We start from the raw sequence: 72089 nt of genomic DNA, 5'->3' as shown, positions 1-72089 counted from the left end.
CCCCGGATATGAAGTCTATCACTGGTCCGGATTCGGCCGTTTTAACTGGCTTGGCCTCTATCCATTTGGTGAATTTGTCCACCATGACCAATAGGTATTTTTGCTTGTGGGTTCCCCCTTTAAGAGGTCCAACCATGTCAAGCCCCCAGACCGCAAACGGCCAGGTGATGGGTATAGTTTTGAGGGCGGTGGGTGGCATGTGGCTCTGATTAGCAAAGAGCTGACAACCGACGCATCGTTGGACTAAGTCCTGAGCATCTGCCCGGGCCGTCGGCCAATAAAATCCTATACGGAAGGCCTTGCCTACAAGGGCCCGGGCTGCAGGGTGGTGTCCACCTAGTCCGGCGTGAATTTCAGCCAGGAGATTTCGCCCTTCCTCTTTGAAGATGCACCTTTGAAGGACTCCGATTGTGCTTTTCTTATAAAGTTCTCCCTCATGGACCTTGTAGGCTTTAGATCGCCGAACTATGCAGCGGGCCTCATTTTGGTCTTCGGGAAGTTCCTGCCTAATTAAGTAGGCTAGGAATGGTTCCATCCACGGGGCAATGACTGCCATTATTTCATGGGCTGAATGTGTTATTTCATTGGCTGTGCCACGGGTTGTGTCAGAATGTTCGGTGTTGGGCGGTGCGGTTGGTTTCGGATTGTTGTTTCCGGACTCCTCTTCCCATACTACGGATGGCTTAAAGAGCCGCTCCAGGAAGATGTTTGGAGGGACGGCGTCGCGCTTTGCGCCGATGCGTGCCAACACGTCGGCCGCCTGGTTATTATCCTGGGCTACATGGTGGAATTCGAGTCCTTCGAACCGAGCTGACATTTTTAAGACGGCATTACGGTAGGCTGCCATTTTTGGATCTTTGGCATCAAAGTCTCCATTTACTTGTGATATAGCGAGGTTTGAGTCCCCGCGCACTTCTAGGCGTTGAATACCCATGGAGATTGCCATCCGGAGGCCATGTAGAAGGGCCTCGTATTCGGCTGCATTGTTGGAGTCCGTGTACATTATCTGAAGTACATATTGGACTGTGTCTCCAGTTGGGGACGTCAATACGACGCCAGCCCCCAAGCCGGCCAACATTTTAGAGCCGTCGAAATGCATGATCCAATTGGAGTATGCGTCGTACTCTTTAGGGAGTTCGGCTTCGGTCCATTCGGCGACGAAGTCAGCCAAAACTTGCGACTTTATAGCTCGCCGTGGTTTGTAGGTTATGTCGAATGGTAAGAGCTCAATGGCCCATTTTGTAATCCTGCCCATCGCGTCGCAGTTGTTTATGATGTCGTTGAGGGGTACTTCGGAGGCCATTGTTATCGAACACTCTTGGAAGTAGTGTCGCAGCTTCCGGGATGCCATGAACACCGCGTATGCTATCTTTTGATAATGCGGGTACCGGGACTTGCATGGAGTTAAGACAGTGGATACGTAGTACACTGGCTTTTGAAGAGGGAATTTATGCCCTTCTGTTTCTCGTTCGACGACGAGCACTGCGCTTACAACTTGATGTGTTGCCGCGATATATAACAACATTGGTTCGCCCAAATTGGGCGCGGCCAGGACCGGATTTGTTGCCAATATGGCTTTTATTTCTTCGAGTCCAGCCGTGGCAGCATCCGTCCATTTAAAGTGTTCGGTGCGCCTGAGGAGGCGATATAGGGGCAATGCCTTTTCTCCCAAACGGGAGATGAAGCGGCTTAGAGCCGCCACACATCCAGTCAATTTTTGTATTTGTTTGAGGTTTTTTGGAATATCCAGCTGTGACAGAGCTCGGATCTTGGCTGGGTTTGCTTCAATTCCTCTAATGGATACAATGAAGCCCAGGAGCTTTCCGGCTGGTACGCCGAAAACACATTTTTCCGGGTTCAGCTTAATGTCATATGCTCGGAGGTTGTCGAATGTGAGCCTCAAGTCGTCTACTAGAGTTTCGGCGTGTTTGGTCCTGACGACCACGTCGTCTACGTATGCCTCCACTGTTTTGCCGATCTGGGTAGCCAGACATGTCTGAATCATGCGCTGATATGTTGCGCCGGCGTTTTTGAGTCCGAAGGGCATTGTGTTGAAGCAGAATGGCCCGTATGGAGTAATGAATGCCGTTGCGGCTTGGTCTGCCTCCGCCATGTTGATTTGATGGTAGCCGGAGTATGCGTCGAGGAAGCACAATGAATCGTGTCATGTGGTAGCATCGATGATTTGATCGATGCGGGGAAGGGGGAAAGGATCCTTTGGACAGGCCTTGTTAAGGTCTTCAAAATCGACACACAGGCGCCAGGATTTGTCCTTTTTGGTACCATAACCAGGTTCGCTAGCCAGTCCGGATGTTTGATGTCTCTGATGAATCCGGCTTCCAATAGTTTGGCTAGCTCCTCTCCCATTGCCTGTCTTTTGGGTTCGGAAAATCACCGAAGAGCCTGTTTGACTGGCTTGAATCCTTTTAGGATGTTTAGGCTGTGTTCTGCCAATCTGCGTGGGATTCCTAGCATATCTGAAGGGTGCCAGGCAAAGATGTCCCAATTCTCCCGAAGGAATTCTCGTAGTGCGGCGTCTACATCAGGTTTTAACTGTGCCCCAATGGAGGCCGTCTTTGTGGGGTCCGTTGGATGGACCTGGAATTTGACTATTTCGTCCGCTGGTTTAAAAGAGGTGGACTTGGATCTCTTATCGAGTATCACATCGTCCCTGTTCACCATAGAGCGTAGCGCAGTGAGCTCCTCTGCCGCTAGGGCTTCGGATAGTGCCTCTAAGGCTAGTGCAGCTGTCTTGTTTTCGGTGCGGAGTGCTATGTCCGTATCACTGGCAAGAGTGATGGTTCCATTGGGCCCGGGCATTTTAAGCTTCATGTACCCGTAATGAGGTATGGCTTGAAAAATTGTGAATGCCTCTCGCTCTAATAAAGCGTGATATCCGCTGCTGAACGGGGCCACTTGGAACGTGACCTCCTCGGACCTGTAATTGTCCTGCGAGCCGAACACCACATCAAGTGTGATTTTTCCTGTGCAGCGTGCTTCCCGGCTAGGGATTATTCCTCTAAAGGTTGTGCTGCTTCGCTCAATGCGGCTCCAGTCTATTTCCATTTTTCGAAGGGTTTCCTCGTAGATGAGGTTTAATCCGCTGCCGCCATCCATGAGTACCTTGGTAAGACGAAAGCCGTCCACTATTGGACTAAGGACCAATGCGGCTGGTGCTCGGGCTGTTCGGAATTTAGGTTCGTCGCTGGCGTTGAAGGTGATAGCCGTGTCGCTCCATGGATTTGTTGTTGCTACTTGGTAGACTTCGGCGAGGCTGCGGATTGTTCATTTCCGCATATTATTTGATGCGAAGGTCTCGAAGACTGTTAGTACTGTACTGGTACTGTTGGGGTGGTTCTCCGGTGCTAGAAGCTCTTCGCCACTTTTGGCCACCTGCCGCAGTATCCAACATGCTCGAAGGCTATGTGTTGGAGTGGCGCCCTCTGTACTATGAATTTTACAGGGACCGCTGAGCCATCCCTCCAGTACGGTTCCGTGCCCTTTATGGGGTTTTTGCTTTTTGGTTTTTGTCCCGGGTGCCTGAGCATGATGCACCCTTTTGTTTCGGACTAAGGTTGTGTTCGGAGCCGGATTGTCCCAAAACTTAGTTTCGGTTTTCCGAACACTCTCCATCGCACAGTACTTTCTTACTATGGACGCCAGGTCGACGAAGCGTGTAATTTCGCGACGACTTACGGCGTTCAAGATTCCCTTGTCCATGCAATTGTTGCAGAAAATTGAAATTGCGTTTTCCTCACGGCAGTCCTTTATCCTGTCCATAACCAGGAGGAATCTGGCCCAGTAATGATGTACTGTTTCAGCGGGCTCTTGCCGGATGTGAGATAGATCGCATATGTTTGGGTGGGTAGGTGGAGTTGAGTATGGAACCCTGCCCAACTTGAGGCTCAAGGACCGAAAAGTTTCCGAAATTGGAAGTTTGGATTGCTGGATGTCGTCCAACGAATCTGGTCCGCCGCCTGACTTTAGGTTCAGTGCTTGGTTGACGTCCGTCTCTCCGCGGGAATCCAGCATGAAGGGATCCGGAATCCGGACATAACTGGTCTTTAGCATAGAAGAAGGGTCGCCGCGTTGTTCCTCCACCACAACAACGTGGTGGGTAGCCTGGAGAGAGTTGATCTCTCTCAGATCGGTTTTAAGCCCAATCTGATTGTAGTCTGTAGCGACTCCTAGGGCGGCGAAGCGATCCAAGAGCTCGTTTACAGAAGAGAGCTCCATTGGATCTAGCTGCTCGGTGAATTCCGAGTTGACATGAAGGTCGCTTTTGATGACCCGAGAGGTCATCATCAGAGCGGCGGCCGAACAGGTGGCCATAAGAAAACCACCTAGCCGGATAGTTTGGTCAGCGGTCAAAGCTCCTTTGGCAATGGTACCGTCTTTAAAGACGGGAAGAGGCATCCTTCCTAATCGTGACGGCACAGAGGAACTCTCAATGAAAGCACCAATGTCGGTGTCAAAACCGGCGGATCTCAGGTAGGGGGTCCCGAACTGTGCGTCTAGGCGGATGGTAACAGAAGACAAGGGACATGATGTTTTTACCCAAGTTTGGGCCCTCTTGATGGAGGTAAAACCCTACTCCTTCTTGATTGATATTGATGATATGGGTAGTACAAGAGTTGATCTACCACGAGATCAAGGAGGCTAAACCCTAGAAGCTAGCCTATGGTATGATTGTTGTTGTGATTGTTGTCCTACGGACTAAAAACCCTCCGGTTTATATAGACACCGGAGAGGGCTAGGGTTACACAGAGTCGGTTACAATGGTAGGAGATCTACATATCCGTATTGCCAAGCTTGCCTTCCACGCCAAGGAAAGTCCCATCCGGACACAGGACGAAGTCTTCAATCTTGTATCTTCATAGTCTTGGAGTCCGGCCGATGATGATAGTTCGGCTATGCGGACACCCCCTAGTCCAGGACTCCCTCACCATGCACTTCTCCCGTTGCAAGAACTACCAATCTAGTTGGCCAAACCAAACGGATAATTCGAAGATACTTGCAAAGATAACTCAATCATACATAAAAGAATTCAGAGAAGAATCAAATATTTTCCATAGATAATACTGGATCATAAACCCACAATTCATCGGTCTCAACAAACACACCGCAAAAAGAAGATTACATCAAATAGATCTCCACAAGAGAGGGGGAGAACATTGTATTGAGATCCAAAAAGAGAGAAGAAGCCATCTAGCTACTAACTATGGACCCGAAGGTCTGAAGTAAACTACTCACACTTCATCGGAGGGGCTATGGTGATGATGTAGAAGCCCTCCATGGTGGATGCCCCCTCCGGCGGAGCTCTGGAACATGCCCCCAGATGGGATCTCATGGATACAGAAGGTTGCGGCGGTGGAATTAGGTTTTTGGCTCCTGTTCTGATCATACGGGGATACGTAGGTATATATAGGAGGAAGGAGTACGTCGGTGGAGCTCCGAGGGGCCCATGAGGCAGGGGGCGCGCCCAGGGGGGAGGGCGCACCCTCCACCCTCGTGACCGCCTCATGGCTTTCTTGACGGAGGGTCCAAGTCTCCTGGATCTTATCTGATGAGTAAATCACGTTCCCGAAGGTTTCATTCCGTTTGGACTCCGTTTGATATTCTGTTTCTTCAAAATACTGAAAAAGGCAAAAACAGCAATTCTGGGTTGGGCCTCCGGTTAATAGGTTAGTCCCAAAAATAATATAAAAGTGGAAAATAAAGCCCATTATAGTCCAAAACAGTAGATAAAGTAGCATGGAGCAATCAAAAATTATAGATACGTTGGAGACGTATCACACCTGTAGGTCATTGTCGCTCGAGAGCCTTCATGGCGGATCTCCACCGCCAGATGGCTCCACGCCACCGGATCTGGTGAGATCCGACAGGCTGGCACGGAGCGCCGCCAACCTTGTCGTCGTCCTGTCATGGTGGCAGCATCCATAACCACTGCGTCATGCATCTATGCTCGCCCTTCTCAGCCCTGTCAGGGACTGTCTCTAGCCTTCCAAGGGAAAAAGGTTAGGGTTGCGACGCATCAAGTTTCTGTAACAAGGTCGACGAATCCGGCGAGATCCGCCATGCCGGCGTGGAGCACCATCGACCTCACTGCTGTCCTAGCACCACAAGCAGTAGCAGCGGCTGAGGGAGTCCTGGATTAGGGGGTCCTCGGACAGCCGGACTATATGCGAATGTCGGACTGTTGGACTATTAAGATACAAGATAGAAGACTTTGTCCCGTGTCCGTATGGGACTCTCCTTTGCGTGGGAGGCAAGCTTGGCAGTTAGGATATTAAGATTCCTTACTCCGTAACCGACCCTGTGTAACCCTAGCCCCCTCCGGTGTCTATATAAACAGGAGGGTTTAGTCCGTAGGACAAGGACAATCATAACCATAGGCTAGCTTCTAGGGTTTAGCCTCTACGATCTCGTGGTAGATCAACTCTTGTAATACTCATATCATCAAGATCAATCAAGCAAGAAGTAGGGTATTACCTCCATCGAGAGGGCCTAAACCTGGGTAAATATTGTGTCCCCCGCCTCCTGTTACCATTAGCCTTAGACGCACAGTTCGGGACCCCCTACCCGAGATCCGCCGGTTTTGACACCGACATTGGTGCTTTCATTGAGAGTTCCACTGTGTCGTCGCCATAAGGCTTGATAGCTTCTTCAATCATCAACAGCGCCGTCCAGGGTGGAATTTTTCTCCCCGGACAGATCTTCATGTTCGGCGGCTTCACACTGCGGGCCAATTCGCTTGGCCATCTGGAGCAGATCGATAGCTACGCCCCTAGCCATCAGGTAAGGTTTGGAAGCTTGAACTATACCGCCGACATCCGCGGAGACTTGATCTTCGACGGATTCGAGCCCATGACAGCCGCACACCGCCGCCATGATGAACATGACCTAAATCTGTCATCAGACTGTGCGCAGGAGATCGTGCCTTAACCGCACTGGCCCTAGATCTAGAGCAGAGTACGCCATCCGAGAGCGGGAGGCTCAACCTCGCCACGGAAGTTGCGGACTCAGCGGCGTTAGAGCCGAACACAGACCTGACCTCCAATGAAGCCTGTGTCATCGGAACCTCAGACTCGTCTCCGGCTACAGACTCCGAATCGCGTGAATCCGCACCCATCAAATCTGACTGGGCGCCGATCTTAGAGTTCAGCTCCGCGGACATCTTCCAACACTCACCCTTAGGCGACGTGTTAAACTCATTAAAGTCTCTCTCTTTGTCAGGAGATTCCTGGCCGAACTATGTCCGGCTTTAGTGGGATGCAGACGACGACGAACTTCGTTGCCCACACACCACCCACTTGATAGCCACTGTTGATGATTTGACCGACATGCTCGACTTCGACTCCGAAGACATCAACGGTATGGACGACGATGCCAGAGAAGAACAGGAACCACTGCCCAAAGGGCGCTGGACAGCCACGTCCTCATACGATATATACATGGTGGATACACCCAAAGAAGACAATGGCGATGACATACAAGATGCAGTTGACGATAAACTTCCTGAGAAGTAGTCTAAGCGCCAACATCAACGGCGCTGCTCTAAATCACGCCATGGTAAAAATAGCGATACCGACACAAGAGAGAATATCACTTCGGACGATGCCGAAAACAACGAAGACCCCGTGAGGGAGTCCTGGATTAGGGGGTGTCCGGACAGCCGGACTATCATCGTCCGCCGAACTCCAAGACTACGAAGATACAAGATTGAAGACTCCGTCCCGTGTCCGGATGGGACTTTCCTTGGCGTGGAAGGCAAGCTTGGCAATACGGATATGTAGATCTCCTACCATTGTAATCAACTCTGTGTAACCCTAGCCTCCTCCGGTGTCTATATAAACCGGAGGGCTTTAGTCTGTAGGACAACATACATTACAACAATCATACCATAGGCTAGCTTTAGGGTTTAGCCTCCTTGATCTCGTGGTAGATCCACTCTTGTACTACCCATATCATCAATATTAATCAAGCAGGACGTAGGGTTTTACCTCCATCGAGAGGGCCCAAACCTGGGTAAAACATCGTGTCCCTCGTCTCCTGTTACCATCCACCTAGACGCACAGTTCGGGACCCCCTACCCGAGATCCGCCAGTTTTGACACCGACATTGGTGATTTCATTGAGAGTTCCTCTGTGTCGTCACCGATAGGCTCGATGGCATCTTCAACCAACAACGCTGTCCAGGGTGAGACTTTTCTCCCCGGACAGATCTTCGTATTCGGCGGCTTCGCACTGCGGGCTAATTCGCTTGGCCATCTGGAGCAGATCGAAAGCTACGCCCCTGGCCGTTAGGTCAGATTCGGAAGTCTAAACTTCACGGCCGACGTCCGCGGAGACTTGATCTTCGACGGACTCGAGCCACAGCCTAGCGCGCCGCACTGTCACGAAGGGCATGATCTAGCTCTGCCGCCGAACAGTGCCTTGGTGGCCGCACACGAATCCGCTTCGGCCTTTAGTCCGGAGCCGATCGCCCAGATCGAGGATCGGTGGATGGACACCACCTCGGGGGCTTCAACTTCCACGGCGATGGAGCCGAACGCTAATCTTGTCCCTCGCGAAACTTGTGATTCCGAGGTGCCGGAATCCTTGCCGGACTCCGAACCTCCCACGCCCCTACCAATCAATTTGGATTGGGCGCCGGTTATGGAATTCACCGCCGCGGACATCTTCCAACACTCGCCCTTTGGCGACATCCTAAATTCGCTAAAGCATCTCTCGTTATCGGGAGAGTCCTGGCCGGACTATGGCCAGGATGGTTGGGATACGAACGACAAAGAAATTCAGAGCCCACCCACCACCCACTTTGTAGCCACTGTCGACGATCTAACCGACATGCTAGACTACGACTCCGATGACATCGACGCTATGGACGACGATGCCGGAGACGAATAGGAACCAGCGCCCACGGGGCACTGGAAGACCACCTCGTCATGCGACATATACATGGTGGACACCCCAAAAGATGGGGACGGCGAAGAAGCAGCGGAGGCAGATTCTTTAACGAAGCAGCCCAAACGCCGGCGTCAGCGGCACCGCTCTAAATCCCGCCACAGCAAGAATGGAGATTCCAGCACAGGAGATAATAATACCCCAGAGAGTGCCGAAGACACTCCCCTCCAGCAAGACTCAGCGCAGGAGGATGCAGAAGCAAGCCCTCATGAGAGGGCGGTAGACGAAGAGGTTGAGGATTATAACTATATGCCTCCCTCCGAAGACAAAGCAAGCCTCAACGATGACGAATTCGTCGTACCCGAGGATCCCGTCGAACAAGAGCGTTTCAAGCGCAGGCCTATTGCCACAGCAAACAGCCTAAAGAAAAAGCAGCAGCAGCTTCAAGCTGATCAGGACCTGCTGGCCGATTGATGGACCGAGGTCCTCGCGGCCGAAGAGTATAAACTCGAACGCCCCTCCAAAAGCTACCCAAGACGCAAGCTGCTCCCCCGATTAGAGGAGGAAGCATACATACCTCCATCACCAGCGCACGATACGGCTGACCGACCACCCCGTGGTCGTGACAGAGAGGCATCTAGGCCCCCAGCCAAGACCGTACCCCGGCATCGCTCCAAAAGTACGAAGCCAAGAGGGAACGCGCCGGACTTGCGAGATATATTGGAGGACAAAGCAAGGCAATCCAGATCCATCTACGGATCACGTGGGCGCCCCACGACCCATGACGAATACCGTCGCGCCGGATACAATAACCCCGGCCGGGCCGAACACAGCAGACAACGCTCTCTCGAGCTGCGTCGTGATATTGCTCAATACAGAGGCGCCGCACACCCGCTATGCTTCACTGACGAAGTAATGGATCATCAAATCCCTGAAGGGTTTAAACCCGTAAACATTGAATCCTACGATGGCACAACAGACCCCGCGGTTTGGATCGAAGATTATCTTCTCCACATCCATATGGCCCGCGGCGACGATCTCCACGCCATCAAGTATCTCCCACTCAAGCTTAAAGGACCAGCTCGGCATTGGCTCAACAGCTTGCCCGCAGAGTCAATTGGGTGTTGGGAAGACCTGGAAGCCGCATTCCTCGATAACTTCCAGGGCACGTATGTGCGACCACCAGACACCGATGACCTAAGCCACATCATTCAGCAGCCAGACAAATCGGCCAGACAATTCTGGACACGGTTCTTGACAAAGAAAAACCAAATCGTCGACTGTCCGGATGCAGAGGCCCTTGCAGCCTTCAAACATAACATCCGCGACGAATGGCTAGCCCGGCACCTGGGACAGGAAAAGCCAAAATCCATGGCAGCCCTCACGTCATTAATGACCCGCTTTTGCGCGGGAGAGGATAGCTGGCTAGCTCGCAGCAACAATCTCCGTAAAAATTCTGGCAGTCCGGATACTAAGGACAACAACGGCAGGTCACGTCGAAACAAAAACAAACGCCGCATTAACGGCGACGATAAGGAGGATACGGCAGTCAACGCCGGATTCCGAGGCTCTAAACCCGGTCAACGGAAGAAGCCATTCAAAAGAACCACTCCGGGTCCGTCCAATTTGGACCGAATACTCGACCGCTTATGCCAGATACATGGCACCCCTGAAAAGCCAGCTAATCACACTAATAGAGATTGCTGGGTGTTCAAGCAGGCAGGTAAGTTAATTGCCGAAAACAATGACAAGGGGCTAAACAGCGACGACGAGGAGGAGACCCGACCGCCGAACAATAGAGGACAGAAGGGTTTCCCCCCACAAGTGCGGACGGTGAACATGATTTACGCAACCCATATACCCAAGAGGGAGAGGAAGCGCGCACTAAGGGACGTCTATGCGATGGAGCCAGTCGCCCCGAAGTTCAATCCATGGTCCTCTTGTCCGATCACTTTCGATCGAAGAGACCATCCGACCAGCATACGCCATGGTGGATTCGCCGCATTGGTTTTAGAGCCAATCGTCGATGGATTTCACCTCACGAGAGTCCTGATGGACGGCGGTAGTAGCCTGAACCTGCTTTATCAGGATACAGTGCGCAAGATGGGCATAGACCCCTCAAGGATTAAACCTACAAAGACAACCTTTAAAGGTGTCATACCAGGTGTGGAAGCCAACTGTACAGGCTCAGTCACACTGGAAGTGGTCTTCGGATCCCCGGATAATTTCCGGAGCGAGGAGTTAATCTTCGACATAGTCCCGTTTCGCAGCGGCTATCACGCTCTGCTCGGACGAACCGCGTTTGCAAAATTCAACGCGGTGCCGCATTATGCATACCTAAAGCTCAAGATGCCAGGCCCTCGCGGAGTCATCACGGTCAACGGGAATACGGAACGCTCCCTCCGAACGGAGGAACATACAGCGGCTCTCGCGGCAGAAGTACAGAGCAGCCTTTTAAGGCAATTCCCGAGTCCGGCCGTTAAACGGCCGGATACAGCAAAACGCGCCCGAAGCAACACCAATCAAGACCACCTGGCGCGATCAGAGCACGCGTAGCAATGCGGCCCCAACCCCCGCCCTCGCATGATTGCAAGAACAACCCTCCGCGTACATCATTACGCCTTGGAGATACCATGGGCGCAGGGGAAGGGGCACGATCACAATGGACCCAGAGTGCGGCTCGACCACACCAGGGGCTCGCAAGTGTGCCCCCCTCTTTTTTATTCTTATTTTTTGTGTACACAGGACTCCATTAACCAGAGGCCCTGTCCGGCAGTGAACCTGCCGAACTCATGATGCAACAGTCAGGGAAGAAAGAAGGCTGCGAGGAACACTCAGGTGGTCTCAATTACGAGCATTAAATTCGATTATATACACCAAGTCCGCAACTCACCCCTGGAGGGGGACATGTTTAATTAGTCCAAATCCCTTGCTTACCGCACTATTTGTATCAGTCCGCACTCATAGCAGACTTTCTTTAATAAATAATGCAGCACCTTTTTGACTGCAATTACATTACCTTTTATATATATGTTCATTACATGACATCTTGCACCCGTATATTTTGGTACGGCCTAATACACCAGGGGCTTATGTTCCCCACACTATGGTGTGATAAGTCCGAACACTTTCATAAGTGCGGCACCCCGAACTTATAGCATTATATGAATCGGCTCCGAATCATGTCTTGGGTCAATAGTTGGGTTTGCCCGGCTCCCACGTTTTGGTGCCTTACGTTCCGTTCTGTCGGCTAAGGTGGCACTGGGAGAACCACTGCGATTGCGCCCCGGTTGAGCCGGGCGAGCGCCTCAGTGGAGAAAGCTAAAACTGACCGACATGATAAGGCGAGAGACTGGTCGCTGTTCGAGAGGTTTTTTCGGGTCCTTAAAGACTCACGCCGCTTCGAGCGAAGTTCCGGACAATGTCCGACGAAGGCGTGGATAGCGCCCCGGATTCGGCCTTCCGAATACCAGGGGCTTCGCCGAAATTTAAAATTATAGAATTCTATGGCTAAGTGAGAGTGTACAAGCATTATAAGTCCGGTCGCCTTGTTCGTTGTGTTGAGCGCCTCCCTAGATGGACCCAAAAATGGGAACAAGAGTGCTCAAGTTTATCCCGAACACCCCAGCACTCGTGGCTCGGGGGCTGAAGCCAACGACTTGCCATCTCTCAGATTTTATAAACGGCCGCACAGAAGGTAATATTTTAAATTAAAACAAGCGTTGCTCAAGGCGCATATGAACGAAGTTTTCAGCGCACAGGATAATACATAGCAAGTTTACTCAAAGATTACATTTCTGGGGCACTCATCCGCAATATCGCGGGCTCCCTTCAGGACAGTTTTATAATACATCTCGGGCGTGCGATACTCCTTGCCCGGTGGCGGTGGGTCCGTGAGAAGCTTCTCCGCATCCAACCTGCCCCAATGCACCTTTGTGCGGGCAAGGGCCCGGCGAGCACCTTCAATACAGGCGGAGCGCTTGATGACCTCCACCCAGGGGCACGCATCCACCAGCCGCCGCACGAGGCCGAAGTAGCTCCCAGGCATGGCCTGTTCAGGCCACAGCCGGACTATAAGGCCCTTCATGGCCTCCTCAGCTACCTTGTGGAGTTCGACCAGCTGCTTCAGCTGGTCGCTTGGGGGCACCGGATGGCCGGCCTCAGCGTACTGAGACCAGAAGACCTTCTCCGTCGAGCTCCCCTCCTCGCCACGATAGAATGCGGCGGCATCGGACGCACTACGCGGCAGATCTGCAAACGCCCCTGGAGAGCTCCAAATGCGGGTAAGTGTCAGGTAGTTTACATTAACATGCCTGCTTTGCATGAAAAATGCCTTACCCGCCGCTATCTTCTTTACATCTTCAACCTCCTGAAGGGCCTTACGGGCCTCGGCCTTGGCGGACTTGGCACTTTCGAGAGCCGAGGCAAGCTCGGACTCTCGAGTCTTGGAGTCACGCTCCAAACTCTCATGCTTCTCCATGAGAGCCTGGAGCTCTTGCCGTACTTCCGCCACCCGTGCCTCCTGCTTTTCTCGCTCTGCCCGCTCCGCGGCCGCACTGCGTTCGGCCGCGGACACAGCCTCCTTCAGGGCTGCCACCTCGTTCGTGGCCCCTGCAATACCCATATTATCCTTGTTAATTTTATTGCAACCAAAATCCTTTTCTGTAAGGTAACTATTCAAAGTGGTGTTACTCACCTTCTTTGTCCTCGAGCTGCTTCTTGGCATGGCCGAGCTCTTGCTCGGACCGCTCGAGATCCTGCTTCAGCACACTGACCTCCGCAGTCAGTGCGGCAGAGGTCAGCAGCGCAGCCTGCAAACCCATATTGACATATTTTAAGCAACCCTGCGTATATCTTGTTAGATCCTCAGTCCGGCTTTTCTTTCCGAACACCGAACTGAGCATCAGGGGCTACTGTCTATGCGGTATTACATTACATAATTTTAACTTCTTACCTCAAAGCCTGTTAGAAGGCTGCTGCAGGCTTCGTTCAGCCCGCTTTTGGCGAGCTGAACCTTCTGAATCACCGCACTCATGATAGTGCGGTGTTCTTCCTCGATGGAAGCGCCTTTAAGCGCCTCCAACAAGTTATCCGGTGCCTCCGGTTGGACGGAGGACGCCGGTGTCACGGTCTTGCCCTTCTTTCGAAGGGGCCGCCTGCCGGACTCTGGAACCACTGCGGGTTCCGATGTAGAGTCCGGCGCAAAGTCCGGGAGGCTGCCTGACGGCGCCTCTGGAGCCTCCTCCTGATGGGTCCCTCTCTGGGATCCCACCTCGGCGTCCTCGTCGGCGCGGGGGGTAGAGGCAGTCGGAAGTGAATCCACATCCGACGGGGCCAACGACCCGCTCGATGAAGCGGGAAGATCATCATCGGCCGGACTACGGACAGAATGCGGCATTAGAAGGACACTATGCGACACGAAAGAAATTGCATATCAAGGATCCGGATACTTACGATCTTGCCGGACGCCTGGCCCTTGAAGGCCACTCCTCCTCGCCAATGATGGTGTTGGCGAAACTGTCCGGGGGAATAGTTCTCCCCCTCTTGGACCCTTCGGCCTCCCCTATCGGGGAAGCCTTCCTCTTCTTCTCTCCCTCCTCCGGGAGAGAGTCCTCTTCCTCCTCCTCGTCTTTGGGGGAGGAGTCCGCCTCGTCGTCGGACGCCTGATTACGGGAACTCTTTCGAGTGCCCGCGGCCACCTTCTTGGCTTTTTTCTCCGGCACCACGTGCGGTGCCGGAACCAGCAGCCCTGCTAAACGGGCGTTCACTGGGTCTTCTGGCATGGGAGCCGGGCTGATGAGCTGCTTGGCCTTCTCCATCCATTCCTGTCAAAGGAAAAGAAAGAATGAAACCCTCTTAGAATCAATTTGATTACCACAAGTGTCCCGTAACGGGGTCGAATCACTTACCTCGTCAGCCGGATGCTGCGAGCGAAATCCGCGATCTTCCGTCGCGGGTGCGGGGGCTTCGGCGCCCTTAAACAGCACCCTCCAGGCGCCTTCGTATGTCGTATCGAAGAGCCCGCTTAGCGCCTGGTGCTGTTCCGGATTGAACTCCCACAGATTGAATGCCCGTTCTTGGCATGGGAGAATCCGGCGGATGAGCATGACTTGGACCACGTCGACGAGCCTGAGCTTATTGCTCACCAGCTTCTGGATGCAGGCTCGGAGTCCCGTCAGCTCCTTCGGATTGCCCCACAGCAAGCCCTTCTCTTTCCAGGGGGTGAGCTGCGTGGGGACGCCAGATCTAAACTCGGGGGCCGCCGCCCATGTGGGCTTGCGCGGCTCGGTGATGTAGAACCACCCCGATTGCCACCCCTTGACGGAGTCCACGAAGGCCCCTTCGAGCCAAAGGACGTTGGGCAACTTACCCAACATGGCGCCTCCGCATTCCGCTTGCGTGCCCTTCACAACCTTCGGCTTGACGTTGAAGGTCTTGAGCCACAGGCCGAAGTGGGGCCGGATGCAGAGGAAGGCCTCGCACACGACGATAAACGCCGAGATGTTGAGGATGAAGTTCGGCGCCAGATCGTGGAAATCCAGGCCGTAGTAAAACATGAGCCCCCGGACGAATGGGTGGAGTGGAAAGCCCAGTCCGCGGAGGAAGTGGGGAAGGAAGACGACCCTCTCATGGGGCCCAGGGGTAGGGATGAGCTGCCCCTCGTCGGGCAGCCGATGCGCGATATCGCCGGAGAGGTATCCGGCGCTGCGCAGCTTGGTGATGTGCTCCTCCTTAACGGTGGAGGCCAACCATTTGCCTCCCGCTCCGGACATATTCGGAGAAGGTCGAGGCGAGATGCGCGAGCTTGGGCGTTGGAGCTTGAGTGCGCGGAGATGGATAAGCAAAGGAGGAAGAAGGCGTAGGTGAGAAGGTAAATCCTTATCCCTTATATATAGGCGGACGAAAACTATGCGTCCCCCACCGGCCTGGTAAAACTCGCTTATCTCCCAAGCGCCACCATCAATGGCGCGGTTGGGTTACCCACGTCCGTATTGATGAGAATCCCGGAATAAGGGGAACACGATCTCTGCTTCGACAAGACGTGCCAAGGAAACCGCTTCGCTAAACGTGCTGAGGTGGTATAGTAAAAAACGATTCAAACAAAGGCTTGGTAGCGGTGTGATGTCACGCCGCATAATACGTCAGCAGATTGGACTGGTGTACATTTTATTCTCTCTACGGTGGAATGTGGAATTTATTTTGCAGAGCCGGACACTATCCTGGTGTTCATGATCTTCTCTGGATTATTCAAGGGAGGAACCCGCCTTGCAATGCCGAACATTATGCGCGCCGGACTTATCGTCATTGAAGCCTGGTTCAGGGGCTACTGAGGGAGTCCTGGACTAGGGGGTGTCCGGACAGCCGGACTATCATCGTCCGCCGGACTCCAAGACTACGAAGATACAAGATTGAAGACTCCGTCCCGTGTCCGGATGGGACTTTCCTTGGCGTGGAAGGCAAGCTTGGCAATACGGATATGTAGATCTCCTACCATTGTAACCAACTCTGTGTAACCCTAGCCTCCTCCGGTGTCTATATAAACCGGAGGGCTTTAGTCCGTAGGACAACATACATTACAACAATCATACCATAGGCTAGCTTTAGGGTTTAGCCTCCTTGATCTCGTGGTAGATCCACTCTTGTACTACCTATATCATCAATATTAATCAAGCAGGACGTAGGGTTTTACCTCCATCGAGAGGGCCCGAACCTGGGTAAAACATCGTGTCCCTCGTCTCCTGTTACCATCCGCCTAGACGCACAGTTCGGGACCCCCTACCCGAGATCTGCCGGTTTTGACACCGACACCCCGCCAAGCCAAGTTTCAAACAAACTGAATGGGAAGATGGGCTAGCCAGCCCTAATGAACAGGTCGTGAACGATGACTCAGAGGACAGCAACTACATGCCTCTCTCCGAGGAAGAGGTGAGCCTCGGCGACAAAGAATTTATCGTGCCAGAGGATCCCGTCGAGCAGGAGCGTTTCAAGCGCCGCCTTATAGCCACGACAAAGAGCCTGAAAAAGAAGCAGCAGCAGCTTCAAGCTGATCAAGACCTGCTCACTGATAGATGGGCTGAGGTCCTGGCAGCCGAGGAATATGGACTCGAACACCCAACCAAAAGTTACCCTAAGCGCAAATTGCTACCTCAATTTGATGACGAGGCGCTGGAGCCAGCACTGCTAGCATATAATGCGGCAGACCGACCACCGCGTGGTCGATACAAAGCAGCAATTCAGCCCGAACACCAGCTGGCACCACATCGCCGAACAAATAGAAACACAACAACTCGGGGATACACACATGACCTGCGGTACGACTTGGAGAACAGAGCAGGCCAGACCAGATCGATCTACGGATCACGGAGGTGCGCCCAATGCACAACGACGACCAACACGCCGGTCATAATAAACACACACCTGTCCGGGCCGAATACCGCAGACCGGCTCCATCCGAGCTGTGTCGCGGCGTAGCTCGGCACAGAGGCGCCGCACACCCCCTATGCTTCACCGATGAAGTGATGGAACATGAATTCCTAGAAGGGTTCAAACCCCTAAACATCGAATCATATGATGGAACAACAGACCCCGCGGTATGGATCGAGGACTTCCTTCTCCATATACATATGGCCCGCGGAGATGATCTCCATGCCATCAAGTACCTCCCGCTAAAACTTAAGGGACCAGCTCGGCGCTGGTTGAACAGTCTGCCCGAAAACTCTATCGGTAGTTGGGAGAACCTGGAAGACGCATTCCTTGACAACTTCCAAGGCACCTACGTCCGACCTCCAGACGCCGATGACTTAAGTCATATAATCCAACAGCCCAGAGAGTCAGCCAGGAAATTCTGGAGTCGATTCTTAACTAAAAAGAACCAAATCATCGACTGTCCGGATGCCGAAGCCCTAGCGGCCTTTAAGCATAACATCCGCGACGAGTGGCTCGCCCGACACCTTGGTCAAGAGAAGCCGAAGTCCATGGCAGCCCTCACGACGCTCATGGCCCGCTTTTGCGCGGGCGAGGATAGCTGGCTAGCTCGTAGCAACAGCACCTCAAGTAAGCCTGCCACTTTCGAAGCCAGAGATAGTAATGGCAAGTCCCGACGCAGTAAACAAAAACGTCGAAATAATGGCGATAACTCTGAAGACATGACCGTCAATGCCGGATTCAGTGGCTCCAAGTCCGGTCTGCAGAAAAAGTCATTTAATAGAAACAACCCGGGCCCGTCCAGCCTGGACCGCATACTCGATCGTCCATGCCAAATCCATGGCGCCACCGACAAACCAGCAAATCATACCAACAGAGAATGTTGGGTTTTTAAACAGACCGGCAAGTTAAACGCCGAAAACAGAGAAAAGGGATCGCAAAGCGACGATGACGAGGAACCCCGGCCACCGAACACAGGGGGGCAGAAGAAGTTTCCTCCCTAAGTTAAAACGGTGAATATGATATATGCTACCCATATCCCCAAAAGGGAGCGAAAGCACGCACTAAGGGAAGTCTATGCGATGGAACCAGTCGCCCCAAAATACAACCCATGGTCCTCCTATCTGATCACTTTTGATCGACGCGACCATCCGACTAGTATCCATCATGGCGGTTCAGCCGCACTGGTACTAGACCCTATTATCAACGGATTCCACCTCACACACGTCCTCATGGACGATGGTAGCAGCCTGAACCTTCTCTATCAGGATAAAGTGTGCAAAATGGGTATTGATCCCTCAAGGATCAAGCCCACGAAAACCACCTTTAAAGGTGTCATACCGGGCGTAGAGGCCCGCTGTACGGGCTCAATCACACTGGAAGTGGTCTTCGGATCCCTGGATAATTTCCAAAGCGAAGAATTAATCTTTGACATCATCCCCTTTCGCAGCGGTTATCACGCACTACTTGGACGAACCGCATTTGCTCGTTTCAATGCAGTGCCGCACTATGCGTACCTTAAGCCCAAGATGCCCGGTCCTCGCGGTGTCATAACAGTTAATGGAAACATGGAGCGCTCCCTTCGTACAGAGGAGCACACCACGGCCCTTGCATCAGAAGTACAGAATAGCCTTCTTAGGCAAAGCCTCAATTCGGCAATAAAGCTCTCGGACACCATCAAGCGAGTCCGAGCTACTCTGCAACAGGACCGTCCGGCTCATCTAGAGCTCTGCTAGCAATTCGGCCTCCATCCCAGCCCCAAGAAAGCGGTGAAATTCGTACCGCGCGTACACAACTACGCACTCAAAATACCATGGGAACGGGCAGAGGCACAGCTAGACCGCGGTCCACGATGCGGCTCAACCGCTCCTAGATCCGCATACCTTCACTTTTTTCTCTTTCGTTCGGTTCCTTCTCCTCTCGAGGCCTTTCCTGATAAACCTGCTCATCGGACCCATAGCGGTATGGATACACCAAGAAAGCTAGGGGCTTGGACGTACAAGGGAATACCCAGGTGGTCTCTGCTAATGATCGTCATACCTATTTTAAATACCCGCACACAGCTCGCTCTTGGTAATGGCATGTTAAATAGCCTTATTTGCTTATTGCACTACTTGTATACATACGCTTTGACGTATTCATCAAATTACAATGAAAAATAATTGGCAGTGTTTGCTTATTACTTGATTTTTCCTTGTCTAGGTAATTTTTAATTGCACTCGTCCATTCTGGTATGTTTTAATTCGCCAGGGGCTTCATTGTACCCCATAACACGGCAAGAAAGTCCGAACACTTTTACAGTGCAGTTCGGCACCCTGGACTTATAGCATTATATGCATTGGCCCCGAATCATGTCTTTGGTCAACAGTTGGGTTGCCCGGCTCCTGTGCTTGCTACCCTACGTTCCGCTATATCGGCTAGGGTAGTAAAGGGAGAACTACTACGATTGTGTCCCGGTTCTTCCGGATGAGCATCTCAGTAGAGAAAGCCGAAAACTGACTGTCATGATGAGGCGGGAGCTGGTCATGGTGGACAAGTTCACCAAATGGACAGAAGCCAAACCAATCAAAACGGCCGAACCCGGACCCGTGATAGACTTCATATCCGGTGTAGTACACCGTTATGGTGTCCCCCACAACATCATCACCGACAACGGCTCCAATTTCACGGCCGAAGAGGTGAAAACTTGGTGCGGCAAGATGGGCATAAGCTCGATTACGCCTCCGTCTATCACCCTCAAACAAACGGTCAAGTCGAACAAGCCAATGGTCTTATTATGAGTGGCATTAAACCTAGACTAGTGTGATCCTTAAAATAATCAGACACGCACTGGGCTGAGGAGCTCGACTCCGTACTCTGGGGGCTGCGGACCACGCCAAATCGCACTACCGGATACACACCCTTCTTCATGGTGTACGACACAGAGGTTGTGCTGCCCTGGGATATTATTCATGACTCACCTCGAGTGCGCATGTACGAAGAGAGAGAGGCCGAGATCGATCGGCAGGACAGCTTAGATGCCCTGGAAGAGGAGTGCGACGTTGCAAAAGCCCATTCCGCATTCTATCAACAACAGGCTCGTAGGTATCAAAGCAGAGAAGTACGGGCTAAGACTTATAATATTGTCGAACTCGTTCTACGTCTGCCGGAGAAGAAAAAGGACAAGCTCAAGCCCAAGTGGCAGGGTCCGTTCATTATTGACAAAGTTCTCACCGGTGGAGCGTACCGACTGCGGGATGCATCCGATAATCACTTCGAGCAAAACCCATGGAACACAGCCAGACTCCGAAGATTCTACGCCTAGCGCCGAACTCCCCGTTCGTCTCCTTCCCTCTGTTGCTTTTGATTTTCTTTTTAGCCCTTTTCTCGCCTTTCCTTTTTTGAAAAGCTCTAACGCTTTACGGTGGCTCGACTACACACTTGTAACGCACTAATTTTCAAGTATGTGCGCTCATTATACCTGGGGGCTTCTTATACAGAAGCTTAACATAATTATCTTCAGGGCATCAAGCCCACTGCATATGCGTCCTTTCGCCATATGCACCTTTTCTTCGCCATTATATGCATCGATATGACATAAGTTTTGGCCAAGCTGGGTTGCCTCGCTCCTGAGCTTATGCCCTACGTTCCCGTTAATACGGCTAGGGCATAAAGGGAGCACCTCTATGATTGTTACTGCCGGGTACTCCGGACGTGTACCTCAGACTGGGTGAAGCCGAAAGCTAGCATTCTTAAGGGAATATTTGGTCGGTTAACTAAAGATGTTTTTTACCTATCACAATATGAACCCCCATATGTTTCGCATACTGTGCCTTTTTGATCGCAGTTCAGACATGCACGTTAATGCATGCGTACCCAGGGAAAGTAACCCTTAACGGAACTATTCTCTCTGGAAGATGTTTCTTACTAACCATGTAATATAACATAGCTAGTTGGGTACTTGTCTGTTCAAGCAATTATGACCCCTACGCCTGGTTTCCACGCGTACCCCGGTTTATATTATCGAGCTGGTATTTGAAAACACTCCGGACTGTCGGGTCCAGAGGCCGAAGCGAAAAGGTCCGCCATGACAAATGTTTTACAATCCGGCTAGGGACAAATATGTCAATTGAAGTACATAGTCATATAGACCCAAATACTTCCTCCTCTATGCCATCCAACGGGCTGTCTAGCCTACAATCCTGTTGGGAATATCTTGCGGCTACTTCTACCTGGTCATATACCAGATTAACGGGGATTTCTTTCCCATCTAACCCTACAGGTCTGACCCGGGCCATATGATTCGGATCGAGCTTGGTATACCGTGTTTTCACCATGGTCCAAGCTTCCCTCACACCTTCTCGACAGGTAGATATCTTCCATAGCCGGAAATGCCGCCGCGATCCTTTCAAAAGTTGTAGAAGCTCCCCCATACTTCCTGGTAGGGAGGCGGATGGCCACAAGGCCTTGGCAACACTCCGAATGACCTTCCGAACTTGCTCGTGCTATTGGGAAAGCTCTTGTAGCGGATCGCCTGAGGATCCGGGCATATCCTCTCCAGGACGGCCCGTCAGCATACCTACAGACATAACTCTGTTAGTCCTTATCTTTGCCGAACTATGTAAATGTTCGTTTGAGAACATATTGAAAATGTCGCGCCGAAGCCTCTTATCCTTCACGGAGTCAGCCAGCTGGGCCCAAACATCTTTCAATTCTTCACCCAACTGGGTATTAGCATCTTGGATATTGTTATTCTTCTGTATGACCCATGTAAGTACACGCTCACCAGCGGCTTCTTGCCTTTGCGCCTCTTGCTCACCCTCTTGTAGGATTTCTGGATTCTGTTCCGAATTATCTGAGGATTTTTGTCATCAGATATTGTTAGCGTTGCTGGTTCATAAAAACAATTCGTTTTTTCTCAATTCGGGAATACATACTAGTCGATGCCTCTTCGGATCTTGACAGCTTGGCCATAGCGACCGTCAGCTGGGTCCGACACTCTTCTAGCTCTTGAGACAACATGTTGTTCTTCTCCGAGAGAACCTATTAGTACAATGATCCTTAAATCAGTTGTACCAACTGCTTCAAGTTTTCAGGGGCTACTGATATACATAATTATCAGATTCTCATACTTACCTGTATATCTTTCAAATATTGGCTCGTGGCTCTAGCAAGCCCATCCTGAGCGGCTCGGATGTACGCATCACGAGTTGAAGGCATTAAAAGCCTCATCTAAAAAACCAGGGTCGCGAAGTGCGCCCCGCGGGCGCCGATGATTCATGGCGCTCTCCACTTCAGAATTTGTAACGGACATTTTGTCCGAATCCTCTGTAGGAGGACAGTCCGGTGTTACTCCCGTGTTGGCCTCCGTCCTCGAGACCGGGCTTGGGATCCGGCTAGTGGAGGCACGGTTGGCAGGGTCCCCGGACATAGTTCGACGGATGTTCTTTCTGCTAATACACAACGGATAGTGTCATACTTTAAGACGACGAACCATGGAGCGTATTTAAAACCATACCTCCTTGAGGACGGCTCCGCCATGTTTCTGTTCGCCTTCCTTTTTAAAGGCCTACCCGGCACATGCGCCCCTTGCTAGCGAGTCGCCTCGGGTTCGGCTTGGCGCGCCGATCGTCTTCCCTTTAGAGCGTAAGAATTGCGCTGTGTGTAAGATGGAGGGAATAAATCTTTTTCGAAAGATAAGTCTCTTGTTTACTTACATGCGATACAGGGAGAAGGCCGGGATAGTCAGCAATGATGGCCACCTCTGTGCCGTCACAGCTCGCCTGGTGAAACACCCCTTCCACGAGCTCCACGAATACATCCGGATCCTCTTCGAATCCGGGGTCAAGGGCCCGGTTGCGGTCCTCTGGCTGTGGTGTTGGACTGTGGAACTCCCTGATTACTTTTCGCCATTCCTGTTATGAGTAAACAGAAATAAATACTTATAAAAACAAAGGCTCAGGGAATGAATAGAGCAGAGTGATGAATGGTAGCTCACCCAGCTAGGAGGGTTGTACATGGAAAAGCCATCCTGTGGTTTAAAGCGGACAAACTCCTCCCTTTCCCCCTTGTATAAATGCGATTACGGGTTCGCTGTCTAATTATCCAGGCGGTAATGATAGTATCTTGTACCTGAACCGGTGGCTCACTTTTTCTAAGTAATGGGGAAGAGGACTGAAACATGACACTGAAAGACTCTGCTGAGACGGACAGTATTTCCACTAGAGCGGTGGTGGAGTCCGGACCATTTCGGCCGCAGCGGGTGGCATCGTCGTCTCCATTGAAGTGCCACATGGGATGCCCTCGGTATTGGAGTGGCTGAACTCCCCGCATTATGGATATCGCCATAACCTCGATTATTGACAATCCGGATTGAGCGAGTATTCTTATCTTGCTCATCAATTGAAGGACCTCCCTGCTATCTTCCTCTCTGGGGCTCCAAGGACGCCAGTTAAGGCGTTTTTTCAGCGGAGCATTTGTAAACTTCGGAAGACCCATTCGGATTAGGTTGGGAAGGGAGACGTCCTCAATATAAAACCACTCGGAGGGCCACTCTTCGGGTGCCTTCTTCGGTGTACCGGATAAGTATCTGGTCCCGGCGATGCGCCATATCTCGGCTCCGCCCACTTGGAATATTGATCCCCCTTGATTACGGGGGACGAGGCAGAACAACTTCTTCCACAGCTCACAATGGGCTTCACAGCCCAAGAATAGCTCGCAAAGAGCGATGTAACCTGCAATGTGTACGATGGAGGCAGGTGTGAAGTTGTGTAGCTGGAGGCCGTAGAACTCCAGAATCCCGTGGAGAAATGGATGGATTGGAAATCCAACACCCTGCAGCAAGTAGGAAACGAGGCATACTCGCTCCCCCCTGCATGGGTTGGGAAAGTTCTCCGCCTGCTCCCCGCCATCGAAGGAGGCCAGTCCGGCTCGAACGGTGACTAAATATGCAGGAGGTAGATACCCTAGAGTCTGCAATCACTAATCGACTGTGGGATACGGTACACTTCTCCCAATCGCCCGGCTTGGTGTTGCGAGAGCGGAAGGAAGAGCCATAGGCGTCGGCCATGTTGGAGTGGTTTTTTCGGGCACGCTCTGATGATACCTCGCTTGGGGAAGATGGTGTGGATCAGATCTGAAGATCCCCGTCTCTTTAATAGACAATTTATTTACATGGCTAGGGTGGCAAATGTAAAAATGCCCCGACTTCTCGCATTCGCTCGACACGTGGAGGCTGAGACCGTTGAGGTGCAGAATCCGATGAGCGTAACATTAAATGGGGAGCCGAACACTGCCTTTTATAACATGTACTTTGAAGAATTCGAAGAAGGAACTCATCTTGCAATGTCGAAGACAATTTGTGTGTCGGACTCATCGTCATTGAAGCCTGGTTCGGGGGAAGCCTGGTTCGGGGGCTACTGAGGGAGTCCTGGATTAGGGGGTCCTCGGACAGCCGGACTATATGCGAATGCCGGACTGTTGGACTGTGAAGATACAAGATAGAAGACTTTGTCCCGCGTCCGGATGGGACTCTCCTTTGCGTGGGAGGCAAGCTTGGCAGTTAGGATATTTGGATTCCTTGTAACCGACCCTGTGTAACCCTAGCCCCCTCCGGTGTCTATATAAACCGGAGGGTTTAATCCGTAGGACAAGGACAATCATAACCATAGGCTAGCTTCTAGGGTTTATCATCTACGATTTCGTGATAGATCAACTCTTGTAATACTCATATCATCAAGATCAATCAAGCAGGAAGTAGGGTATTACCTTCATCGAGAGGGCCCGAACCTGGGTAAACATTGTGTCCCCTGCCTCCTATTACCATTAGCCTTAGACGCACAGTTCGGGACCCCCTACCTGAGATCCGCCAGTTTTGACACCGACAGCGGCCACATCACCACGCCGTACATCGACATCCATTCCAAGTTTTTGCAACAACAACAATGTTGCGGAGCGGCGGCATCGAAAACTATTGTGTTGGTGCGCGATGTGGCCGAAGTGTTGTTGCAATTCTTGCAGCCAATGTTTTTTCTAAAAAATAGACGAAATATGTGTTTGTAATTTTTGCAACAAAGGTTTTGTTGCAGAAAAATAGAAAATAATAGGTTTTGCAACAAAGAACTTGCTGTAGAAAATTAGAAAAAAAAGGTTTCACAATAAAGATCTTGTTGCACGAAATTAGAGAAGGGGAAAAAATTGCGAGAAAACTTTCAATCTATTCATCAACTGTGAAGGTAGTACAAAGAACACTAGAAGTAAAATTTACATCCAGGTCCGTAGACCACCTAGCAATGACTACATGCACTGGAGCGAACCGAAGGCGCACCGCTGTCATCGTCTCTCGCTCACCGGAGTCGGGCAAACACTGTTGTAGTAGACAGTCGGAAAGTCATCGTGCTAAGGCACCATAGGACTAGCGCATCAGAACAGTAACCGTCGCCGATGAAGAGAAACGTAGATCGGAAGTCAAAAAATTAAAGAAGAGGGACTGACGACTTGTGTCACTCAATTGGACGGCTCGCTAGGCGGTGGATCTTTCCCCGGCGCCGGCGCGTAGCACGCCCCATATCTCTACTTCTCTTATACTACTTCAAAAAAAGTAAGGTTTTCATTTCACCTTTCTTCCCACCACCCTTCGTCCAACCTTTCATGTGATAATCAATCACCTTAATTTTCTTACTTTCTGAATCAATTCCACTTTAATTTATTTATCTTCTGAACCAATTCAAATTTAAGTTACTTACCAAATTTCTAATAAAAATATAAGGTAATTCAAGGTTAGAATTTTATGAACATTTATTTACACAATGGCACTATTATTGACAGGTAAATCACAAGCTCTCCCGTTATAACGCACGAGCATTATTCTAGTTTTAATATAAAAAATTGATGGTTAGAATGTAATTGCGCGTCAATGTCCAGAGCGATGTTTTCTAGCGAAAGAATCTATTCTTCTACCATCGAAAAATAAGACGAAGCAGTATATAAGTATTTCTGAATCTGAAGAGAGAAAAGGCCTTCGCCAAGTCATCAGTAAAAAAAAGCCCTCGCCACAGGCCTGTACGTCTTCCGACCACACCGGTCCATCGATCTCGGCGATGGGGATCGGCATGAGCAGCGGCCGGCAGGACTTCGCCGGCCGGACGCTGCCGCTGTTGGCTGTGCAGATGCTTCTACAGTACGGCCCGGCCGGCGCAAGCCGCCCGCCCCTGACGGCCGCACTGATCGCCGCCAATGCGCTGGTGTACTTCCGGCCGGGCGCCATCGACGCGCACCTCCCCCGGCTCCGGCACGTCATGTTCAACCCCCACCTCATCATCAAGGTACCCACCTACACCACCACGCCTCAACCGGCTGTTTTTTTAGGGCTAGTGGAAGGTGCTCCGCCTTTGCATTATAGATTAGGCATTTACAAGAGAAAAGTCTGAAGCCCTAAGGCAGACAGGGGAAAACAGCACATTTACATAGCTAAATGCCTCGAATAGGCCATATACAAGTATGTTAAGTCAGACCTGACTAAGCAACCGGCTGATTAGATGGCGGAATTATGTGCATGTTATCTTTTCTTTTGCGATGGAATTATGTTTGGATTCAGTTGGCTACTGAACAAATTACATTGAGCACCCTTATCCAGGCGTACAGGGTTGCGGAGTTCAGCACCACATTATGTTGTGCCGATATTTTTGTCTCCGGTTGCCGCATTGTCGGGTTTAGCTAATACTCCCTCCGTTCCTAAAAATAAGTCTTTGTAGAGATTTCACTATGGATTATATACGGAGCAAAATGAGTGAATCTACACTCTAAAATGCATCTATATACATCCGTATGTGGTCCATACTGAAATCTCTACAAAGACTTATATTTAGGAACGGAGGGAGTAAAACTTATGCTTTTGATCTTGCAATTGGGCCAAATTTATAAGATGATTACTGAGCAATGCTGCATAGGAGCAGGATTCCGACCCTAATTATAATTGGGATTCCCTATTGGTAGTATTTGGCAACAATACTCTATTAGAGTTGGTTAATTTTTCTCTTATTTAGTTAAACATAAATCTGTTGAAGCACAGATTGACCCTATGTTTGTATGCAAGCTTAGGGACTCACTTGTCCAGTTGTCTAGATCGTGGATCTAAATGACATTTTCGCACACACAAAAAGGGATCTAAATGACATGATGCGCAAGTTTTGCACCCCATGCCCATGGCTCACTTTACACGCATAGAATCGGTAAAATGCACGCTACACCGTTCACAATGTTGTGCTTCTCCTGTTGCATTGTTTCCCTACCAGCAGGGTGCAGATGATGTGCTTTGAATGTCGTACTGCAAGTAATTGCAAGTTGTTCTTTTCAGACTTTTCTAAGCATCCTTTCCAGAGTTTTATATATCCACCACTCTCAAAAATAACAGTTATGAACATTGTTGCAGTTCGGCGACCTGAGACGTTTCTTCCTCTCAGCTTTCTACCACTTGAGTGAAGGTCACTTCTTCATGAACATGGCTTCTCTCTTGCGCACGGGGGCAAAGCTTGAAACATCAATGGGCAGTCCTGAGTTTGCTTGCATGGTGGTTTCCTTGCTTGGCCTTTCTCAGGGCTTCACATTGCTCTTGTCTAAAGGTTTGCTTTCGCTCGGCAACGACATTGCGTATTATCAGTATTCTGCTGGATTTAGTGGAGTGCTGCTTGGCATGAATGTTGTGCTGAATGCCCGAGAAGGCGATGTTGTCTGGCATGGGGTGACCGTTCCTGCAAAGTATGCGGCATTGCTTGAACTACTATTCATCCATGCTTTCAATCCGGAGGCACACTTGATTTGCAATGTTGGTGGGATACTTGCTGGCCTGGCCTACCTTTTGCTGAGGCACGGTCCAGAACGGCTCGCTCCTATGTTTTCAGACATTGCATACGCTGTGAGTCAGCCGGCGAGATTTGCTAAGAAACTTCTGAGGTCAGCAGCACATGGTCGGGGGAGCAGTGTCCGGCACCATGTTGCACCGGCGCAAGAAGAGGTTGGGCAAGGTATGCGGTGGAGATGCATAACATGTTCTTGTGACAACTCGCGTCACGCAGATGTCTGCGAGATGTGCAGCACTCCGCACCCGGACCATGCCTTTTCCCGCAGACGGCATCTCCAAGACGGTGGAAACAACGAGCTCTCAGTCGAGGAGATCTGCCATAGGAGGCTCGAAAGATTTGGAGGATGATGTAGTCTGCACCAACGCAATGTCCATAGGGAAGTAGCAGTGCAATGTCCAAGTAGCCCGCCCGGAGAATGGCATCTGCCCGTTTTGTGCTAGATAGTTTAGTGATTCTTCGTTCTAGCATTAGTATTAGTTATATGTGGAATGCTTTACGTAATCGAAATTGGTCTTAATCACCGTTTGACGGCCCGAGTACTGGTACTGATATAGTTATGTTCTTTAGCTTGAATCTTTGACGACCAGAAAGCAGTTTCCTGGTGATGATTTAAATTGGTGTTTAGGTGGATAGCTGCAGATTAGACACCTGTTGTGCTTTACACAGGTTTTGTTTATATGCATTGCCTGTGAGAGGAGCACTGAATCACTTCTCACCTATCTGTCCGATGTGTGAGACCTTTCCGTCTAGTGGAAAGATTCGATTCAGCCTGCCTGCCAGACAATCTGTTTTCCATCATGCAGATATAGGGATCGATCTCTCGTCCCATCATCAGAAAAGCAAATCAACGGGAATTCTAATTTTTGCGTGTGCTTGCCTGAAAGCACTTGCATAGCATCTCTCAGTGCCAATTCTGTCATCTGATTCGATTCGACAGAGAGGCACTTTGATGGGAGTTACTAAAACTGGTGTACGACTGTATAAGACTGCCTGGTAGACATACAAGCGACACGACATGGATTCCGGCTATGGTTTCATGGTTTGGAACTCATGAACTTGCACAATTTTGTACTACTGCTACAAAGCTTCGAGTTGGTACGTATATTACCCGGGGAAACTCGTACGCGTCCCAAAGGGGGCAATGTCTCGTCGTACAATTTTAGTATCACACCCAAAACAGAAACAGGGATAGCATCCGAGAAGAGAAAAAAGCAGGCTCCCTACTTGTGCGTGTTGCATTCTTGGCTGTAGAAATCGTTGCGTTCGATCAGGGATCTGGTCCCTGCCGCGATCGCCTTCCTTGAGGGGGGCCTGATTGCCTTCGCCGTCACTGGCATCGGTACGTTCACCGGTGTGCCATGTTCGTCGCTGGCGGTGCCGCTCCCCCTCCTGCTCCGCCGGATCGGGTGGCTCGTCCAGCAGGAGAGGCGGCTTCTGGGGGAAGACAAAGACGATGATAGCCTGTCTCGGATGGTCTTGGCGATCTCGCCCTTCTTCTTGTCCTTGCTCGTGCTATTATTGTCCCCTTCGGTGGCCGGCGGCGCGCTGGGAGCGGGCGGCTGCGGCGGAGAACGCCGTCGGCGGAGAAGCCCCGTGCGAGCGCCTTCCTCCTCATCTCCACCCTCTCGCGCCTGTCAAGAGAGGAAAGCAACACCGGAATCACCCCAGCTACCTTGGTCGATGGGCGCACGCCGGCGAGTAAATAAAGTCAAAAATGACCAAGCGTGCGTATGAGGAGATGAGAGGGTGGTGGCGGTGCGAACCTGAGCCAGGATGGACGAGGGATGGATGGGAGGAGTTTGCTGCCGCAGAGAGGAACCGGTAAGGTGCGGTGCGGTGCCGGTGGGCGCCTTCTCCTTGAAATCAGAGGGGAGGTCCGCAATTCCGCCTCCCCTTTTCAGGCGTTGTTTCCACATCTGAAAGTCCAGCCTCATTCGAAACTCTGAATTTGGTCGGTTGTATTGTACTCCCTCCGTCCGAAAATACTTGTCATTAAAATGAATAAAACGGGATGTATCTAGATGTATTTTAGTTCTAGATGCATCCTTTTTTGTCCATTTTGATGACAAGTATTTTCGGACGGAGGGAGTACTCTCTTGGTCCCAAAAGAAGTGTCCCTAATTTAAGTATAAACATAAAAATGGAGCATTCTACTTCAATGAAGTAAATACTCTAATTTGAGAATACTGAGCTCTATTGATTGGAATAGGCCATGCGGTTGAAGAAAGTCCCATGGGTTTGGTTGTTCGCTGGAAAAACTTTTTCTTCCAAATAAATTTTACGAATATGCCTTTTTGATGACCCTATGTGAAACTCATAGACTCTAGTAATCATGCACGTGCAATGCAGCGCCTTATAAATATAGAAATGACTATGTGATTCCTATATTTAACCCAATGATTAAGGGCTAAAAATATTCAATCTACGTTAATATGATGCTCACCCACAAACAACCACTCTAAAAGTATTATACATTTTCTTAGGAACTTTTTTACATTCAAGTTTTATAATAACTTGAAATCAATGTGTTTATGCAAGTTCAGACTATCTTATACTCATTGTTGAGGAAATCGTTAACTGGTAGCTGCTCGGTTGGCTAGCGAGTAGGGGATTAATCGACTAATCGGCAAGTTAATCAGCCATTTAATCAATTAATCGGACGATTTTTCGGTTTATTGGCTACTCGATGACCCTATAAGTAGGGATTAATCGGCAAGTTAACTGGTTAATCGGATGAATTCTTGAACAGGGCTTATACTCAATATTACAATAAAGCCTTCGATCCATTTTATCAGTAAAGATGACTATCTTATACTCATAATTACAGTAAAGTCTTCGATCCAATTTATCACTAAAGATCCTTTGAGACCTAGGAAATAGCTTTTGTACTTACAAACTTGATTTGTCTAAAGCCTTTGACCTTGCGGATTGGGATTTTTTAAGGCAAGCGGTGGAAAAGTTAGGCTCCGCTCACCAAATCATACTGTGGATAATGACATATGTGATCTTTCTAAGATAGTTCATGAAATTCAATGGAGCTATATTTGATCCGTTTGCACCGATGTGTGGGTTCCGGCAAAGTGATCCCATATCCATGTTCTTATTCATATTTGTGGTTGATGGTTTGTCTGTGCTGCTCAGACAGGGTGAAGAAACATGTGCTTTTGATCCACTAAAAATCTGTCGGAGAGCTCTCAGTGTTTCCCACCTCTTTGCCGATGACACTAGGTTGTTCTTGAAGGTGAACCCATATCAAGCAAATTACATAGACTTATTGCTAGCCATGCTCACACGAACGACTAGTTAGTATATTAATCCTCATAAATGGTCAATACAATTTGCTGAGAAGTGCCCCATGGCTATGGGGCAAGAAGCCAGACATGTTCTAGACAATGTGAGTACTGAATTTGAATCAAAGTATCTTGGTCTCCCCACTCCAGGGGGCAAGATGCACAAAGGTAAATTTTAAAATTTGCAAGGAGTACACCAACGTAGCTTGATATGGGGGTAGTATCTCTCAGGCCTAAAGAGACCTTGATTCAATCAGTTGCACAAGCGACCACAACATATATTATGAGTGTGTTCAAACAGCTGATGTCAGTGAGTCATGATTTAACAAGATTAGTTTGGAATTTTTGATGGGACTCAAAGAAGGGTAAGTGAAAGGTGCATTGGAGGGCGTGGGCAAAAATTATTGAGTCAAAATAGTGAGATGGTCTAGGTTGCTGGGACTTTCATCTCTTCGACCAAGCATTGCTTTTTTTATAGAACGTCAGCTTTATTAAACACTTAGACAAAGTTACAAAGGGTCTCTCGGATACACTCCAGAGTAGAATGGAAAACAACAACACTAGACAAATTTTTACAAGATTTAGCTAACAGATGAGCAGCTATATTCACTTGTCGACGAACATGCTGGAACACCACAGACACAAAGCTCCTTGAAGCAAACTTTATATCATTGACCACGGTACCAATTGAGGAACGGTCAGAGATACTTGAATTAATCCTAGTAACCAGCGACTGGCAAGCTAAGGCAAATACCACCTTGAAGAATTGCTCTTCTCGGGCCAGATATACAACTCTTCGTAAAGCCAGAGCCTCCGCAAGTTCAGGCTCCAATGCCCCATGGATAAGTTCAGTACATGCTACCATACATGCTCCTTCATGGTTCAGGGCCACCACACCAGCCCCTGACATATCAATTTCTGAAAAAATTACAGCGTCTGAATTGATGACAATCACACCTGGCGGCGGCGGAGTCCACATAGTGTTGGATGAGGAAGACTCACGCCTGATCCAGGTACATGATTGAAAAGGTGCTGCAATATTAGATTAGTGTAAGCACGGATTTTCTCCATTGTATGACGAGGATTAGGTATTTCCGGTGAGTGTCGCGCGTCATTACGTGCTTCCCAAATATACCAAAAGGACACAGCCAGAATTGTGATTTCCTTATCCGAAGATCTGTCAAGGAATTCAAATAGCCACTGCTTAGTATTTCTGAAAGAAGAACGACATAGTTGGATATCTGGCATTCCTTGATCGCATCCCATATGGCCCTTGCACGCGGACAGAATAGAAATGCATGCTCCACACTCTCCAGACGACCACAGAAACAGCAACACGCAGCATCAGGGATATGTCGTCGTTGTAACTGTGCTCCTGATGGAAGACAATCTTGAGCAAAACGCCATAGGACAACTTTCATTTTATTGGGAGCTTTTACAGACCAAATGGCCTTCCAATTCTTCTCCTCAACAACTCTATTCGAGGATAGACCAAAGCCACTTTTGCTGCGAGTATCAAGAAAACGAGCCGACCGCGCCATATGATATGCAGATCGTACCGTGTATTCGCCATACTTGGTAAAAGGCCATCTTGCAAAGTCTATACCACCATTTCCGCTAATAGGAATGCGTAGAATTTCTGCAGCCACGTCATCACGGAAGAAATCCCGAACTGAATCTTCATTCCATGAACCAGCCTCCTCATCAATCAGACATTTTACCTTGGCAGTAGCAGGTATAGGCAGAAGTGAGTGAAGACGGTGCGGTGGAGTTGAAGGAATCCAGTGATCCGTTAAAATACAAACATCTTCACCATTACCAATGCCCCACTGGACACCCATTTGCAAAAAATCTCGACCGGCCAAAATGGCTCGCCAGGTAGCAGATGCTGACCTAGGTGCCATTGCGTTCCATAAATTGGATGTTGGAAAATACCGGCATTTCAAAACGCGAGCACATAGTGAAGATGGATCCGTCAACAACCTCCATCCTTGTTTGGCAAGCATAGCAAGATTGAAAAGAGCCATGTCACGGAAGCCCATACCACCAAGCGCCTTAGGTGTAGTAAGCCACTCCCAAGAGCACCAATGCAATTTTTTTCCCATCTTCACGGCCCCACCACTCATCAGCAATAATCTGACGAAACTTCTCGCAAATATCAACGGGCAATTGAAAGCAGCTCATAATATATGTAGGAATAGCTTGAATCATGGACTTTAGTAAAGCTTCTTTTCCCGCTCTAGAAATATGTCGTTGAGACCATGCAAAAATACTAGCCCAAGCACGATCAAGCAAAAACTTGAAAGAATTAGTTGGAGATTTTCCTACATCGGTAGGCATACCAAGATAGTAGTCATTTAAAGCTTCATTCGAGATCCCCAACAGATTTTTAACTCGCTGTTTGACATGCTCCGGATAATGCTTCCCAAAGAACAAAGAAGATTTATCCTTGTTGACCAACTGCCCAGAACCCTGGCAGTAAAGATTCAAAGTGGACTCCAAAGCCTCCACACTACGTGTATCACTTCGTGCAAAGAAGATACTGTCATCGGCAAAAAGGAGATGTGAGATAGGTGGGCCTAGTCGGCCATTTTTAATACCATGTAGCTCGCCACAATTCTCCTTCTGAAACAATAGACTTGACAAACCTTCAGTACACAAGAGGAACAAATAAGGGCTGATTGGGTCACCTTGTCGGATACCTCTAGAGGGTACAACTGGATCAGTAAGTTCACCATTAACCCTGACAACATAGCAAACATTAGTGACGCATCTCATAACAGAAGCAATCCATCTCGGAGCAAAACCCAGCTTGGAGAGACAGCCATGAAGATAGTCCCATTCAACGCGATCATAGGCCTTCATCATATCAATCTTCATGGCAAAGAATGGTTGCTTAGCTCGTTGTTTACGAATAGTGTGCAGGCACTCATATGCAATAAGTGTGTTGTCTGTAATCAAACGCCCAGGAACAAAGGCACTCTGAAAATTAGAAATAACAACAGGTAGGAGCAACTTCAATCGGTTAGCAAGCACCTTAGAGGCAATTTTGTACAAAACATTACAAAGGCTTATAGGTCTGAAATTCTTAAGTTGCTTCGGTCTTGCCACCTTTGGAATGAGCACAATCACTGAATCACAGAAACCATCAGGGATAGGTTTTCCATCCAGGAAATCCCTAACAGCTTGACAAATTTCCTTTTTCAAAAAAATCCAATGGGTCTGATAAAATAATGCAGGAAAACCATCCGGACCCGGTGCTTTTGTAGGTCCCATCTGAAATAAAGCAGTCTTGATCTCCTCATTAGAGTAAGGTTTGCACAAGTCATCATTCATTTCTGAAGAAACTTTCTGAGGAATAGCATCAAGAACCGTAGCAGCATCACAGGGTTGAGAAGAAAAATGCTCATCATAAAATTTTTGCACCATACCTTTAATATCACCTTGAGTGTCACAAAATGAACCATCATCTCTCTGAAGACATTGGATTCTATTGGTACATCTCCGAGCCTTGGCACGTGCTTGGAAAAAACTGGTGTTCCGGTCCCCCTCTTTAAGCCAATCAATCCGGGATCGTTGACGCTCCATGATCTCTTCCCTTTCAAATAGCTCACATAAATTTTTCTCAAGATTACGTTCCTCAGCGATTGATGCATCTGAGGTTGGAGCAGTCCTAATAGACAACAACCGTCTTTCCAACTTTGAAATTTGCTTTCGAACAGAACCAAAATTGTCACGACTCCAAGTCTTCAAAGAAGCAGCCATGTTCTACAAATTATCCCATGTGGATTGGAGAGATAGTTCGCCAGATTTGTCAACAACCCAAGATTGCTCCATAGTTTCCTTATAATCAGTGGCGCGCAACCACATGGCCTCAAACTTGAAACCCTATTGCACCGGACGTTGTTCACACTCTCTCACAAAGCTAGATAGACCAATTCGAATAGCATAATGGTCAGATGATGTGGCAATAATGTTTTCAACATGACATCCATCAAAACAATCAGCAAAATCAGAGTTCACCACAGCCCTGTCAAGACGGACTTTTACATAGCCGCTTGGATCCTGACGGTTGCACCAAGTAAATTTGGGACCCGAGTAGCCCAAGTCCCTCATCTCACAATCCCGCAAGCAATCACGGAAAGCAGCAATCTGTTGCTCAGAACGGTCACGAGGGCCAACATGCTCATCTTGGGAGAGAACTTCGTTAAAATCCCCACAAATAATTGACGGACCATTCCATAGCGGTCTCAAACGCCGAAGAAGCCCCCAAAATTGAGCTCTATCTTCCCTCCTTGGTTCCCCATACACAAAAGTTGCTCTCCAAGTTGGTACCAAATCAGAAGACACATGAACATCAATACATCTTGAATTGCACGCCTTTAGAGATATATTCACCGACTCCTTCCAAAAAAGAGCCAGTCCACCACTTTGTCCGTCTGAACTGTCAGCAAAACAACCAGAAAAACCCAAAGACCACATGAAATTACGAACACGAGTATCCCTAATCTTTGTCTCAGACAGAAAGAGGAGGGTGGGTCGGTGAAGCTTCACAAGCCAGCGAAGCTCGCCAACTGTCGAGGCCGACCCCAATCCTCGACAGTTCCATCATAAAATATTCATTGCATTTGGCGGGGCTGCATACCAGCCTCCGCCAGATCCGCCGATCGAGAAGGTGAAGTACGTTGTTTCTTGTTTGAGACACAATCCCCCACTTCAGTAGACGTGCCAACATCTTTGCCATTATTATCAGAAATCACAATTGCAAGGACAGCCGCAGAACTTGAAGGTTGCTCATTTGAAGTGTGCACGACAACTGGGTTCTTAGTGGGCTTCCTTTTCTGTCCAGCCATACTGCCTTTAATCCTTAGAGCCGAGACAAGCTCCTTGCCAGCACCATCAGCGCAGCCAGGACCACGACCGCGAGATGGTCGCCCACGGCCCCTGCCAGATCTATTATTGTTAAGAGGAGAGGACCCTTGAGCTACCCCATCACCCTCCTGACTTTGGAAAGCTGATTTACCACGGCTACCAACTGGCCTGGGTCTCGGATCAAAAGACGATGTGGAAGAATTATTTCCTGTCTTGGACCCACTGGCTCGCTTCGACGGTTTTTCCGGAACACACAACTTCTTAGCATTATAGGGTAGATTTCCATTCACATCACGTACCCCAGGATTTGGACATAGCATGGAGGAGTGGCCCAGCAAACCACAAGAAAAGCAGTAAAAAGGCAGGCGCTCATACATGACAGTATAGGGTACAATCGTCTTTGTCTTTGCCGAATTGACGGTGACATACCGAATCAAAGGCTCCTGTACCAGATATATCAGCCCGAACGCGCATATATGCACCCCAACATCTTCCATCTGCATCAGATTCCACACGCTCAATCCTACCAATAGGTTTAGCAAACTCCATACCCAGTTTGGCTTTCACTAATCTGGGTGGAAGGGCCATGATACGTGCCGAAATAGAAAGAGTTTTAAATTCCATTTGCAGCGGCTGTATGTTTGGATCAAAAATCTTGAGCAAAACAGCATGCTTGCCCACCATCCATGGCGATCCATCCAGGACATGATCCCTATCCATCTTGGTGCTGAACTCTGCGACGAACAGATTCTCACCCGCCGGGTGAAACAACAGACCTTTAGGATTACCCCAGGCCGGTCTCATTGCTGATGAGATTGTATTGATGTGTAGAACATTGGGGGAGAGTACCTTTCCAACCAGCGCGCAATCCGGAACAACCAGATCAGTGTCCTCATCATCATCCACCATCACTGGTTGTGCCTCAACTGCCGTTAGACGGAGGCGCTCCATTATTTCCTCGACGCCAGAAACGGAGCCAGAAGAGTCCGTCTCCCGCACAGGATTTGGTGCCATCGCAGGGCCTACAGGGGCGGTCGACGACGGCGGCACAAGAGCACCACTTCCCCCGGCCAACTGAAGGCGATCCATCTGCGTGCCAGAACTCCCACCATCCCCTATCGTTGCTGCACTGGTAGCCTCGACAGAAACTCGCTCCGCCATCGCCAAGGGTGGGCAGCAATACAAGGATTGCCCCTGAATCACCCCGAACGAAACAAAAAAAGACGAGAAGCTATCGATGCCACAGGAAAGCGCAGACCAGAATTAGGGAAAAGGAGAAATCACAGAGAGAAAACGCGATCAAATCACGGTCTCAGATGATGCTCAAACCCCTGGGAACCGACGTCGAGAGAGCGTCGCCATACCCAAGGAGAGAGACGGTGAGGTAGGCGTGGAGGCTTCCCACTTGACCTAACAGGGCTCTCGAGAACACTGTGTCTTCAGTTAATGCATCCTCAATGTGGCAATGTCATGCCATTCATAATGGACTTGAAGCGCTCAAGAAGGGGTTGATCTAGCGTGTTGGCAACAACAAAAAATTCGGATCTGTATGGACTCGTGGATGCCTCGTCCCATCTCGTACATGTCAGTCTTCCAGCAGGAAACATGTCAGCTATGACGAGTAGTGGATTTATGGGTGAATACGAGGTCACGTTGTGGATGAAATACGAGGACACGTTGTGATAGCTGCCACTCCCTCCGTCCCATAAAGAATACTCCCTCCGTCCTGAAATACTTGTCAAAGAAATGCATAAAAATGGATGTATTTAGAACTAAAATACATCTAGATACGTCCATTTCTCCAAATGTATTTCCGGACGGAGGGAGTAGGAAATAAGCCAGAAAGGACGGTATAGGTGACGAGAAGTCTGAGTCAGTGAACTGGTGTTTGGTACCCTGTCATTCACAAGGAAGGAAAGCCCATAGTCTCCATCTCGTCAACTCGCCATTGCTGATTACTCAGCAATCATCAGCAGCTTGTTACTACTCCTACTTACGCAAATTTGGAGCAGCGGCCGCCTACGCCGACGCCGACGCCGACGCCGTGTTGGTGGAAATGGGCAAGAAAGCCATCCGATACGCCGTGGTCAGTACTGTACTGTACTTACTATCTTCCCCTCTCTTCTTCTTCACTCGCACGGTCGCACCTGTCGGAAAGTGACGTTGGCCGGGCCGTCGTGGTCAGGTGGATGCCTTCGCGACCGAGCCGTTCAAGGGCAACCCCGCCGCGGTGTGCCTCCTCCACGACGACAACGCCGCGGACGAGCGGTGGATGCAGTCCGTCGCCACCGAGTTCAACCTCTCGGAGACCGCCTTCCTCGTCCGCGACTTCTCCCGGCCCGCCAGCGCCGCCCCGCTCTTCCACCTCCGATGGTTCACTCCCGTCACCGAGGTAACCACATAGCCCTCCGTCCATCTCCTCGCAAAATCCTCGGATCCCCTTTCTACTGCCAGCATCGACCGATCTGAAGAACCCGTCGACTGGCCTGCATTGACTCCCACCACGCGTCGTCGCTTTCAGGTCGACCTGTGTGGGCACGCGACGTTGGCCTCCGCCCACTTCCTCTTCACGGCCGTTCTCCCGGAGCATGGCATGATCGAGTTCATGACCAAGTCCGGTATCCTGACTGCGAAGAAAGTTCTTGCGCCAGGGGGCGCAGGCGAGGCCCACGGGAAGCTGTTTATTGAGCTGAATTTCCCCATGATTGATTTCCTGGACTGCAACGAGATGCCGTCGATTCCGGAGACCCTAAACGGCGCACCAGTGGCCAGTGTTCACAAATCGGCGGCCGACGGTGATCTCATTGTACTGTCTCTCCCCTGTTTTACCTGCATCATTACATTCCAAAATAAACTTCCCCATTTTAAGATGGGGCATGTTGGTGCTGCTATGATCATTCTCCTAAGCTAGACAGCTAGTATTCTCTTAGTTTCTCCTATATCAATTTTCCTTCGAAAAATCAATTGCCCAATAAACAGGTTGCATGGCTTTCAGGTGGAACTTTCTTCAGCAAAACAGGTTGCCGACATACTTCCTAACATGGATGAAATTAAAAAGTTGTCATGTGGTGGTATCATGGTTACAGGACCGGCACCTGCTGGCTCTGGTTATGACTTCTTCACACGTTTATTCTGCCCAAAATTTGGGATGGATGAGGTGATGTCCTTTCTTAGTCCAAAGTTGTGTGTAGAAATTGTGAAGCTTGTTTAACTTACCAATGCATCGAGCATTTGAGTAAAAAAGAGTATGGAGCTAAGTATAAGAAAGTCGGTGCAGGAGTGCCTCTCCCAACACCTAATTGTGCTCACGTCTCAAATATGTTACTCCCTCCGTTCATTTTTATAAGACGTTTCAGATAGCAGACATTGAACTGTTTTGACTGCTGTCTGAAATGGCTACATCGTCTTATAAAAGTGAACAGAGGGAGTACTACATCTTTCATTCTGGATAGCATAGTCCTGTAGTGTTGTCTACTTCCAGCATGCTCTGAAGTCTGAACCCTGCTTGTCCTAGACAAATTAATATCATCATGAGTTACCTCTGTTTAGCTAGAATTGTATCTATATTCACAATATCGATAACAAGCTAAGAGCTGCTTTGACTAGTAGTGTTATCTATGGTAGAACAAACTTTATCTCAGTGGATGCTTGTAACTATTGTTGAGGAATGAGGAATCGATGCTTGCAAGTTGCAATTATAGAGTGCCACCATTTGTACTAGTTGAAATATGTATAGGAAAACCCTCGTTCATTTTAAATTAATCTTGGGCGTCCATTGGCTACTGATATTGTCCATGTAATGCAGCCTCATCTTTCATACAAGTCGTAACCCCTGATTTCTGTATTTTTGCAGGACCCTGTTACTGGCAGTATACATTGTGTATTGGGACCCTTTTGGGGTAGAAAGCTTGGGAAGCAAAAACTGACGGCATTTCAAGTATGTTTTCAAAGTTTTAATTGTTTGGAGGTCTATATTTTATTTGACAATAATGCCACAACATGCGCTCGATCAGCGCTAAATCATCGTGTTAATTTTCCTTCATATGACCATGTGCCCATGTATCATCAGGCATCTCCGAGGGGTGGAACGCTATACCTGGAACTGGATGACGCAAATCGGAGAGTGAAAATCCAAGGAGAAACTGTTACTGTCATGACCGGGACGCTCCTGGCGTAACATGTCATCTACTCCCTCCGTTCCTAAATAATTGTCTTTCTAGCCATCTCAAATGAACTATAACATACGGATGTATGTAGACATGTTTTAGAGTGTAGGTTCACTCATTTTGCTTCGTATGTAGTCACTTGTTGAAATCTCTAGAAAGACAATTATTTAGGATCGGAGGGAGTAGGCATGATTGCTTTGTAGGGAAATCACGGTCGGGTTTGTAATATGAACAATCGTTGTGGGCAATTACTCTAGGCTGCTCTGTGGTGGTTTTAGAACTTCCAGCGGTTTCTTGAAGGTCACTCCGCCGGTGTATGAGCTGTGCAAGGCCACCAATATTTTCCAGTAACCTCTTCCCACATAGTTATATTATATCCTAGCAAACGTTTCTGCTAAACCACACGCAATGGTTGCTTAAAATATACATCGACAAAATTGCAGTAATGGCAGATATGCTTGGAATCGAACTACCGAAGACAACCCACCGCCCATGGAGCAGTATGGTCTTTGATACTATTTGCAATTCTGTTTGACGTTATTTGTAATGTGGGACTTAAAAACTACAGAGCTCTTGTGGTTTACCTGAACAATGCCTTGCAAGGCCAAGACAACAAAAAATGCGCTGTTAAAAGTACAGAAAGTTCAGTTACAGCAATATCTCAGAATGGATTACAAGTTTGTATATGGAAAATGCGTTGTTTTCTGTAGTCCACGCAGGGAAGGTGGGTGGGTATACCCGCTCGATGGACTGTCATTATCCGCCCGATTACGAGAACCATATAATTCTGCAATTAGCATGGGATCATTGTCAGTACCCGGTCGATTATTACGAGGAAAATAAGTCGCAAACGAGTTCGGTCGTTCTCTGATCAGACGGTTGAATCCCCGAAGGAACTGTGTGTAGGAAAAGTCATGGGACAAGAAGGAACAAAAGGAGTACATTCAGCGGTGGCTTTGCATATTTACATCTCCATTTCATAGAACTCGAGGCAACGAGGAATCACATGACGTCTCTTCTTCGTCGTCGGCAACAAAAACACAGAGGAACCTCGAGGCGAATGGACCTCCCGAGTCAGCGGGAGCTGGCGGCAGGCTCAGGGCCACATCACGTCCACCGATATCCTGGACACGGTGGAGAGATCCTCCAGGTCCAACGACGACGGCTCCTCATCCTTGGCCTCCGTGGACAGCTTCGGCTCCGGCGGCGCCCGGTCGCCCGTGGCCGCCGCCGCGGGCCGGAACTCCCGCAGGCTGTGGCCGCCCATGTAGCAGCTGGCCTCCAGCATGCTGGTGCTCCCCGCGCCGCCGAGCAGCTCCGACAGCAGCAGCACGATCGAAGCCATCCTCCCAGACCCAGTGGCACGACTACCTCTCTGTTGGGCGTTGGCTTGGTGGTGTACTCGCGTGGTACTGCAACTAGCTGTACTGTAAGCCTGAACTGTTGATGGGGACTGTAGCGCTAGCAGCTCGGAAATTATGGCGCTGCGGCTAAAGGAAGGGTGTGTGGTCTTTATATGCGCGCGGGCAGGCAACGGTGGGCCGTGTCCGCTGTGGTTTTGGACGTCTACGGCTCCGCGCGCACGCCATGAATGGCCGCCGCCTTGTTTGGTAGGAAGCGAGCGAGCTGACGGCCGCTGGGTTTCGGCCGAAACGGAGGGCGGAGAAAGCTACGGCCCCTTGTGTTGTCGTTGTCAACTTGCCATTTGTTTGTTTTTTCTGGGAGACGTGGGTTTTCTCAACTTTGGAGTGCAGCTGGCGTGAGCTGATGCCTGGTATTATGCCGTGTCCCGTGCGGTGATGGCGGACGGATCGGCTGATCCTGTGTGTGTCCTTGTCCAGGTTCCTGGTTTGCTCACTTGCTCTACTCTACCGACGTTAGGTGGTGCCGGTACAACAGCCTGATGGATAGAAAGGCTAGGACATTTTCCATTTTCCACGTGGCTAACCCGGTAATAGAGAATATATATCCGTTCATGATGAAAATGAAAAGAGGGATTTTTTTTATCATAAATGCTGCTTTTATTAACTTAAAATTTAGTATCGAGTGCATAGAAAGCATGATGAGCAACATCTGACCCCTGCAGAGCTAAGATGCACACAACCAACCACCAACATTCTAGCAAAAAGAAAAAGATAAAAACCGACCTATCAACAACAGTAAAGTCATATAAAACCGACATTATGCCTATGCGGAGAGGAGGTGATGGACCAATCTGGTGATTATACTGCCATCCAAGTTAGCCTGGTTTTAGGGTCCTGACAGCAGTGCAAGGGGAGGGGAGGAAGAGAGTGGCGGTTGGGAAGTTGATGTCATGTCTATGGTGTAAAATAATAGAAAATAGAAATAAAACAAAAATAAAAACCACCCCAAAGTTGCATGCGGGTTGCTAAATCTGCAGCTAGATCATCTCTAGCAGACCCTGTATATAGCCGCGACCCGCAAAATAACCGCCAAAATACGGGTCGGCGCGGAAAATCCTGCCCGACCAGACACCGCAAGCACGTCCGACCCGTAATTTTTTTTGCGGTGCGCGACAAAAGATCTCCCTCAACCTTTAGATTCACGGGGTCAGAGGCCAACTAGAGCTCGGCCCCTATCCTAGCGAGATTTGGCGCGAGGGAAATATCCGTGCGACTGTTCCCGCTCCCCACCCCTCCGCCACCATTGCCCCCTCCACCGTCCGCTCCGGTGCATCTTCCCCGGCAGTTCTTCGCCGCCATGGATGACTCCCAGTCACCCCCATCACCGTCGAGGACGCAAACGTTCAATCCCCTCTGGCGGATCTCGTCGCTGGCCATGTTGGCCCCGCCGTCGCCCAAGGCACCACTGCGCCTGCCCGCAAGCGGTAGGGTAACGTGGTCGTGCAGGGTGGGAATCTGGCTGGCCCCGGCAGGTAGGCCCGCGCTTCGGGCGCCAATGCCGCTACGTGATCCCGGCCGGCAGCGGAGAAGGTCGGCAAGGTCTCGGGCGTAAAGCGAAAGAAGATTCCTACAAAGAGGTCGGCTCCTTCATCCACTCCCTGCGCCCCCGGCAAGAGGTTCCCCGGCGATGCCTGATACGTATCCAACGTATCTATAATTTATGATTGTTCCATGCTGTTATATTATCATTCTTGAATGTTTTACAATCATTTTATAGTCATTTTATATAATTTTTTGGTACTAACCTATTGACATAGTGCCCAGTGTCAGTTGCTGTTTTCTGCATGTTTTTTACATTGCAGAAAATCAATATCAAACGGAGTCCAAACACAGTGAAACTTCTTGAGTATTTTTTTGGGCTAGAAGACATCCAGTGGGCCAGGAAAGCACCTAGGGGGGGGGGGTACTCCGAGGGGAGCACAACCCAGCAGGGCACGCCTGGGGGCCCAGGTGGGTTGTGCCCACCTCGGGTGCCCCCTGAACCACCTCTTTGCTCTATAAATACCCCAATATTTCAGAAACCCTAGGGGAGTCGACGAAAATCAATTCTAGCCGCCGCAGAGTCCAGAACCACTAGATCCAATCTAGACACCATCACGGAGGGGTTCACCACTTTCATTGGTGCCTCTCCGATGATGCGTGAGTAGTTCTTTGTAGACCTACGGGTCCGTAGTTAGTAGCTAGATGGCTTCCTCTCTCTCTCTCTTGATTATCAATACAATGATCTCTTGGAGATCCATATGATGTAAGTCTTTTTGCGGTGTGTTTGTTGGGATCCGATGAACTTTGAGTTTATGATCATATCTATGTTTTTATCCATGAAAGTTATTTGAGTCTTCTTTGATCTCTTATATGCGTGATTGATTATAGCCTCGTATTTCTTCTCCGATATTTGGGTTTTGTTTGGACAACTTGATCTATTTATCTTGCAATGGGAAGAGGTGCTTTGTGATGGGTTCGATCTTACTATGCTTGATCCCAGTGATAGAAAGGGAAACGACATGTATGTATCGTTGCTATTAAGGATAACAAGATGGGGTCTATTTCTACATAAATAGATCTTGTCTACATCATGTCATTGTTCTTGTTGGATTACTCCGTTTCTCCATGAACTTAATACACTAGATGCATGCTGGATAGCGGTCGGTGTGTGGAGTAATAGTAGTAGATGTAGGAAGGAGTCGGTCTACTAATCTTGGACGTGATGCCTATATAATGATCATTGCCTGGATATCATCATGATTATTTGAAATTCTATCAATTGCCCAACAGTAATTGTTTTCCCACCGTTTGCTATTTTTCTCGAGAGAAGCCACTAGTGAAACCTACGGCCCCCGGCTCTCTTTTCATCATATTTTTCTTTGCGATCTATTTTTTTTGCATTTATTTTCAGATCTATTAAACCAAAAATACAAAAATACCTTGCTGTAATTCATTTGTTTCACGATCTATTTATCTTATCTACCACTTTTACCTCACGTTATTTGCCTATCTTGAGGCGCCGTACCCGAAAGGGATTGACAACCCCTTTAACACGTCGGGTTGCGAGTATTTGTTATTTGTGTGCATGTGATGTTTACGTGGTGTGAGGAGGTTCTCCTACTGGTTCAATAACCTTGGTCTCATCACTAAGGGAAATACCTACCGTCGCTATACTGCATCATCCCTTCCTCTTTGGGGAAATACCGACGTAGTTCTAGCAGACATCAATGCCATTCAATGGCGTTGCTCCCACTGCTAGCACGGTGTTTGACGAAATGGCTGGAAGGTATGACCCTTTGGTCCCTTCAATTTTCTTTGCCTTTTGCCATTGCGGTAGCTCATGACTTGTTGTTGCTCACTATAGCGGTGGTTCAAACAATGCCGCTGCCAAGTTCGTGAACTTGTTGGACACCAATGCCGTTGACATCGATCAAGCCCCGTTCGCTGAATTCAATTACAATGAAACGGAGGGCGGCGTAGATGATCATGGTGGTGAAGAAGAGTTGGAGGAGGTAGATGAGGGGGTGTATCAAGCGCAAGCGAAAAAAGCCAGAGATCGAAGAACTACACGATCTTGGAAGATCAAATCTTGATCAAAGCTTGGAGTACGGTGTCTCTTGATGCTTGCATGGGCACGTCTCAAATAGCCAAGAGGTATTGGCAAAGGATCGAAGATCAATACTTCCGCATGATGACAAAGTATCCCAATAGAACTCCACACACATTTTGGTCACTCCAAGGTTGTTGGGATGTGATCAAGCCGATTTGTAGCCATTTGGCTGCTTGGTTGGAACAAGTTCGCAATGCCCCTCCAAGTGGAACCGTGGAATTCGACTATGTGAGTTCACGTCCCAAGTTATGCAAATCATTTGTAGCTTTTAAAGTGATTGCATAATTTGACATTGTTTTAATTGTGTAGGATAAAATTGCCCAACAAAGATACAAAGACATGGAAGCTTCGGAAGGCAAATTCGTCAAACTAGAGCATTGTTAGGACTTGCTCAAAGAGTGCGAGAAGTGGAAGTTGATTGACAAAGAATCCCCACCAAAGAGAGGTTCACTTACTAACATGGATGAAGATGAGGATGATGATGGCCCAAGAAAATTAAACAAGCCCAATGGTGACAAGAAGACTAAGGAGAAGATGAAGAGAGAGCACGCAGATCGAGCTTGCGGGACAAGATTGATGCCATGATGCAATCAAATGAGTTGATGTTAATGAAGACGTTTGAGATAAAGAAAGAGTTGGCCGAGAAGAAGGCACGGGAGAAGCAAGAAAAATGGCAATTGCTCAAGGACGAGTGGCTGCGCCAAAGCTGCCATTGAGGAGAGAAGAACATATGCCGCTGAAAACAAAGTCATGTCCAAGTTGCTTGCCAAAGAGAACAAGATCATGCCATTGAACCACAATGACATGGACAATCTCACCAAAGAATGGCGTGATATGGCAAGAAAAGATATCTAGAAGAGGAGAATGTTTGCGTTGGCCAATGCGTGTTACAGTGTCGGAGATGTTTTCTCAATGGGGTTTGGAACCAATGTCGCCGATGTGTTCAGTGCACTAGCCGATGATTTTGGTGCCGGAGTTGGAACAAGTGCCAGAGGTGGACTCGGTGGTTGCGATGTCCTCGATGGACTCGGTGGTGCAGAGTGAAGATCGACCAAGATGATGTCGGACGTGGTCGTCACCTTTGCAAGACCTCCTTTTGTGTTTGTCCTACAAAACTAAGCTTTTATTTGCGTGTGAACTGTGTTCTATTGTTTGAATTTGAACTCATTTGTCGAAATCGATGTCAAATTTGATTATTGAGCGTCTTCGGTTTGCGTTTTGACGTGGCGGCGCCCGAGCAGACCCCGCGTAGCCGACCCGTAAAAAAACATCTTCACCGAATATTCTATTTTACGGGTCCGTTTTGCGGGGTCTGAGTCTGACCTCGTCCGCGTCAGCCCGCATATACCCTTTTCCGCAACTGCAAAAGCCTTATGCGAATCGGCGTTTTATGGGGTCTGCTAGAGATGCTCTTACATATGAGATTTTGTGTGTGCAATTGCAAGGGAAAATACTAACGGCTAGTTCCGCGAGCAACGGGCATGCAACCACAGGTAAGAGTGAAAAAGAACAAAAGTGTACACAAAAAATCATAAAATATGTAGTACTAATTAGGACACTAAATACCTCAAAAAAATAGGCCACTAATAGGCGCCCGCGCCGGTCAAAATTTTCGGCCGGTCCCACGTGGGCCGCACGATCTAGCTTTTTAAAACCGTTCGATTCCTTTGTCAAGCTTCCAAGAAACGATGCAGCAAAGAAAGCAGAGGAGAAAAAAGAAAGGGGAAAAAGACTGGCGCCCCGCTCATCCTGGACCGCCGGCGACCCGTGCTCGCCGAACCTTGCCCATTTGCCTCGCCGCAGACGCTCACCGCCGATGCTCGCTGTCGTCGCTCGCAATAAAAAGGCCGTTGACCGTAGCCGTTTTTTCTCTTGCCTCTATGTTGCATCCATGGTAGCTCTGCGGCGCTGACCGCAACATCGTCCCTCGCTGATGCTGCCCACTGCCATCGCAGCATCAATGGCGATGGTGGTGTCGCTTTCAGACAAAGCTGATGGTAGCAAAGAACGGATTGCTGGAACAGGTTCCAGCAAAAGTCGATGGCGGTGGAAGCAAAATTAGGTCTGGTTCCAACAAAAACAAAAGATAGTGGTAACAAAAAGATTGTTGGTTCCAGCAAACAATGAAGGAGGTGGTAGCAAAATTCAGTTGGTCAGCAAAACCAAGATAGTAGTAGCAAAAAAAGATGCTAGTTCCAGCTTTCATATGCACCGTTTCCAGCACCGATAGACACCGGTTCCAGCACCGCTAGCTGCCCATCACATCACAACTCTCTAGCACATAGCAGCGCTCGATCCAGAGTTAGAACCGGCTTGTGGAGGAGCTGCAACCGGCAGGGGGCCAAGCTGCATCCGGCAAGGGCTAAGCTGGAACCCGCGAGCGCCGGAGCTGCGGTGCGGTCGGTTGCAGCTCCCTGCGGTGCTGGTTCCAGCAAAAATGATGCGTGGTTCCAGCACGCGCTGCAGTGGCTGGGGTCGTCTGAGACACGGCGTACACGGTGGCTGCTGGTAGCCCTCGCCCACGACGCCGGCGAGCCCCTCACATCAACTCCACTCGCCCGCGACGCCGGCGAGCCACTCACATCAACTCCACTCACCAGGGGCGCCTGGAAACAGTGCTTGGTCTTTGGGCAGTCTGATGCCAGGCGGTACGCGCCTTGGGATGAACTACGCCATGGCATCTGAGCCAGAGGGAGGAAGGTGCGCGCGTGGCCATGAATCGGCGGCGGTGGCCGGAACAGCTCACGGGATAGTTTAGCTGAGAGATAAGAAGGAGAAAATGCATAAGAGGAGAAACGAATGGCTGTGAGAGACGAAAGAGATATGGCCAAAAAAAATGAAAAGCGGTGCGTGCGTAGAAGCTACTAGTAGAGCCGACCGAAGCCTGTGTCCGGCGCAATATTGAGTGGCCGGTCCGTCGATTACAAGGTTTTCCCTACTAATTAGTGGGGAAAAAAAAATTACGGTACGCTGGACCGGGGATCATGCAACAATAGTTTCACGTGTGGCAAAGGAGAAAAAACACACATGAAGACCCATACATGAAAATACAAATTGACTTAAAAACGTGCACTGAAGAACCAAAAAAGCAGGAAGAAAAAAAATACAAAGAAAAAAGTGCACATGAATCTCCACATAAATCAGGTGATTACTGAGTTGACTTAGACTTAAATCGACTTAGAATTAGCAAAATGGATTACCTAGAGCATGTATCCGATAGACGGAACGGTTGCATACGCTCTTTCGTGAAAGAACTTTAGGAAATGTTATACACGACTCTGTTTGTACTCTTTGGTGTTGTTCCTTGTGATCTTTGGTTTTGTTTTCTGAAGGGAAAAATTGTCTTTTGTCCTCTCGAACGTGCAACTTTCTGTCTAGGCGGCCGGAAACAAATTTCAGGTGACCCATCCTCGCTGAATTGAGCGGAATGAGAAAGGAATCGGTGGGCACACTACGTGGTACTAGACCGCAGGCCTTCTCTTCCCGCGGCTGGTCAGGTTTGGCGAGTGGTCTTTCTGGTACGGCACGCATGACGTATCCGGGATGCGCGCTGTTGGAATGGGTCTCAGGAGAAAACAGTTGGCCCGATCGCGTCAAAAAAGAGTCTTCGTTTCCCTTGAAAAGCAAAAACAAACGGGAAAGCTAAAAATCTCAGATTTTTGTGTTTTTCGCGCCAACGACCTGAGGAGCGTCGTGTGCAACAGAGGACGACTATGGCGTCGCAGGCGAGGCGGACGGTGGGGAACTGCAGGCGGCTCCGACGAGGGAGTGCCGCTGGCGGATGGGATGTGATGACCTCCCCCCATCCATCTGGTACCTGCTGCCGGAGCGCCGGAGCAGCACCAAGCCCTGGCGGCGGCCATGGACGCCGGGGCGGCTGCAGCGATGCAGGCCAAGGGGTTAGGTGCTCGGGGGCGCTCGGGGTAGGCCGATGCGCATGGCAGCTTAGACGAGGCGGACGGCAGGGGCTGCTGGAGGTGCCTGGCGGAGCTGGGACGTGAAGGCTGCCGCCAGGCACGTATGGGGAGAGCGGCAGCTGGTGTCCATCTCGGAGAGGAGATTCAGCAGAGGGAGTTAGGACAAGTCCAACAGTTTCCCTAAAATTTCTAACCTATATCTCAAAACAGGGGACTTCCTTAAAAAAAATCTCCCCTAAAAATTAGTCGACTCCAGCAGTTCCCCCTAAACATCTCTCTTATTTTATATTTTAACAATATTTCATAACTACCAACGGCTAGTTTCAGCTCTATAAATACATGATCATCCTTCATATCTCTCACAATTCAGATCGTGCCTCCTCTTCTACTTCTCTTTCACCATCTCTCTGCCATCTCTCCACAACGAAATGAGTCACAGTCGAAGTTTGGCCCGGCAGTTTTGTGAAGATTCCTCCCCCGAAGATGAGGAACTCATGATGGCTGCAATTGTAGCAGAGGAAGAAGAAGCCCGGTTGGATGCTCCACGACATGGAGGTTCATAACCAGGACGTCAATCTCTTCAGCGTGATTTTGCGGAACGCTTTCAGAACCTCCACAAGGACTATTTTGCAGAAAACCCCACCTTCAAGGCAAGGATGTTTCGCAACAGGAGTGTGTACTGTTTTTCAATTATAATGGGAGTGTAAGCACTATCTGTATCATTTTCTAAATAATGGAAGCAATTATCTATCTAACATAGTTAGCCAAATGTTTTAGAGACATAGTACATATTACTAGACATAGTTCATCCAAATGGTTCAAAGATAATAATTAGTACAGATTATAAGACACATAGTTCATCCAAATGGTTCAAAGATAATAATTGGTACAAATTACAAGACACATTTCATCCAAATGGTTCGAAGATAATAAGTAATACAGATTACAACACTTAGCTCAAGCCGACGAGTTACGATGGCGGTTGATGATCTGGCTCTTCCTTAATTTGTAGAATTCTTGTTCTTGCTCATCCATGCCACTAAGCTCCATGCTCATTATTTTGCTTTCTTCAGCCCCCATCATGCGTTCTTCCGCCATTCTCATGATTCGTATCTTTTCTTCTTCTAATTTCATCTGTTTTTCTTGTATTGCAAGTTTCTTTCTTTCTTCTACCAACCTATCTTCTTCTCTCTGTTTGTCCATTGCAATCATGAGCTCAAATCGCTCTTGTCTTTTTGACTCCCTTGTCTCCAAGATACCCCCAAATGATTCCATGGCACTACTATTACCTGTACCGGAAGAACTTTGAGCCCGCCATGCTGCATCTTTAGCCCTCTTGATTCCAGGTGGCCTTTTCTTGGGAACAACTTTAGAGGGAGATGTAGCTTCATCCTCAAACAAACTAGCAGATGACGAATTAGGAGTATCCAAGGAGGATGTCTTCTGCTTTTTCTGAGGCCGAGATTTCCACTTCTCGGTGTCTTCCAACTTATTAAAGCAATGCATCAATCCAAATGATTTATTTGCCTTGTCTCCAATAGAGAACAAGCGCTTGACATAGCTACATTAATACATATGCATCAGTACAACAAAGATATGAACAAAACAGGAACCATGCAAAGCATATTTGTTACCTTATATTCACGTGTCATCCCACTTTGGTTCCTATTTAGGACCTGACTATAACATGCACAAAATCTATTCACTTGTTCTTGAATAATAGCCCAACGATGCTAAAGAGAATCTTGTGTGCGACCATGGTCTTTAAATTTATTGGCATGGAAATAAGCATCGATTCTTTTCCAATAACAATCATGAGATTGGTCGACTCCTATGATTGGATCTTGAGTTATCTCAAGGTATGCATCCACCAAAGTTAAGTCTTCAGCCTTGCTGAAATTGTTTTGCCTCTTCGAAGCGCTTGACTTTGAAGCGCTTGCTTTCTTCGCCTTTGCTTTGGAAGACCTTGCTTTTACAGGAGGGGTAGGTTCTTCAGGCCCTTCGAGATCAGTTTGTTGCTCTTCAAGCTCTTCGATATCAGTTTGTTGTTCTTCCCGCCCTTCATGATCGACATGTTGTTCTTCGGTCCAGTGCAAATCATTCAGTCCGACATCACTATGCAAAAGATCAAAATAACTCTGAGTCTGGTCTTCAATTACCAAAATCTGAAACAAAAAGAAAGGTACATTAAGCTTAAACAACAACAACACAAAACCAAATAACTAGTAATAGCAGCAACACTGAAATTCCGAACAAGCTCTCTCAGTTTTCTATGTAAATGTGCAATCTTCAGCAACATACATGAGTTATCTGCTCTCTGCTAAAACACATCAGTAGCTAGCTAGCTGCTCTTTGCTAACACACATTAGTACTAGCGATGTATCAGCGGCTAGCTAGCTTCTGTCTACTAACAACACCAGCGACACACATCTGCTAGCTGCTCCTTTTTCTACAAAAAATCTGCTAGCTGCTCTCGGATGCAAGCACGCATCAACCAGCCTTTGATACAGGCCAACAAAACCCCACCCCCTTATCCACTGCCGCCGCGCCCCTCCCCGCAGAATCACTACTCGGTGGCGGCCACGCCCCTCCCCCCGTATCATATTCAGCCACGACAGCCGCGCCCCTCCCCCAGCCACCGCAGCCATGGCCCTCCTCCATTGCCCGGCGGTGCCCTATCTCCCTTCCCTAGATTCTGTATTCTGCTTGGATCCGAGAGAAAATCAAGGAAGAAACAAACCTGATGATGCAGCAACGACAATGGCATGGTGGCGGGAGGGAGTTTTCCGGGCGCAGTCGTTGCCTCGTCCAGCGAGTCGGGGAGGGGATCGGAAGGTCGCCATTCCCCTACATAGAGGGGAGAGAGAGAGGACAATTTGGGGGAGGCCAGAAAAACGGGGAAAGGATTGGGGAACTGCTGGAGGCAATTTTTTTGCTTTGTTCCCCTAAAAGAACGATGAGGGAGGGGATCGTGGAACTGCTGGACTTGCTCTTACCTTTGCGAGAGGCAAAGAAACACTGCACTTCCATCTACTGCAATTTTTTCATGGTTTTTTCAGTCAACTGAATGCTATACATGTGCAATATGCATTAACAACAACCAATTTTTCCAGTCAACAGAATGCTTGTCATGTAAACTATCCATGTCAATTAAGTTTGCATCTTTGCCGTGGCAATATTTTACAAAGTTAAAAGAGTAACAAAATGACAAATTATGATGTGTGCCCATGACAATTTATGTTTTGAATGTCTCCGTGATGAATTAAGATGCATTTTTGCCATGATAAATTGGTTTCTATTCATCATGACAATTTTACGCCGGTTTTGCCATCATTACAAACTTACATACATTTTGCCATTATTATCACTTTTTTAGAATCACGGCAAAAAAATCATGTGCACCATGGCATTTTTATTATATACTAGATAGCATGGTAAATTTTCTTTATCACAGACATTTTTTTTACATACTATGTCAATGATTTGAACATGGCAAATTTAGAAATAAAATTCATAAAACATGGCAAATTTACAAAAAACATTAGTGCTCACTTGCGAAACTCTAGGATTTTTTGTTTTGTTTTCCCATGTCAATTAAGTTTGCATTTTTTGGCCGTGGTAACATTTTACAATGTCAAAACACCAAAATGAAAAATTATGATGTGCCCCCGCGGCAATTTATGTTTTGAATGTCTCCATGGAGACTTTAAGATGGGTTTTCGTCATGGTAATTGGTTTCTATGCAACATGGCGATTTTACACCGTATTTGCCATCATGGCAAACTTACACACATTTTAACACTAATATCATTCTTTTATAATCATGGCAAGTTTTTTCGTGGGCGTCATGACATTTTTATTGTAGTTAGCATGGCAGATTCCCTCTACCATGGGCATTTGTTTTACATACTACGTCAATTATTTGAACATCGAAAATGTAGGGGGGGGGATCCAACATGGCAAATTTGGCAAATTTAGTAAATATTTTTAAATCCTCACATGGCAAACTCTAGGATTTTAACCTCCATTCATGAAAACTTTCGAATTTTTTTATGGTCACATGGCAACTTCGAAACACTTTTTTTAAAAAAAGATTGCAAAATTTAGTCCATATTTTAATGATCACATAAAAATTCTATGAATTTCGTTCTACACACATTGCAACTTCTATTTTATTTTTCTTACAATCACATGGCCTTTTAAAAACATTTCTCATTTTGCCAAAACTTGGAAAATGCAACCAATATATTTGATTACTTTTTGCAACATGGCAAATTTAGTTACACAACATGGCAAATTTAAATTATAGACCATGGCATTCTATTTCCGGATGATGAGAAATATACTACTCCTTCTAATCTAAAATAAGTGTTGCAGTTTTGAACTAAGATTAGTTCAGCCTTACTTCAAAACCACGACGGTTATTATGGATCGGTGGGAGCAGTATTATATTTTTCATGTGACCATAGCAAATTTACTTTATTGACCATGGCATTTTTTCACTAATGCTACAAATTTGACTTGAATTTTTAAAATATGGCAAATCAAAGTTTTTGATGGCAAATTTAGTTGGCGTGAGGATGGAAAATTTAGTTTACAAGTACGACAATTTCTTGGCCAAAACCAAAATGAATTGAGGCAGATTTGCCATGCTTTGCCAACTAAACATGACATCCTCGATAAACATAAATTGCTACAAAAGAACATTCGATTTTCCATGGTAAAAAAAATGTAACGCCGGATTTATAGCGGAATCCTTTTTTGCAATATGGCAAACTTAGTTTTTGAACCATGGCAATTCCGATCCATGGTATTCTATTTTTTGTTCTTCTATCATGGCATATTTATATATTTGGCCATGGCAAATTTAATTTTGCTACCATAGCAAATTCAATTTTTTGCACCACGGTTAATTATTTTTGGAACATGGCACATTTGTTGAAACAAACCATTATAAATTCTTCATTGTACCCCTTGGCAAAAAAAGAAGAATGGCTCATGGCAATTTTTATCATGAGACTATTTTTCATAAAAAGAATACAATTTGTTCCATCATCTTTTACGAAACAATTTGCAACTTAGGTTCAATGATAATTGTTAACTTTTCTTTTATGTTTTTAGTACATAGCATATTTAGTTTCTCAGGCATGGCAATTCTTTAATTTGATGCATGGCATTTTAGATAAGGCAAGGTTATGTTCTAACATACCCCCCACTATCTTGGGAAACTTGTGTTGTTATGTGTGTTTTCTTGTTTTCCTCTATATCATGGCAATTTATCTACAAGTTTGTCTCTGTACATTAGCCATGGCAAATTAGTATGCATGTGTTTTTGATAATGTACTAGACATAGTCGAAAAAGTTTATACAACATGGCAATAAAATTTTGTACAATCCATGACAATAGTTACTGCATGTCGTTGTGATTTTTCTATTTTTGGTATATATTAAATAGTTTGGACAGCTTTTACATTTGTTTATTTTTTATACAAAAGGGGATTGTGTTGGGCCTAGAGGCCTAGCAAAAGGCCTGGCTGACGTGGGGTTCGCGCCGGGAGGGGATTCAGATCGAACGAAAATGTTCGCGTGAGGAGTTCCCTCATAGCGAACCTTTCGTTAGCTCCCAATGTAAATCGAACGTCGGATCAATATTAAAGTCCAAAACAAAAGAGTCTTTGTCCCGCGGTAGGCCAGCCCTTGTAGTATTTTTTTTAGAGGACTATTAGGGCAACTCCAACGCACGACTTTAAGCGGACGTTCGTTTTGTCTAGATTTCGTCCGTTTGAAGATGAAAAATGAACATTCCCGTTTGTTTGCGGTCGTGCGGCCGCCGGTGCGCCCAACGCGCCCGCCGCATCCCAAACTATCCATTTTTTGGACTTCAAATCTTACCTCAAAACAAACCCAAATAAACGTTGTAGATAATTTAAAAACAACAATATAAACATTAATGTAAAAAAAGTCAAGTTCAACACATCTTAATTAAACTAAAACTTAAAAGCTACGTAGCACCGATACGCAAGGAAAGTGCCGTATCGCCGTTCCGGATGGCTCCGATACGCCGATACGGCCGATACGGCTTGAATACGCGTATCAAAGAAGTATCCCGTTTTTTATTTAAGAGAAAGAATGTTGATACGGCAGCGACACGCTCGCGACACGCCTGGGACACGGCGAGCGACAGAGCGCAGCCCCGAGCGGCCGAGCGAGCCCAATAGCCCACGACCACCTAAACCTAATCTCTCTTTCGCACTCTGTTCGACTGCATGAGGAAGGGCTGGAGGGCGACTAGCCGCCGCCGCCGCCTGCAGTGGCTCGCCGCCGTCGCGCCCACCGCCTGGAATCGCCTCTCCTCCTCGAGTCTTCTGCGTCGCCGTCGCAAGGCAATTTCCCCGAGCACCGAGTGATGTCTGATGTGTGCTTGCTGTGTGCTTGATGTATGCTTGCCTGCTTGCTGGATTCTTGCTTGGTTGTGCTTGCTGGATTCTTGCTTGGCTGTGCTTGCTGGCGTCCGTAGTACTAGTACACCGAGAGAAATAGCTGCACAAAGGAGGCTATCACTTCTATCTATTGCTGCTTGTTGATGTTTGTTGGATAAAATTACTTACTGATGTTGCTGCTTGTTGACGTATTTTCTATTTTGTGTACACCATGAGGAGTTGAGGACCTGGATCATTCAAGACAAAAGAAAAGAGGCTTGGAGGCAAGGCAACTAATGGAGTCGAGGACATTTTGTTATGTTGGTTTCTATTACATGTCATTTTTATTAATTATTTATATATACTCGACGTATCGCATATTGCTGTTTCTAGAAATTGCCGTATCCCGTATAGCCGTACTCGTATCGCCGTATCGGTGCAACGTAGCTTAAAAGACATAAATAAAACTACATAGGCATGTCGCCGATGAGGCCGGCATATGGAGGTGGCTGCCAGAGGTGGGCTGGCGGCCCCTGCCAGGCCGGAAGCTCCTGCACCACCTCCTCCCGCGGCTCCTGCTCCTGCTCTGGTGACCTCGGCAGCGTGGGTGACCATGGCTCGACACCCATCGCATCGGCCATCTCCGGCGCCGTGGACGACCAGCTCCATCACCGGCCGACCACGTGCGGGTTCCACACGGCGATGAGTGGCTCCTCCACCACCTTCTTCTGCGCCTCCTCCTTGACGGCCATGTCCAGCTCCGGGATGGCGATGTCGCCGGCTGCAAAGAGGGCCAACTGGGTTTCGAGGCCCTCAAATTGGCGCTCGTCGTGGGTGTTCATGGAGTCCTCCATGACCCGCCTCATGAGCTCAGCCTCCTCCTCCTTGGTCATGGGAGGTCATGGTGGCAGGGACGGGGACGGAGATGGCGTCGGCGTGCGGCCACACACATGCCTACGCCCGTGCGTTTGGGACGGGCTCTCAACACGAGCAGGACGCGGCCGCCGTGGAGTTGGAGTACGATGAGCAAAAAAGGATTGCCACCGCATGCCGTGCTCGTCGTGGAGCCACGTATCCCACAATGGCGAATCTACGGTGTACATGTGGTCGTAGAGCAGATCTGGTGGATGGCGGGTGCGGTGTTGGTCGATCTCCTCACGGCGGGCGCGTCCGCTCACCGGCACCGTTGGGATTGACACCCGATCCACGGAGAGATGCAAATTGTTTGGATGTAGGCATCTCCCCACGGGAGTGGCGTTGTCCTCTCCCAATAGCGTCGATAGCTGTCGGCGAAGACGTATGGCCTTCTGTGCTGTGGGGCTGCCGGCGGCGCGATGAAAAACGTGGGCGGCGCGGGTGGTGCGGGCAGCGAGGACCTGGTGGAGTGTCGACAGGCGGAGGAGGGGTCAGCCTCATGGTCGTGCTTCTCCTTGCTGATCCATTTCCATCCCGTGGCACCGGCGAGGAGGTGGATGTGTAGGATGCGTCAGCTGTAGGATAGAAAGTATGTCTAGAGGGGGGATGATTAGACTACTTGACCAAATAAAATCTTTCCTTTTCCCAATTTTAGTTGCTCTAAGGATCTTGAAAATATGATACCGTGTGCACATTTTCCATCCAAGGCCCTAAGGATCTTCTTGATGATGAATTTATCGCTCATCTCTTCACTTCCTAAGCCGTCAATCTCATTTATGATGAGAGCAAGCCTAGAGTACATTTCAGCGACTCCTTTACCATCCTTCATCTTGAACTTTTCAAGTTGACTTTGAAGTACATCCAACTTAGATTCCTTGACGGACTCGGTACCTTCGTGCATATCAACCAAAGTATCCCAAATTTTCTTTGCATTCTCAAGGCGGCTGATTTTGTTGAATTCCTCAGGGCACAATCCATTGAAGAGGATATCACAAGTTTGAGCATTGTATTGCAACGTCTTCAATTCTTCCGCAGTCGCTTCATGACCCAGTTCTCTACCATCCTCAAAGAACTCACCTTCTAAGCCACTATGAACAACAGCCCAAAGGGTGGGGTCATGACCAAGAATATGCATTTTCATCTTATGCTTACAACTAGCAAAATTTGTACCATCAAAGTAAGGATCTCTACGGTGATAGTTGCCCTCGCTAGATGCCATACTCTCGTAGGTTGTGAAACCAAGGATGTGATCACCAAAGCTATGGAAATCAAGGCTTACAGAGACCAAAGCTCTGATACCACTTGTAGGATTGAAAGTATTTCTAGGGGAGGTGATTAGACTACTTGACCAAATAAAAATCTTTCCTTTTCTCAATTTTAGTTGTAGGCAGATTTTAGCAATTATGACAAGTCAAGCAATCAACCTACACATGCAATTCTAAGAGTATACCAGCAGAAAGTAAAACACACCATATGAAGGTAAGGGGAAGGATTTGGAGAAGGCAAATGCAATGGATACATGAAGATTTTTGGCGTGGTTCCGATAGGTGGTGCTATCGTACGTCCACGTTGATGGAGACTTCAACCCACAAATGCTAATGGTTGCGCGAGACCACTGAGGGCTCCACCCACGAAGGGTCCATGAAGAAGCAACCTTGTCTATCCCACCATAGCCATCGCCCATGAAGGACTTGCCTCACTCGAGTAGATCTTCACGAAGTAGGCGATCTCCTTGCCCTTACAAACTTCTTGGTTCAACTCCACATCATGTCGGAGGCTCTCAAGCGACACCTAACCAATCTAGGAGACACCACTCTCCAAAACGTAATAGAAGGTGTGTCGATGATGAACTCCTTGCTCTTGTGCTTCAAATGATAGTCTCCCCAACACTCAACTCTCTCTCACAGATTTGGCTATGGTGGAAGAAGGAGTTGAGTGGAAAGCAACTTGGGGAAAGCTAGAAATCAAGGTTCAAATTGTAGGAATGGAATCTCTTGATCTCAACACATGAGTAGGTGGTTCTCTCTCAGAAAATGAATGGTGGAAGTGTAGGCACGTTCTGATGGCTCTTTCTTATGAGAAGAAGGGGGTGGAGGGTTATATATAGCCCCCACACAAAATCTAACCGTTACACACTTTTGACCCATCTCGGTGGCACCGATCAGAAAACTCGATGGCACCAATTTGTGCAAAAATATGAACATTAGTTATCTCGGTGGGACCGACGGAACAACTCGGTGAGACCGATGTGCTAGGGCTTAGGGCAAACTTCATCTTGGTGGCACCGATTGCATCAACTCAGCGAGACCGAAGTGAGTGCAATGAGCAACAAAGAATCAGTCAAGCCAACTCGGTGGGACCGATTACAACATCTCGGTGAGAATGAAGTGAATGAAACAAGTCGCAGAGTGCTGGAAAGTCCATCTCGGTAGACCGAGATCCCTATCGTGTGACCGGACTGTTAGGGTTTTGGAAGTGGCTGTCTCAAGATGAACTCGGTGGCTCTAGATGGGAAATATCGGTGGGGCTGAGTTGTGAATTTGGTTTTGGACATATTTGGATAGAGAAAGTGGCCGAGGGTTTTGGAGAAATATCACTAAGCACTTTGAACAAGTAGATCATTAAGCAACACCTCATCCCCTTTTAATAGTATTGGCTTTCCGATGGACTCAATGTGATATTGGATCACTTAAACAGAAATGTAGAGTCTTGAGCTTTTGCCGATCCTTGTACTTATCATTTTGAGGGGTCCACATCTCTATTTCATGCCATGCCAATCATTGAACATCCTGAAATATTTATCTTGAAAGGACATTAGTTCAATGAGATATATGTTGTTATGAATTACCAAAACCACCACTTTAAATCTCCCCCTTTTTGGCAATTGATGACAACATAATGATCAAAGCTTCGACAAATGATTAAATACATCGTCACTTTGAGAAGTATGTGATAATCAAGAGCTCCCCCTAAATTTGTGCATTATTAAAAATTTGCGTTTGAATGCAAATGCACAAACGATTAGGATCACGGGTCACTCTTCCATGTCACATACATTTTGGTGGAGCGCACAAAATGATATGAGTGAAACAACATGCATGCATCACCAAAGACATAAGTGAGTGATCATACAAAGATAATAATAGAGATAAGCATTAAGCACACGCGAAGCATAGTATGATTAATCACACAAGACAAACGTAGTATCTCACAAGCATAACAACCAAAGTAGCATAAATCAAACGGGCAAAGTAGCAAGAACTCGAGAAAAATCAATGAAAAAAGCGAGACACACTCTCTCTCGAAGCCTAATGATCTATACAATTTCTCCCCCTTTGGCAACAAGTACCAAAAAGTTCGAAAAGGTATAGAGCTATGCGTCTCTCTAGGCACAATCATCGGCAGCTTCTGAAGGTGACTTCTGGTTGGTGGCTCTGATGTGTGTAGATGGCGTTGAGATGAGTGCGTCCACAAATGCTTCAACTGATGTCTGCTGGGCTAGCAGAGTCGAATTTGGAGGTGGCACTGGAGTAGTAGCAGTAAGTGCAGAGTAAGTGGTCCTCATATCTGCAACTGGCACGGCTGATGATCTGGGTGCCCTAGGCACTATCTAGAACCTCTAAGTAGTAGGTAGCTCATCTCCACTGTCCTCTGCAGTGGCTTTGGCTGCCTCGACATCATCTTTGAGCTTCTCCACAATAGTCTGAACCTCTATGATCTTTACATCAAGATCATGAACCTTAGTCTTGATAATACGCTCTAGGCTCTCCTGGTTCTCAGAAATGTTGGTGAGACTCTTCTCAATCCTCAGGGTTGCCTCTAATAGATATGTCATCTAATCATTCTTGGACTTGAGGTTGGCTATTGGAGCATTAGGTGTTGTGGCCTCTTGAGCTGATCTTCCTGCGACAACTGCTTGGATCTTCTCTTGAGCCACAACAGATGTAGGGTGTGCAGCATCCATCACGACTACATTATCTTCAAACTCAGGCTAATGTGTAAGGTGCTCACGATCAAGTAGATAAGTTCTCATTCCAACCTTGGAGTTGATGAACATATGAATGTGTGGAGCATATTCACAAGATCTCTTCTGATCTGCAGATGTCCTCTTGACCATCTCAACAATCAGACTCATGACTTTGAAATTCTGAGGGGTGTCAAACAAATGTAGCAAGTTGATGGAGTGGCCACGGATCATCTTGTCATCTCCGGGCTTGGGCAAAAGAGTATGCCTTCAGATAGTGTTTGTAGTGGCCAAACCAACTAGCAAGTGCTTTACAAAGCCAAGCTTATGACTCTCAAGATCCTTGGGAGGGATTTCCTTGTACATATTTTCCATAGTGTTGTGGTCCATCCAGGGCTTCCCGTACACATCAATGGCATTTTCCTCTTCCTCGGGAGCACCAAGAAGTTCAGCCCACTCAGAGATAGTTGACTGGTAATTGGAACCCTCAGTCATCCTTGCAATCCTCCCATCTGGATAGAAATGAGCTGTGGAGTAAAATTGCATAATCATCTCGTCATTCAACTTGGTGAGCTTCTGACCAACAAAGGCATCCACTCCTGCAAGTATGAAACTCTCGTGAACATGGGGAAATAGTCTTCATTTGCATCAACGTATTTCTAGTCCACCCACTTCATGTCACTGATGATGGGTTTCTTATCAAGCAAGACAGTTTCCTAGAAATCCTGTTGCTCTCAGGTGTGAAAGCGATAGTCACAAGCAGTCCTCCTCCTGACAGAATAAGGATCAATCTTCCTCCACTCACGCAGACCCTTATCCTTCCCGAGCATCATGTTTTTAACTACTGGATGAGCATTATTATGATCCAGGATCTTGGGATTTAGGTTCCTGAGCACTAGTGACTCATCATCCACCTCAACCTCAGGCACTAGGGCCTTGTTCCTCTCAGCACCAGGGATGTTACTTGTAGACCTCTTAGGAGCAGCAACTTTGGGCTTTGACTTGGGCTTGGAGGGAGTAGTTGACTTCATAGCATCTGACATTAGCTTCTGAGACTTTGCTGGAGGTGCATCTACAGTGGGTTCTTCCTCCTCCTCATGATCATCTTCCCTCATGGAAGGTCTACTAACGACTACAACAGTTGTCTTCCTAGCCCTTTTCTTCGTGCTGGCATTAGCATATGCATCACTTGGCTCCTCAAGGGTGAATGTCATTGTTTCCTTTGGAGCCGAGGCTTTGCTTCCCTTTGACAGAGGGACTTTCCTTACAGTAGTCATGTCCTTGGCACTTGGCCTGGTGCTAGCAGAAGTACCATACTCTTTCCTCAGTACTGCCTTCTTATTTTATGTGGCCTCACTAGCCACAAAGTCTTCATCCTCATCATCTGAGGTTCTCTTCTTATTAGTTCTTGTGACAACCTTTGGCAAGATCTGGAGAGCTCCTAATGCCCTCATAGTAGCTCTCATTTGGACTGGATCCCTCACTGAGATCAACATTCTGTTCTAACTCATTCTGGCTATCAGTTGCACTCGACATCTTGCAAACAGACCCTGTGAGTAGATATGTATGGGTAGAGTAGATGAGTTATCACAGAAATCAGATAGTTTTTCAAAAATTTGGGTTCAAATCTTAGTTATAGGTTTTCACCATTGTTCAAGAATTCACCCAATTAATCAGTTAACGGGCCAGTAATCGCTACCCATAGCATGGCCGAATCGAATAGCACCTATTTGTCATGTTAACTGGTTAGGCCGATTAATTGGCCAGTTAGACCAATTAATCAGTTGTTAGGCCAATTCCCTACTGGCCCATTAATGGGTGGGCAAACAAAGCCCGATTTTTTGGCCCGTAACCCCTTCTAGCCCCATCTCACTTCGTAATAGCCATGATTAATAATTTTACCTCCTCTCTATGCTTTTCATATGTGTAGGGCAACATGTTTTGGTATACTACATAGCTGGGAGCATGAGAGTATGGTATAATACATAAAAAATATAGACATATGTTGGAAAGTTCCTATTCAATCTAACAATTAATGGTCGACCAATTAATCTAGTTAATAGGCCGATTCACCGATTCATCGCTATTCCTAAACCGACCGAGCAGGTACTAGTTAATGATTTCTTGAACATTTGTTTTCATAGAATGCATTTCGGAGCTATCGAGTTGGTCATTTCGGTGATACCGAAGCACTCACATAACCAAAACGCTCCATTTCGGCTGGACCGAGATGTGGTTCGATGTCTTCGAGTTGCTTGGGTTTCAATAAAACTTTACCTTCGGTCGCACCGACTAGTACGTTTCATGGAACCGAGATGTACTTGTGCAATGGCCAGGGCCAAATCGGTGGGACCAAAAATTCCTATTCTGCCGGTTCGATATGCGTTCGGCAGAAACCTAAACCTATTTTTTTGCTCAAATCTATCCTAAGGAACTAATCTGGTGGAAAGAGGAATATCATTTGTGGCAAGATACATGGCAAGATCCTTGTGCATTGAATCAGAGAAAAATAAGCACGAGGAGATCAAAGTTCACCCTAACTTGGTGGAGTTCCTCTATGGCGGCAACGGCAGGGTGATGGCTCATGTCCGCGTCAGCTTTTCCCCGAAGAGGAAGGGATGATGGAACACAACTATGAGAAGTATTTCCCTCAGTTATGAAACCAAGGTTATCGAACCAGTAGGAGAACCAAGCAACACTATGTAAACGGTACCTGCACACAAAAAACAAATACTTGCAACCCGACGCGTAAGAGGGATTGTCAACCCCTCTCGGGTAAAAGATAGATTGGTTTGTATAATTTTGGATAAATAGATCTCGCAATAAAACAAAATGAAATAAATAAATAGAAAGTGCAGCAAGGTATTTTGGGGATTTTAGAATAATAGATCTGAAAACAAAAGCAAAATAAAAATAGATCTCAAAGCAAATATGATAAAGAATAGACCCCGGGGCCGTAGATTTCACTAGTGGCTTCTCTCGAGAAAATAGCATACGACGGGTAAACAAATTATTGTTGGGAAATTGAGAGAACTTCAAATAATTATGAAGATATCCAGGCAATGATCATTATATAGGCATCACGTCCAAGATTGGTAGATTGACTCCTCCCTGCATATACTACTATTACTCCACACATCGACCGCTATCCAGCATGCTTCTAGTGTATTAAGTGTTGGGGAACGTAGTAATTCAAAAAACAAAACCTACGATCACACAAGATCTATCTAGGAGTTGAATAGCAACAAGACGGGAGAGTGTGTCCATGTACCCTCGTAGACCGAAAGCGGAAGCGTTTAGTAACGCGGTTGATGTAGTAGAACGTCTTCATGATCTAACCGATCCAAGTAACGAACGTACGACACCTCCATGTTCAGCACACGTTCAGCATGATGACATCCGTCGAGCTCTTGATCCAGTCGAGGACGAGGGAGAGGTCCTTCAGCACGACGGCGTAGTGACGGTGTTGATGATGTTACCGGTGCAGGGCTTCGCCTAAGCACTATGATGATATGACCGAGGTTTTAAACTGTGGAGGGGGGCACCGCACACGGCTAAGAGAACAATTGTTGCGTTTTGGGGTGCCCCCTACCCCCGTATATAAAGGAGGGAGGAGGAGGAGGCCGGCCAAGGAGGGGCGCTTATAAGGGGAGTCCAACTAGGATTCCCAATCCTAGTTGGAGTCCCCTTCCTTTTCCAAGAGGGGGAGAGAGGGAAAGAGGTGGACAGGGAGAAGGAAAGAGGGGGGGGGCGCCGCCCCCTCCTAGTCCAATTCGGACCAGCCATGGGGGGGGGAGGCGCGTCCACCCCGCGGCCCTCCTCTCTTTTCCACTAAAGCCCATTAAGGCCCATTAATCCCCCGTGGGGGTTCCGGTAACCTCCCGGTACTCCGAAAAATGCCCTAACCTATCTGAAACCTTTCCGGTGTCCGAACATAGCCCTCCAATATATCAATCTTTATGTCTCGACCATTTCAAGAACCCTCGTCACGTCCGTGATCTCATCTGGGACTCCGAACAAACTTCGGTCATCAAAAACACATAACTCATAATACAAATCGTCATCGAACGTTAAGCGTGCGGACCCTACGGGTTTGAGAACTATGTAGACATGATCGAGACACATCTCCAATCAATAACTAATAGAGGAACCTAGATGCTCATATTGTCTCCTACATATTCTATGAAGATCTTTATCGGTTAAACCACATAACAACATACGTTGTTCCCTTTGTCATCGATATGTTACTTGCCCGAGATTCGATCGTCGGTATCATCATACCTAGTTCAATCTCGTTACCGGCAAGTCTCTTTACTGGTTCCGTAATGCTTCATCCCGCAACTAACTCATTAGTCACATTGCTTGCAAGGCTTATAGTGATGAGTATTACCGAGAGGGCCCAGAGATACCTCTCCGATACACGGAGTGACAAATCCTAATCTCGATCTATGCCAACTGAACAAACACCATCGGAGACACCTGTAGAGCATCTTTATAATCACCCAGTTATGTTGTGACGTTTGATAGCACACAAGGTGTTCCTCCAGTATTCGGGAGTTGCATAATCTCATAGTCTGAGGAACATGTATAAGTCATGAAGAAAGCAGTAGCAATGAAACTGTAACGATCATAATGCTAAGCTAACAGATGGGTCTTGTTCATCACATCATTCTCCTAATGATGTGACCCCATTCATCAAATGACAACACATGTCTATGGTTAGGAAACATAACCATCCTTGATTAACGAGCTAGTCAAGTAGAGGCATACTAGGGACACTATGTTTTGTCTATGTATTCACACATGTACTAAGTTTCCGGTTAATACAATTCTAGCATGAATAATAAACATTTATCATGATATAAGGAAATATAAATAACAACTTTATTATTGCCTCTAGGGCGTATTTCCTTCAGTCTCCCACTTGCACTAGAGTCAACAATCTAGACTACACAGTAATGATTCTAACACCCATGGAGTCTTGGTGCTGATCATGTTTTGCTCGTGGAAGAGGCTTAGTCAACGGGCCCGCAACATTCAGATCCGTATGTATCTTGCAAATCTCTATGTCTCCCTCCGACACTTGATGACAAATGAAATTGAAGCGTCTCTTGATGTGTTTGGTTCTCTTGTGAAATCTGGATTCCTTTGCCAAGGCAATTGCACCAGTATTGTCACAAAAGATTTTCATTGGACCCGATGCACTAGGTATAACACCTAGATTGGATATGAACTCCTTCATCAAGACTCCTTCATTTGCTGCTTCCGAAGCAGCTATGTATTCCACTTCACACGTAGATCCTGCAATGACGCTCTGCTTGGAACTGCACCAACTGACAACTCCTCCATTCAATAAAAATATGTATCCAGATTGCGACTTAGAGTCATCCGAATCAGTGTCAAAGCTTGCATCAACGTAACCATTTATGACGAGCTCTTTGTCACCCCCATAAATGAGAAACATATCCTTAGTCCTTTTTAGGTATTTCAGGATGTTCTTGACCGCTGTCTAGTGCTCCACTCCTGGATTACTTTGGTACCTCCCTGCTATACTTATAAAAGGGCACACATCAGGTCTGGTACACAACATTGCATACATGATAGAATCTATGGCCGAAGCATAGGGAATGCCTTTCATTTTCTCTCTATCTTATGCAGTGGTTGGACATTGAGTCTGACTCAACTTCACACCTTGTAACACAGGCAAGAACCCTTTCTTTGACTGATCCATTTTGAACTTCTTCAAAACTTTATCAAGGTATGTGCTTTGTGAAAGTCCAATTAAGCGTCTAGATCTATCTCTATAGATCTTGATGCCCAATATGTAAGCAACTTCACCGAGGTCTTTCATTGAAAAACTCTTATTCAAGTATCCTTTTATGCTATCCAGAAATTCCGTATCATTTCCAATCAACAATATGTCATCCACATATAATATTAGAAATGCTATAGAGCTCCCACTCACTTTCTTGTAAATACAGGCTTCTCCAAAAATCTATATAAAACCATATGCTTTGATCACACTATCAAAGCATTTATTCCAACTCCGAGAGGCTTGCACCAGTCCATAAATGGATCGCTGGAGCTTGCACACTTCGTTAGCACCCTTTGGATCGACAAAACCTTATGGTTGCATTATATACAACTCTTCCTTAAGAAAACCATTAAGGAATGTAGTTTTGACATCCATCTACCAAATTTCATAATCATAAAATGCAGCAATTGCTAACATGATTCGGACAGACTTAAGCATCACTACGGGTGAGAAGGTCTCATCGTAGTCAACTCCTTGAACTTGTTGAAAACCTTTCGCAACAAGTCGAGCTTTACCGCCAGCGTCGGTGTTCTTCTTGAAGATCCATTTATTTTCTATGGCTTGCCAATCATCGGACAAGTCCACCAAAGTCCACACTTTGTTCTCATACATGGATCCCAACTCAGATTCCATGGCCTCAAGCCATTTCGGGGAATCTGGGCTCATCATCGCTTCCTCATAGTTCGTAGGTTCATCATGGTCTAGTAACATGACCTCCAGTACAGGATTACCGTACCACTCTAGTGCGGACCGTACTCTGGAAGACCTACGAGGTTCGATAGTAACTTGATTTTAAGTTTCATGATCATCATCATTAGCTTCCTCACTAATTGGTGTGGGAATCACTAGAACTGATTTCTGTGATGAACTACTTTCCAATTCGGGAGAAGGTACAATTACCTCATCAAGTTCTACTTTCCTCCAACTCACTTCTTTCGAGAGAAACTCCTTCTCTAGAAAGGATCCATTCTTAGCAATGAATATCTTGCCTTCGGATCTGTGATATAAGGTGTACCCAATAGTTTCCTTTGGGTATCCTATTTGGGTTCGAGCTTACCAGGTTGAAGCTTTTCACATAAGCATCACATCCCCAAACTTTAAGAAACGACAACTTTGGTTTCTTGCCAAACCACCGTTCATAAGGCGCCATCTCAACGGATTTTCATGGTGCCCTATTTAAAGTGAATGCAGCCGTTTCTAAAGCATAACCCCAAAACGATAGCAGTAAATCAGTAAGAGACATGATAGATCACACCTTATCCAATAAAGTACGGTTACGACATTCAAACACACCATTATTTTGTGGTGTTCCAGGTGGCATGAGTTGTGAAACTATTACACATTGTTTCAAATGAAGACCAAACTCGTAACTCAAATATTCGCCTCCACGATGAGATTGTAGAAACTTTATTTTCCTGTTATGATGATTTTCCACTTCACTCTGAAATTCTTTGAACTTTTCAAATGTTTCATACTTATGTTTCATTAAGTAGATATACCCATATCTGCTCAAATCATCTATGAAGGTCAGAAAATAACGATACCCGCCACGAGCCTCAACACTCATTGGTCCGCATAGATCGGTATTTACTATTTCCAATAAGTCAGTAGCTCGTTCCATTGTTCTAGAGAACGGAGTTTTATTCATCTTGCCCATGAGGTATGGTTCACAAGCACCAAGTGATTCATAATCAAGTGATTCCAAAAGCCCATCAGCATGGAGTTTCTTCATGCGCTTTACACCAATATGACCTAAAAGGTAGTGCCACAAATAAGTTGCACTATCATTATTAACTTTGCATCTTTTGGCTTCAATATTATGAACATGTGTATCTCCACGATCGAGAATCAATAAAAATAGACCACTCAACAAGGGTGCATGACCATAAAAGATATTACTCATATAAATAGAACAACCATTATTCTCTGATTTAAAGGAATAACCGTCTCGCATCAAGCAAGGTCCGGATATAATGTTCATGCTCAACGCTGGCACCAAATAACAATTATTTAGGTCTAAAACTAATCCTGAAGGTAGATGTAGAGGTAGCGTGCCGCCGGCGATCACATCGACCTTGGAACCATTTCTGACGTGCATTGTCATCTCGTCCTTAGCTAATCTTCGTTTAATCTGTAGCCCCTGTTCCGAGTTGCAAATATGAGCAATGGAACCAGTATCAAATACCCAGGCGCTACTACGAGCATTAGTAAGGTACACATCGATAACATGTATATCAAATATACCTTTCACTTAGCCATCCTTCTTATCCGCCAAATACTTGGGGCAGTTCCGCTTCCAGTGACTTGTCCCTTTGTAGTAGAAGCACTCAGTTTCAGGCTTAGGTCCAGACTTTGGCTTCTTCCCTTGAGCAGCAACTTGCTTGTCGTTCTTCTTGAAGTTCCCCTTCTTCCCTTTGCCCTTTTTCTTGAAACTAGTGGTCTTGTTAACCATCAACACTTGATGCTCCTTCTTGATTTCTACCTTCGCAACCTTTAGCATTGTGAAGAGCTCGGGAATCGTTTTCGTCATCCCTTGCATATTATAGTTCATTATGAAGCCTTTATAGCTTGGTGGCAATGATTGAGGAACTCTGTCAATGACACTATCATCAGGAAGATTAACTCCCAGCCGAGTCAAGTGGTTATGATACCCAGACATTCTGAGTATGTGTTCACTCACAGAACTATTCTCCTCCATTTTGCAGCTATAGAACTTGTTGGAGACTTCATATCTCTCAACTTGGGCATTTTTGCTTGAATATTAACTTCAACTCTTGGAACATCTCATATGGTCCATGACGTTCAAAACGTGTTTGAAGTCCCGATTCTAAGCCGTAAAGCATGGCACACTGATGTCTGCTAGAACTACATCGGTATTTCCCCAAAGAGGAAGGGATGATGCAGTATAGCGACAGTAGGTATTTGCCTCAGTGATGAGACCAAGGTTATCGAACCAGTAGGAGAACCTCCTCACACCACGTAAACAGGACCTTCACACAAATAACAAATACTCGCAACCCAACGTGTTAAAGGGGTTGTCAATCCCTTTCGGGTACGACGCCTCTAGTGGCCAAATAACGTGAGGTAAAAAGTGGTAGATAGGATAAATAGATCATAGAACAAATAAATTGCAGCAAGTTATTTTTTGTATTTTTGGTTTAATAGATCTAAAAATAAATGCAAGAGAAAATATATCGCAAAGGCAAATATGATGAAAAGAGACCCGGGGCCCGTAGGTTTCACTAGTGGCTTCTGTCAAGAAAAATAGCAAACGGTGGGAAAACAATTAATATTGGGCAATTGATAGAACTTCAAATAATCATGACGATATCCAGGCAATGATCATTATATAGGCATCACGTCCAAGATTAGTAGACCGACTCCTGCCTGCATCTACTACTATTACTCCACACATCGACCGCTATCCAGCATGCATCTAGTGTATTAAGTTCATGAGAAAATGAAGTAATGCAATAAGGAAAATGGCATGATGTAGACGATATCCATTTATCTATTGCGTCAGATATAGATCTCATCTTGTTATCCTTAGTAGCAACGATACATACGTGTCGGTTCCCTTTCTGTCACTGGGATCAAGCACCGTAAGATCGAACCCACTACAAAGCACCTCTTCCCATTGCAATATAAATAGATCAAGTTGGCCAAACAAAACCCAAATATCAGGGAAGAAATACGAGGCTATAAGCAATCCTGCATATAAGAGATCAAAGAAGTCTCAAATAACTTTCATGGATAAAAACATAGATCTGACCATAAACTCAAAGTTCATCGGATCCCAACAAACACACCGCCAAAAGTCTTACATCATATGGATCTCCAAGAGACCATTGTATTGATAATCAAGAGAGAGAGACAAGAGGCCATCTAGCTACTAACTATGGACCCGAAGGTCTACAAAGAACTATTCACGCATCATCGGAGAGGCACCAATGGAAGTGGTAAACCCCTCCGTGATGGTGTCTAGATTGGATCTTGGTGGTTCTGGACTCTACGGTGGCTGGATCAATACTTCATCACCTCCCCTAGGATTTCTGGAATATTGGGGTATTTATAGAGCAAAGAGGCGGTCCGGGGGCACCCGAGGTGGGCACAACTCACCAGGGCGCGCCTGAGCCTCTTGGCGCGCCCTGGTGGGTTGTCCCCTCCTCGGGACTCCCCACAGGTGCAACCAGGGCCCAATTTCTTCCTTTTGGTCCATAAAAAATCATCGTAAAGCTTCGTGGCATTTGGACTCCGTCTGATATTGATTTTCGGCAATGTAAAAAACATGCGGAAAACAGCAACTGGCACTTGGCACTATGTCAATAGGTTAGTACCAAAAAATGATATAAAATGACTATAAAATAATTGTAAGACATCCAAGAACGATAATATAACAGCATGGAACAATCAAAAATTATAGATACATTGGAGACGTATCAATATCCCCAAGCTTAATTCCTGCTCATCCTCGTGTAGGTAAATGATAACAATAGAATTTTTGATGTGGAATGCTGCCTAACATGTTCATCACATTCTTTTATTTATAGCATGGACATATGGACTTTTATATGATTCAAAGCAATAGTCTAGTTTTTACATGAAGACTTTAATACTCGAGCATACCAACAAGCAACCATGTCTTTCGAAATATCAACACTAAAGCAAGTTATCCCTAGCCCATCATGCTCAATCATTGATCCATTCATGAAACACGCTCGAATATTAGCTACACCCAATGCTCAAATACGATCATAGTGCCCCCTAGTTGGTGCTTTATAAGAGAAGATGGAGACTCAAATTCAAAATAAAAATTGCATAAGTAAAAGAAAGGCCCTTCGCGGAGGGAAGTAGTGATTTGTAGAGGTGCCAGAGCTCAAAGCTTAAATTGAGATATAAAATTATTTTTGAGAGGCATACTTTTCCTACCAATGAAAATGACTTGGAGCATCCCAACACTTTCCATGCTAGATACATCATAGGCGGCTCCCAAATAGAAAATAAAGTTTATTCCTCTTTCCACCATAACTTTCACTTTCCATGGCTAGCCGTATCCACGGGTGTCTTCCATACCAACACTTTCCAAGGAATTTATTATTTGACAACATAAAGTAAATTCATTTATCCATTTCGGGACTGGGCATCCCTAATACCTTTGCCATACTCTCGTGCAATGACAAGTGAATAAACACTCATCGTGATAATAACACATCTAGCATGGAAAATATTGGCTACCCTTTACCGCCTCGCGAGTAGTAGAGCACACAAAAGAGAAATTTATTTTGAACATTAGAGATGGCACATGCAAATTTGCTTAGAACGGCATGGAAATACCGCATATAGGTAGGTATAGTGGACTCATAAGGCAAAACTGGTTTGAAGGGTTTTGGATGCACAAGTAGTGATCATACTTAGTGCAAAATGAAGGCTAGCAAAAAGATTGAGAAGTGACCAACCAAAAAGCGAAGTTGTACCCAAGCATTAAGCATAAGTAACACCGAATAATGCACCATAAGTAGGATATAAATTTCATTGCATAACTATTGACTT

The 72089-nt window shown here is 47.3% G+C and overlaps 3 protein-coding genes across 3 annotated transcripts; 2 read left to right on the top strand and 1 right to left on the bottom strand.

Moving 5' to 3' along the window:
• The first annotated feature begins 26324 nt into the window (after positions 1 to 26324).
• LOC123069639 (rhomboid-like protein 14, mitochondrial) lies at positions 26325 to 28693 on the top strand. Its single transcript, XM_044492547.1, has 2 exons — positions 26325 to 26629; positions 27736 to 28693. The coding sequence occupies exons 1-2, from the start codon at positions 26405 to 26407 to the stop codon at positions 28510 to 28512; spliced, it is 1002 nt and encodes a 333-aa protein (XP_044348482.1). The 5' UTR covers positions 26325 to 26404; the 3' UTR covers positions 28513 to 28693.
• A 9485-nt stretch (positions 28694 to 38178) lies between these two features.
• LOC123069637 (uncharacterized isomerase BH0283) lies at positions 38179 to 40892 on the top strand. The gene is made up of 6 exons (XM_044492545.1): positions 38179 to 38413; positions 38513 to 38719; positions 38849 to 39133; positions 39323 to 39484; positions 40181 to 40264; positions 40397 to 40892. The coding sequence occupies exons 1-6, from the start codon at positions 38384 to 38386 to the stop codon at positions 40502 to 40504; spliced, it is 876 nt and encodes a 291-aa protein (XP_044348480.1). The 5' UTR covers positions 38179 to 38383; the 3' UTR covers positions 40505 to 40892.
• Positions 40893 to 41415: 523 nt separating this feature from the next.
• Positions 41416 to 41993, bottom strand: LOC123069638 (uncharacterized). Its single transcript, XM_044492546.1, has one exon. The coding sequence runs from the start codon at positions 41836 to 41838 to the stop codon at positions 41590 to 41592; it is 249 nt and encodes an 82-aa protein (XP_044348481.1). The 5' UTR covers positions 41839 to 41993; the 3' UTR covers positions 41416 to 41589.
• Between the last annotated feature and the right edge of the window lie 30096 nt (positions 41994 to 72089).

This window comes from Triticum aestivum, chromosome 3B, assembly GCF_018294505.1.
Source record: "Triticum aestivum cultivar Chinese Spring chromosome 3B, IWGSC CS RefSeq v2.1, whole genome shotgun sequence".
Lineage (NCBI taxonomy): Eukaryota > Viridiplantae > Streptophyta > Magnoliopsida > Poales > Poaceae > Triticum > Triticum aestivum.
The sequence above is the reverse complement of the archived record's forward strand: the minus strand, read 5'-3'. Positions and strand labels throughout refer to the sequence as shown.

Bases quoted from the DNA above. Each gene is read 5' to 3' on its own strand.
- LOC123069639 (XM_044492547.1), top strand. From the start codon at position 26,405: ATGGGGATCGGCATGAGCAGCGGCCGGCAGGACTTCGCCGGCCGGACG. The intron at 26,630-27,735 runs GTACCCACCTAC...ACATTGTTGCAG, and splicing joins ACCCCCACCTCATCATCAAG to TTCGGCGACCTGAGACGTTT.
- LOC123069638 (XM_044492546.1), bottom strand. From the start codon at position 41,838: ATGGCTTCGATCGTGCTGCTGCTGTCGGAGCTGCTCGGCGGCGCGGGG.
- LOC123069637 (XM_044492545.1), top strand. From the start codon at position 38,384: ATGGGCAAGAAAGCCATCCGATACGCCGTG. The intron at 39,134-39,322 runs GTACTGTCTCTC...CATGGCTTTCAG, and splicing joins CGGCCGACGGTGATCTCATT to GTGGAACTTTCTTCAGCAAA. The intron at 39,485-40,180 runs GTGATGTCCTTT...GTATTTTTGCAG, and splicing joins CAAAATTTGGGATGGATGAG to GACCCTGTTACTGGCAGTAT.